General features: G+C 37.8%; 1 protein-coding gene across 5 annotated transcripts; it reads right to left on the bottom strand.

The window, feature by feature from the left end:
• Positions 1-3,514: 3,514 nt before the first annotated feature.
• Positions 3,515-50,021, bottom strand: LOC104909559 (serine/threonine-protein kinase MRCK alpha-like). Of its 5 annotated transcripts, none has more exons than XM_031552340.1 (6): positions 49,944-50,021; positions 32,019-32,110; positions 25,962-26,045; positions 22,187-22,282; positions 19,343-19,491; positions 3,515-4,344 (listed from the first exon to the last, which is right to left on the bottom strand). In XM_031552340.1, the coding sequence occupies exons 2-6, from the start codon at positions 32,079-32,081 to the stop codon at positions 4,221-4,223; spliced, it is 516 nt and encodes a 171-aa protein (XP_031408200.1). In that variant the 5' UTR covers positions 32,082-32,110; positions 49,944-50,021; the 3' UTR covers positions 3,515-4,220. The 5 variants fall into 5 exon arrangements, with proteins under 5 accessions (XP_031408200.1, XP_031408203.1, XP_031408204.1 ...); XM_031552343.1 differs by lacking the exon at positions 3,515-4,344 and adding an exon at positions 5,017-5,900 and having other exon boundaries at positions 49,944-50,019; XM_031552344.1 differs by lacking the exon at positions 3,515-4,344 and adding an exon at positions 5,018-5,897 and having other exon boundaries at positions 49,944-50,019.
• Between the last annotated feature and the right edge of the window lie 10,666 nt (positions 50,022-60,687).

The raw sequence follows: 60,687 nt of genomic DNA, 5'->3' as shown, positions 1-60,687 counted from the left end.
TACTTAGGAAAAATATCTCCCTGTGACCTTTGTATAAATGTACTGGTTTCAAAATAATGGCCATCTCAACTATGATAACAGTTCAAAAATAAGGATAGTTATTTTTAGAAACTGCCTTCATTCACTTGTTTTTCTTTTTCTCAAAAAATAAATGACTTGAAAAATTCCTTTTGATTAGTATTCAGTTGCTACATACTCCTTGTAGCTATTATTTTTCATCTAAAATGCTAATCAACTGTCAGAACCAGACAGCCAGGGAGAAAACTCTCACATTCAGGCTAAATACTGTCATTCTGCTAAGGATTTAGATGACATATCAAGGTAAAGTCTCTTGCATGCCTAACCATTATCTTCACTGTCTAGTCAGTTTTACAGACTGAAACCAGAAAGACAGCGTGTCATTTTAGAAACATTTTAAAGGTAATACCTTACAATGCTGATTTACAGATGTTATTTTAAACACCTATGAAATAAAAAACATAAGTTGCTTTTCTAGAATGCCTTCATTTCCTTATGGCAGACAATCTCAGGCATAGAAACTCAGGTAGCCAATGCATTCTGGAACTAAACAAAATTTCAGACAAAAAAAAATATGGAACTTAAAAGAAATAGTCTGACTACCAAGCATTGGAACTAGAAGGGAAAAAAAAAAAAGAGAGAAAGAAAAATGGACTAGGATCTTGTAGTAAATCAAGAACACAAGAGATAGAAAACTTACTTTACTTGTCTTGCTGACCAAAAAACTTTGCAGGTAATAAAACACAAAATAAGGCACATGTAGGGAACTGAACATTTGATCTTTAAAACAGTAGTATTGTTAGGTAATTACTCGTGCACAAAAGCTTGAGAGCTTTGCACTTTCATGCTTCTCAGGTAATTCTAATACTTTAAATAGTTATTTTTGACGGTCTCTTGGGATGCAGAAAATCTAAGGCATAAAAACTTTGAAAGATGTACAAACCAAAAATGGAAGAAAAAACAGGAACTTAAATCACTATGATACTATATCTAGTTGAAGGACATGTACTTTCAAGTTCTATTAGCTTAAGACAGAACATGCCTCAGCATCAGTAACCTGAACATTTTTGCTCTGGAAATTCTAGTTCATAAAACTCTAAACTTTGCAAGGATATCACAGGTAAAAAGGCAAAATTGCCTTGATCATGTCTTGACATTTAATAGCACACAAGCTTATAAAATTGGTTCAACTGTACAATTTCCTTTTCCTGCTCTAAAGCCTGACAAACACAAAACCCTTACTTACCCAAAACACACAGCAATCAAGGTTAGTCTTTGACATTACTGACACTGTGAAAAATAACAAATGCTGGACAGCCCCCAAACCATTGCAAAACAAGCTGCCATCCACACTGCTGATCCTTTCCCTCCATTTTCTCTGCATAAGAACTCTTGCTTTCATAGAAGACTATCCTAATAAGCATGATTTCAGAACACAAGCCAGCAGTTGCAGCAGGGCACAGAGTACAAGTCTTCTTGTGTCTCAGAAGTATGGTAATCAAAAGATCTATGACTGTTGCCTTAAAACAGTCTTTTTTTCACACAGCCATTTCAGGAAGAGTTGACACTTGGTACTAAATACTATTAACAGATTAGCTACCTGTTTTATTCTGTTGAAACCCAGCATCGTTATACGGTTTCTCTCCAACATCAGCACCACCAGCTATGATCGCAGCTTCCCCCAGTACCTCTTGCTTTTCTTATCTGAGGACTTTGCCTTCAACCTGGCTCAAGAGTTAGTCATACTGTAATTCACTGCACAACAATTCTCCCCCATTTTTTAGAAAAGGAAGACCCGGGGAACTCTAGGTTGATAAGCCTCACCTTTGTGCCTGGGAAGATCACAGAGCAGATCCTCCTGGAAGCTATGCTCAGGCACACGAAGGATGAGCAGGTGATACAAGGCAGATTGTGCCTGACCAATCTGGTGGGCTGCTATGATGTTGTGACAGCATCGGTTGGCAAAGAGAAGGCAACTGATGCCATCAATCTGGAGTCGTGCAAAGCCTTTGACACGGTCCTAAACGTTATCCTCATTTCTTAATTGGAGAAGCAAGGATTCGGAGGCTATTCTGTGGATAAAGAACTGTTTGGATGGTCACAGTCAGAAGGCTGTGGTCAACAGATGTACATCCAGGTGGAGGCCAATCACAAGCAGTGTCTGTCCTCCAGTGATTCATCTTGCAGCTGATAAGAGAGCCAACAAGAGGAGCTGCCCCACTTGACCTGCTGCTCGCAAACAGAGAAGGTCTGGTGGGAGATGTGGAGGTCAGGGGCTGTCTTGGACAGAGTGACCATGAAATGGTAAAGTTCTCGATTCTTGGTGGAGCCAGGAGGGACAACAGCAAAACTGCTACCCTGGACTTCTGGAGGGCAGACTTTGAATTATTCAGAAGACCAGTAGGGGGAATCCCCTGGGTTTCACTCTTAGGGAGTAAAGGGGTCCAAGATGGCTGGTCGCTCTTCAAGCGAAGGAAGTCTCAGAGGCCCAGGAACTGGCTGTCCCCCTGAGCAGCAAAATGAGCCAGCGGGAAAGACCACCAGCGTGGATGAATAGGGAGCTGTTCTTGAGGCTCTGGGAGAAAGAGAGAATCTACCTCCTATGGAAGAAGATACAGAAGACTGAAAAAGAGTACAGAGAAGTTGTTAAGATGTGTAGAGAGAAAATCAGAAAGGCAAAAGCCCAGCTTGAACTCAACCTGGCCACTGGGGTAAAAAGAAACAAGAAACCCTTCTACAAATACATCAACCGTCAGAGGAGGACTAAGGAGAATCTTCATTCTTTACTGAATGAGGCTGGGAATGTGACCACTGAGGATAAGGAAAAGGCAGAGGTTCTGAATGCCTTCTTTACATCTGTCTTTAAAGAACACACACGGATCAGGCCTTGCCAGCATGGGTTCACAAAGGGTTGTTGAAGGCCTTTTCCAACCTTGGTGATTCTGTGATCTTCAGGCCAGTGCTCTTCAATATCTTTATCAAGGGCATAGACAGTGAGATTGAGAGCACTTTCAGGAAGTCTACTGATGACACCAAGCTCAGTGGTGCAGTTGATACAGCAGAAGAAAGGATGCCATCCAGAGGGACCTGGAGTGGTTTGAAAAGTGGGCAAATGAGAACATAATGAGGTTCAAAAAGACTAAGTGCAAGGTGGTGCAGCTGGGTCAAGGCAACCTCCAGTATCTCCGATATGTGTACAGACAGAGTAAAGAACTCAGTGAGAGAAGCCCTGTGGAGAAGAACTTGTAGGGCCTGGTGGATCTACAAAAGCAAGACATGAGCCATCTGTGTGGGGCTGCTGCCTAGAAGGCCAACGGTATGGTATCCTGGGTGTGGAGTGGCCAGCAAGGAGAGGGAGGGGATTGTCCCCCTCTACCCTCACAAGACTCCATCTGGAGTGCTATATCCAGGCTTGGGGGCCCTGGTACAAGGAAGACACATCAGGTTTTTTCTGCAGAACCCAACTACTTCCCAGAAGAAGGTTGAAAAGCAATGCTTACTTTATACCTTTATTCACTGAGTAACTATGTCTACACTGAATACACAACAATAACTTTAAGAGGCCTCTGTGGAAAAAAAGTGATGAGAAGGAATGGACTGCTCTGCTAGTCCACACCAGAAGGGCCCTGAAATAAAAATAAATGAGTTGTGAACCAGAGGTATTACTACAGTAGACTACATAGTATTTGAGAAAGAGAAGTTGAAAAACTTTCATTAACATATAATTGAGGGGAAAAAAAAAAACACAGAAGAGATTTCATTTCTTTATCTCCATCTGTTATCTTCCAGTTTTCTAATGAATTACTAACACGTAAAAGTGGAGGACCTAGCTGAGGGCATCTCTAACTTGTCCAGCTGTCACAATGCTTTTTTTGGATCCAATCATTCTACTTACAGTTTCACATTCCTCAACAGAAACTCCACACTGATTACATTCATCACAGAAAATGACCATTTGAGTAAACACTTGAGATAATTAGAGCCTTCATGTTCAAGGCCAAAGCTGCACAAATATTAGAAACAACACTAAGCACATGATAGACAAATAACTATCAGACAAGCACACTCAGCAAGCTTTAACACAAGTTGCTCTTTTTGTAACAGGCTATTAGGTGGATACGCAAACACGCTTGCTAAAAACAGCTTTATATGAATGCTGATAAAAACAACTTTGACCAAATTTAAGATATTAGGTTTATTTACTAATATTTCAGTGTAATTACAACAGAACACCAGGTAGCTTGTTTGAACTCGAGAGCTTCCGCTGACAGTTTTTTTGGGGGTAGCTGAACTGTATTCTTTTGTATCCTTCTCCATTTTTTCCGTCTGCAATTTAGGAAGAAAAATAAAATGACAATTCAAAAATATTTGAAAAACACTATTTGCGCTAAATTTTGCCAACCCAGCTCTATCAGAATTGTGTTTTGGCTTCTAAGGACTAAGTAAACAGATTAAGAACTCCACCACCACTGCCAAGCAGCATATTCTAAAGATTAAAAAATTAAAGTCTGCTAAGTAAGGCTAATTCATGTCAAAGCTTTTAGTTTTCTAATAGTATCATGAGTTACTGGAGGGTAAAGAAGTAGAAAGAGTAAGCTCCTTAAGAATGTTATGTCCATCTGTGAGTGCCATCTGCCAAAGAAATCCTGAAAGAAGAGGCTAAAAAGGAATCCAGAATATGCCCAGCTGTTATACCGTAAATTACTACCTATACTAGCAAACATTAATACATATTTATAAGCAGATAAATACTTTCTTTTTATTCTTATTTTGGATAATCTTTGCTCTCTGCATTTCAATATAACCATACATTGTCTGAGACATCTGATTGCACTGAATAATTCTAAGAGTAAACTAGACAACATAATCTGAGGGTTTGATTGTTTTTGACAATGATAATCAAAAAATATTTTTCACATCTTTTAAATGCATTGACAATACTAACCAAGTAACTTATGGAAGAAATCTCATTCAAAAGCCATATTTTTGTACATACAACAGCTTTTAATATGTATTTTTATTCATGTACATCTGCATTGACAAACATACAGTGTTTTTTAATTGTCAGCAATATCTGTAAGCTGAAGCAAGATGTGAGTTGCAAATCACTAGAAAATTTCTGGGACTGATCAAGAAACAAACTAACCTGCTGGGTCCATGCTGCACCTTACAGCAACCCTAAACCTTTCTCACCTTCCAGGAAGAAATATGGAGCTATGAATACACAAAAGATTATGAGAGATAAGGGAAAAGGAGGCCTGTACATAAATGAGTTTTGGGAACACTAGATGCCTTTCACTTTCCCAAACTAAGGATATACAGCCTTAATATGAGGTTGATTTTATCTGTCTCCCCTCCACTTACGTGGTGGTAATAAAAATCGTGACAAAGTCATAAAAATATATCAAGGGATAGAGGGGATATACAAAAGAAAGTACAATGTACATTAAAGACACGTAAAACAAAAAATAATTACAAAGTTTATAAAGTAATTGTTTCTTATTCTTGTGTTATGTGAAGTAAACTCTGGATGCTAAAATAATTTTTAAAAATGTTTATGTTGAGAAGTAATATCACCCTGAGAAAACAAGTATATACATCACACACTTGCTATTGCTGCTGTAACTACATGAAGCAGCACTGTTACATCCTATATATTTTACTGTCCTTCCCCTAGGCCGGTGTGGAGTTAGATTTCCTTTTTTTTTAAGGCTGCCTAAAAGAAAGAAGTTTCAGAAAACAGCAGTGCTACACAGCCGCTTTAATGTACGGCACAGATCCTTTTTCTTCTTCCTTCATCCAATAAAGTTATATTCGGTAGCTACACAGATACCCGTGATCCCTCTTTTTTCAACAGAAGTCAGCGTCGTTCAGAATGCCTACTGAGCAAAAGGTGGGGTTAGGGGAAAAGCTACTGAAGAACAACAAAGAAAAGCATGTGGGTTTTTTTTTTTTTAAATACATCTTCCACTTATCTGTATCCTAAATTAATAACATTTAGGTTAAATGCTAACAGGAAAGCAGATTCTTTCAAAGTCAGCAATTAAAAAAGTAGAACAGTGGAGAGCAAAGAATCTATTTCTCCTGAAAGAATAAAACTAGATTCAGGATAATCTCTTCTGCTTCCCCATCAAAACTTGATCATGTTCTTTACTGTGTTGCAAATATGGCACTATTTATTACCTTCTGATTATTTGTTAAAAAAAAAAACTGTTGAAAGAATTGTAGTTGTTGTTTTCAAGTTGTTAAAGCCAACAAAAGATAGTGCTGTTAAATACAAGTAATGCAAAGAAAGTTTTAAGTACAGAGAAAAGAGAACAAGAGTGTGCACGTAGGCATGCTTATGTAAACTTGCAAGATAAGGAAAAGAAACTGTCTTTCACTTGCAATTCAGATCACTTCATGCTACGTATTCTACGCCAACCACATGCACAGCTGCTCGTTCAGCCTGACCAATGCTACTGATAAAGGTTTAGCCCAAGCTGAAGCCCCCCAAGCTTTACTGGGGGACACTAAGAAAAACAAATGAGTATCTCAGAGTGGTGGGCAATTGCAAAGTTTAATAGGGAAAGAAAGAAGCAGAGACAGACTATCTTCTCCTGTGTGTTATCACATATCCAGATAAGTAGCTCTATCACTGCTCTCTCATGAAACCCCCAACAAAGTCTTCTACAGAGAGAAACACACATCCATCAGTAGGAGCCAGAAAGAAAATAAATGACTCCAAATGCATGACAAACATACAAATCCACACGCCTCCACTACAATGCATTCTATGACTGTAATTTTTTACTACATCATTTAAGACCTCAAATTATATATGCATACATTTTAAACAGATGGAAAGTGGACATCATACCCAGGCTGCTGAATCTGAACATGCTGACCTGGAACACAATGCTACTCTGTTGAAACACCTAATGCATCATATCACAGCAGCCATACCTGGCCAGCATCCTCACCCACAGAACCAGCCTTCCTCAGCCTGAATGAAGGAGAGGCTGCCAAGGAATCTTTTGAGATACATTTACATGGATATTTGACATGAGCTTTTCAGCTGTTCAGAGTTAATTCAATGTGAAAAGCATGCAGGTTTATTTTTGGTCCAGGAGGATCCCAAGGTAGAAACAGAAGACTCCTAGAAAGCTGTTGTGCCAATCTGAAAAGGCTTTACTGCCTGAACAAGATTTTTGCTCTTATTTTGCTATTTTGAGACAGTATGGGTATTTTACTTTTTGACAACAAACTTACAGTCAAAGTAACAGACTTCTGACTTACACAGTTTGGATCTGGAATTCACTTCAGCTCTTCACACAAGGTGGCTGTGACCCATGTGAGATGCGTTTCAAATTCCTACACTAACAATTAAGGAGATTATTTTAACAGCAGCCAATTTTATGGTTTATTTTTTCCCAATATGCTTTTTCAGATTTGATATCGTAGAAGTTGTGAACTGCAGAAGTTAGAAGCCTGATAGAGAAAGAATCCTGAAGTCTTTAAAATGCTGGGGAAAAAAGTATTCTGTGCAGATAGCTGAGTGGTAAGGTGACACATGTCCAACTGCATCAAATTTTCTGGAGCAGCCAGGTGAATCAGAAGCCTGTCTCTTGGTGCAAACCACAAAGTGAATCAAGGTCCATCATCTTTAGCTCAATACATATTGAAAAGTTACAGTGAGAAAATATATGGTAGGAAACTACGATAGTACTTTTTTTTTTTTAACTAAATTAAAACATTATTGATTTGATATACCTAAATTGCGAGTGTTGCATTAAAGACACTCATGCCAAGAACTGCAGCTACTAAGTGAAAGCTGTGGTTGAAATCACGTTATTGAAGGATAGTCAGAGTACACCATCTTCAGACAAACAGTATTTAAGAAAACTCAAATGTACAAAAAAATAAAAACAAAACCATGACCCACAACTCTCAGAAATCACTCATGCTTTCAGTCTTTTTGCTTCCCTTACTCCCATGCTTGTTTACCTTCTCATTCCTCCTCTACTTAAATAGCTGGTCACTCGAAGGATCAAAGTTGCTATTTTCAGTCATTTAACCTAAAGTTAATCTCATTGTTGCTTGTCTTTTAAGTAGAATTAGTTGCCTACTGTGCATCTATTGGCTAACAAGGAGACTGACATTAAGTCCTTGTTTATAGGTAATGTTACAGGTGTGTTTCAGAACTCATATTAACAAGCAGTTTTAACACTTGCTTTTTATAGAGTGAGTTGATGTACTTACAATTTGATTAATGTCAATACAATCATTCTCTGCCTTTCCTCTCTCTAGAATTCAAATTGCAAAGCAAGAGTGGCAAGAATGGCAAACAGGAATTTAGATCTTAAATTGGCAAGTAAACCAGATACACATACACATGATTTACTGAAGAATACATTAGAACAGGTAGTCAAAAGCCTTTCTTGGCCATGTGTGCCAGGAAGAGTCTGAATAAAAAACAAAGTACAAGAAGTGAAAATCCTGTAAAACCTCCTTTTACTTTCAAAAGCACGGAGAGATCAATCACTCATAACCAGTGCATTAAGCTCTAACCAGGAGAATTTTTCTGAACCCAACAGCAGCCAATGGCCTCCAGCACTGCTTTTAATTTAAAAAAAGAAACAAACAAACAAAAAAATTTTCCCCGCAGTTCTCAACATAATCAACACAATATTTCAAATTAAAAAAAAAATAAATAACACTCCGTACAAAAGTTAGAAAAGTTGCCTACGTGCTTAAAGATTTTTTGTTTTCACAGATTTAAAGAAAAATACTGAAAAACAAAGGACACTTTAAATACTGAATTTTTAGTATGCAATTTGAGACAATCTGTAATAAATAGATGGACCAAATGAATACTCGGTTCCTTTAATAAATGAAAACACTGCCTAAAATGTCAGCCTAAATTATCTTTCTTAAGCCTAGAGCAAAACATTATACCATCCAGATATAGCAGTAGAAAAACAACACCTGATGTTTCTTTAATACAATAAAGAAAAAACCTCACACATTTAAATGACATAAATATGTAGTTATGGATATAAAATTATCATTGAAGAACAATCAGCTAGATTCAAATTTTATATAGAGAGAAAAAATAAAAAAATAACCCTTTGCCTCTCCTGAAAACTGCATCTAAATTCAATTCAACTCAATCTATTTACAAAGATATTCTTCAGCAGCAAATAGAAAACCAGACTGCAAGTGATTCAGCTATCTTTTTTTCAAGAAATGCTCAAATACAAAAAAAGTAACATGAATCTAGCTAGCTGAATTCTGAGGATCTTTGTGGCTTGTTCCCTACAATTCACTTGCATTCATAATTTAAAGCCCTTGTTGCAAGGGAAAAGGAATTTCATCACTCTCTACAGCTATTGGGAGGTTGTAGAAAGGAGGGCATCAGTCTCCTTTCTTGAGTGAGAAGCAGTAAGTTGTGAGGAAATGGTCTTAAGCTATCCCATGTTAGACATCTGAAAAATTTCTTCATGGAGGTGGTGGTCAGGCATTAGGATGAGCTGCCCACAGTAGTAATCAAGTCCCATCCCTGGAGATATTTAAACTGTGGATGCTGCACTAAGGGACATGATTTAGTGATGGGAATTGGAGTCCAACCATCAACCTGACCTACCAAGATCTTGAAGGTCTTTTCCAATCTAGATGATTCTATGGTTCTGTAAGACCCAATAAAATAATAATGACAAAAACAACAACCTATTATTGACACGTTTAACTAAGCATGCTATTATGAGAGAATAATTATTTAAGGCAACTAACAAGAATTTACCAGTTGCACTGTTTGGGCTAATCACGTTTTTCCTCTTAGCTAGACCCATTTCTTTTTTCAGTTTCTTGTTCTGCTACATTCAGCTTTTAAGCTCTGTAATAAAATCTACTAAGGGAATAATTCTGACCTTCTGCATGGTACTGTACAGCAGGTAAGAATATCCAGAGTTCTTCTGTTTAATAACTAATGCAAATATAATTTCAAACCTTGATAAAATTATTATTGATGCTATCTGAATGAAGTCTAAGTTTTGACTGGCATAGCGTTAATTTTCTTCCTAGTAGCTGATACAATGCCACGCTTTGGATTTAGGAGAAGAACAATGTTGATAACACACTGGTGTTGCAGTTGTTGCTGAGCAGTGCTTACATTAATTTAGGGATTTTCCAGCTTTTCATATCACTCCACCAGAGAGGAACCTGGAAGAGCACAAGAAGCTGGAATGCAACAGAATCAAGACAGTTGACCCCAAATGGCGAAGAAGATATTCCATACCACACAGCACCACACTGAACAAGAAAATTGAGGGGCATAGGCCAGGAGGGCTGCTGCTACTCAGAAATCAGGTAGGCATGGGTCATCTGGAGGTAAGCAACTACACTGTGCATCACTTGCGTTGTGTTTTCTTTTTAATCACTATTTTTCCTTCAATTTGTCCTATTAAACTTTCTTCATCTCAACCTGCAAGTTCTATCTTTTCTGATTCCCACCCCCCATCTCCCTGCAGAGGTGGTATGCAAACAGCAGCGTGGTGCTGAGCTGCCTGCCAGGTTAAACCACAACCTGTGCAAACCAGCATCACACCATCAGACACTTTCAGACAAGAGCTCTTATTGCCATAATATGAAGTCAAAGTCTGCAATATCCATCCCATACAATCATATACGTCCCAAAACATCAACTGTTTTTTCAGCTCAAATGTACATGCAATCTTCAGTAATGACTGCACCATGTTCAAGTAGATCAGTTTAAACAATTTAAATCATAACAGAACTAAACTGGAACTGTGTCAAAATTATCAAAATTTCTGACAGGGTCCTGGAAACATCTTTATTCCTGTTCATGGAATTCTTTTTTATGCACCAACAGGAATTTCCTGTTTGTTGAGAAACAGGTTATTATTTCATTACTGTCTCAAGAACAGAGGTAAGGAAAAGATTTTTGATACTGCTAATAATATTACATTCATGTCAAATTGCACAGACCTAGTACTGGGGAATTAGGAAGTAATAAAAGGAACAGAAGATGTTTGTGAAATGCTTACTCATCTTTCTTAAAGAAAAAAGACACTGGAAGTGAAAATCTGCTTTTTTCTCCATAATATTTTGCAAAATATTTCAGCACATTAGAGATTTTACGTTGGCTTCATGACCATACTGTAAAATATTAGTGTAAATCATAATGAAAACATACAAATAAATTGAGACAGGCACAGTTTTGGCAGATAGCATCATGGAAAGATTGTGCCAACACATTTAAAAGATAAGGAGGCAAATCAACAAGCCGTGCTGGCATAGTGCAGAAGTTTTGAATAACTCATTCAAAAACCACTGGACAAAGTTTGGATGTCGTCACATCCATAGAAAAGCTCGTATCTCTCCAAGGAAACTGCAGTGAGCAGCTTCCACATGTAGTTCGTGTTTGAGTTTCTAACTGAGCTGGCATAATCGTTAGTTAGTCCCAATCCGTGTCTGTGCCTTATGTTTTGTTCTTTTTTCGATAAGGCGTCTTATTATGTTAACTTCAGATACCGTGATTAAAAGGAAAAAAGCTATTTATAACTGGAATTAAATCTGTGAGAATGAAGCTTGACGTTGAACACTGCAATAAACAATTGCTGCATTTCTTGCCCTTGATATCTCCAGAATCCCTTTGATTTTTTTGATGAAAAGAGACATTTTTTCTCATTTATGATATTCAAACGGGAATCAACAACCCATTTGTTATAAACTTCAGTATTCACAACTCTCCTGTGCATTTAACCGTCAAAAGCAATCATGACATTAGTAATAAGGAATCTCATGCAAACATTTTCTATGAACTACGGTTTAAAGCAACAAAATAAGCAAATTAATGTTTATGTAAGAGGTGCACCTTTGCAACAATTTATTTTTGAGTACATTAGGCAATAGACATCACTGTAAATCATATTTTTGTTTTTGACATCCATTCAGTTTTCATGTTCTTGAAAATAAACAACAACAACAAAAAAAACCAGCTTTGTGATACAAGTCCATAGAAAAAAAAAAATAACATTTTCTCTGGTGACACAAGGGAATGGCATGGAGCCGAGTCAAGGGAGGGTCAGGGGGTTAGGGAAAAGCTCTGCCCCAGAGGGCAGAGGGCATGAAACAGGCTGCCCAGGGCAGTGGGCACAACCCCAAGCTGCCAGAATTCAAGGGGTGTTTGGACAACTCTCTCAGACATAGGGTTTGGATTTTGGGTGGTGCAGTGTGGAACTGGGACTTGGACTCAATGATCCCTGTGGATCGCTTCTTCCTCAGGAAATTTGATGATTCTGTATGTTCAGCCTTCAACTGCAGACAGTATAAAGTTTCTGGTGTAAAAGATAAGTCAATCCGAAACAACTTCTGGTAATAACTTGCTGAGCAAAGATATCACAGGTCTACAAAATATTTAATTTGATTAGTTGTGTTTAAGTGTGCTTGTATAAACATAACATACCAAGATGTTAACACATAAAATAAGCATTCAATTAAGTCTATGATATCTCTGGCATCTCAAGTAGATTTTAAGAAAATTCTTTTTCTGAAAGATCAGTGAACTACAGATAAAAATTTGAATTCCTTACTTTTACTTAAGAATATTTTATAGTCTGTAGAAATGACTCCTCAGATGGTACAGAAGATCTCTTTAATGAATAGGCATTTATGCTTAAATCACACAAAAGCAGTAACTATGAAACCAAAAAAAAAATCTGAAAATAATTAATGGATTATTCTTACAAAACAGAAATGAAGGGAAAGAATAGAAGTGCATCCTGAAGGCTTTCTTCCCATAAGCCATTCAGAATGTGTTCAGGTAGGTTCAACTTGTAAGAGAATCTTTATAACACCAGAAAATCAAGAAAACATGCAGGAATAAAGGTTGAATGTACATCTACAGTTCTACTACACAGACATTCATTAACGAATGTAAGCTGTAAATAGTTCTGTGTGTTTTTTCCTTTCATTGTTGTTAAAACAAAAAGCATATTGAAATTACGATCCAGATAAAATAAGCACTGTAGTACCTCCCTAAAATCCCTGATAGCAGACTGAATGAAGAATGTAGCCAGAACTTGTACCAGAAGAAATCATTTAGTCTAAATGTAACCCACTAACTCCTGCAGTAGCTTGGCAGAGAAACACCCCCAAACTTCAAAAATAATGAGAAAAACAAAAAGTGCACTGCTTGCTTAAACACACCAAAATTACACTCATTAAGAATAAAGGATAATTTTATTGAAAGTCTTCAAAAGCAAGTTGCATATGTGAAATATTTTCTTTCAACGTAAGAAAAAGCATAAGTCATAGCGACTGCTTAAAGAGAAAATAAATGAATCATTTTTTAACATCTCAGGCAGAAATTTAAGGCCTGAATTTCCAGCCATTACACTTACGCAGAATCATAAAAGAGCTGTGACAGAGCAGTGTAAGAGCTGCCTCCTTTCTGTGCTAAATGCTCAACTTCCTATAACAGGAAAACACAATTTTGACACCATTACACCAGATCTGATTCAGATGAAATTTCAGACTTCCTCCCCACTTTTCCTCTTCTACACAGCGTTTTCTGTTTTGTCCCTTTCCAAAACCCTTTTCCCGGATTTCACACACAATAACTAAAAGAAAATTACTGAGTTACAGTATCAGTTTCCTGCTGCATGAGGAAATGCTAAAGGCTGACTCCCAGTAGCTAATAAAGAAAAACTGACAGCATAAACATCACTGCACCTGAGTCAATAAAGAGTTTTACACAACTTTCCCAATAAAACTGCACAAGGTCTTCCTTCCATGACCCCAACCACAAAGCCTTCCCTAACAGAACCACTCACAACCCTACTCAAGCATTTGCCTTGTAAGCAGTATTCTAATTTGCAGGATATTAAGCAACCTACTTTTTAACTCACTTAAGAATTTATAAGCTAATAACATTTTGTCATTATTAAAAAGGAACATGGTGTAGCATCTTCTAACAACAGAACAGCTTGGGCAAATGTTTACTGTAGGACAGCATCAACGTATAGAAGTTAACCTGGACAGCATTTCCTTAACTGCTTTTTCAGGAATCAAACTCCCCCACTTCATGCAAGGATATTTTCATTTACTGAGAAGGAAAAGGATACCACACAGGGTATTAATAAAATGAAAATTTAAGGGTATTAAGGGAGGTAGTATGAAATAGTCAGTTCACAATTATACAAAAAAATCAAACAAATTTTATAGAAAACAAAACAGGTAGCTAACCTAGCTCTAACATAACAAAAGCCTCCAGAGAAGGAAAGAATCCATCCTATAACTGTCATGCTCATTCCTACCAGAATCATTCTGAACCTTCCAAGCAAAAACAAAATCAATGGAAGCACTAGCAACCAACTCTATCGTCAGTCACCAAACAATGAGCTAACTGCACCCTCCAAACCACAGTCATCAGGACTAAAAATTCAGAAACAGTAAAAATGTTTCTGCCTTATTTTCCTACTATTGATTCTGGATATCAAAGGAAAAAATGTTTCCAGGTCTGAAATAATCAGAAAAGAATGAGTGTAAAATTATAGCTTAATTCATATAATAACAGCTCACAAATGGGAACGTTTGTCTTCAAAAGAAGTTTCAAAATTCTGAAAACACCTCCATCTTCAGAAGACACTGAGAAAGTTCTCATCTCAGATCTGTTAGTTGTAATGCAGACAGTTTTCTTCTGTGACCACTACAGATGACAAGTTTTTATGCTCAAAGTCTCTTCAGAAGTTCCAACACATTTGGTATCCACTGAGCCCTGCTATAAACATTTTTACTTGGAAGGCAAGACTAAGTTTTTTGTTTTGTTTTAAATATGGAGTAATTCAGTGGAAGATATTTTGCAGTAAGAATTTTTCCATTAAGGCACGTGGTTAAAAAGGACTCTTCTCAATCAAGCTCTATTTCCCAGCCATCTTTCTCATTTTCAATTTTAGCAGTTTTGCATGCTTCTGTTTTACGATAACCACATCCAATTCCTAAACAGGATTCCATAATAGCTAACAGAATGCTCTCATCTATCTGCTTTGAAGCAACTGCACCCAGAAGATACACTAATCTACATTAAAAGAAAAAATCATAGGTAAAGAACAAATGTTTAGAAGATGATTTTTTGTGAGTCTCTTTTCTAATAAGAGATAGTTATCACGCTAAAAGACTGACAGGGACACCAGAAAGAACAGAGATGTGCTCCTTGCCTTGCTGGCCTTCCTCCACTGAATAGAGAATGTCCTTTCGTGGGGAGCTATCAGACATGAAAGGAGAAAGTTATATTTCCGAAGAGTTCTGTACCTACGTACATTTAAGGAACTGCAGCCCTAAGAGTTTCTCATGTTTTTTTTTTTATTATTATTATATTTTTAATTCAAAAAATATTCAGATATCTCGAGTAGCAGTCACTGGATGCTGGGAAAGTCACAGTGTTAGAAACATGATTTTACTGCCAAGTTCAACTTAAAATAATTCTCTCTGTCTCCCCATTCTTTCATTCTCCATCAAACAGACTGGAGAACTGACCCAGATTAAAGTGTAAAGTCACTTTTAGCTTGGACCAGTGTCCTCAATTCAGTTCACTGCACAGCCCCAACAAACCCCTTCAGCAGAGCTGAAGCGATGTTTGGAGCCTGGATCTTCGGGAGAGTGGAACAATGGGAGAGAAGAAAGATGGGTTTGGAAAAGTGCCTCTGCTGAAAGGACCACTCAAGGCTACCATCACTTAAGGCATTACAGTTAGGGTTTCTCAATTCCTTCTGCTCAAGTAACACAGAATGCGAGTCCACAGTAGCTAATGCATCCATTACGCACATTTCACTTCAATTAACACTTCCACTAGACACAATATTGTACGAAACTGTTTGACTTTCACAGCATAGTAAATCCACTCACTCTTGACACTGGAAGCATATATAGGTCTTTTATTTCAAATATTTCTGGTTCATCACATCCTCCTCAGGAAATCCCCTCAGCAAATTCAAGTCAAATATCATTAGCCTTGCACAGTCCCCACGGCAGATTGGGTGCCACCCTGAAGGGATACTACAGCAATAGCCAGCAGAACTTAAAACATAAGGGGTCGTGGAGCAAAATGAAAGCCCTGAGTTTGTAAATATGAACTTTGTTTTCAATCCTTTCTCAGTGAAAAAAAAAATGAAGAGCAAGCCTAGACTCATGGAGCTCTCCTACCTACATAGAGGAGTAACTTGCAAGACAACACTATCTTACCAAATACCCACAAAAATAACTTTGTCCTCCAGTTTTCCATGTAAAACTAAATCCTACAACAGTTCAAAGTAATACATTTTCAGCAGACTATCAAAATACTCTTATGTTATTTTTTCCTTAATTTTCTATCCCCATTTCCTTCATTCTCAGCATTTTGTAAGGACATCTTCATGTGTGTGTTTGACATTACGTCTGCTGCAAAGTCTGATAAACATCTAAAATATGTTGCTGCTTTCTTTCGAACCCACAATTACAGTTCACTTTACCAAAGGCCACAGCACTTGGCACTTCTTGGTGCCAACTCAACTCAGACATACCGCGCAATGCAGCTAACTCCCTGGACGTGCCTTCCACCCCCAAATTTTCCACTTAGGCAAATTAATGATCAGGAAAGATGGGATACACCCAGAATACAGAAAACCACTTATTCAGCAAGTCAGAAATGGATACATTGGCACTGGAACTTATAGTTGAAAGTAAAATGTATCCTAAAAAGAATCCCAGATTTCAACTGCCTGCTAGCTACTGTAAATATCTCAGGGATGTCCCTAAGATGATTTTTACTGAGAACAAATGGTAACTTACTAGAAATAAAGCAGAGGCAGGCTTGATAGGGAATAGACAGCTCCTTTACCCCCCTAATGGACTTATTCCCTTATGTCAGTATTTCCTCAAAAAGGATGTCACTTCCATTGAGAATTCAGCTGCTCTACATTTTAAGAACTCAAGTATTCCAGTGAAGCCTGACTTAAATTTTGGATGGTGATACAGAAAATGGAAAGAAAAGAAAAATAAATGTATTGTTATTCGAAATGCTGAAATGCTTCACAAGAAAAGAGTGGCAACTAGAAATCCAGAAACGCACTGATCAAACTAACAGGATTCTCACATACCTCATAGAACTAGTTATGTTCACACTTTGCATACCTATCCTTTCACATGTAAAAGAGGACATCTGAAATGCATGTAACTTGAGAGCTTGCCTTGCAGTCATAGCTCTCCTCCCATAAACATAACCACCAAAAATAATAATTAACATAGGTGTTCCATAATCCTTCCAAAACATTTTCTTAGTAAGAAAGTAAGTGAGGTTTGTTTTTCTTCCAGTGGCACAAGCAGGCCTTCTAAAGGCTTTTTTGTTGTTTTTTTTTTGTTTGTTTTTAATTTAAAAGGATTTAAACAAGAAGAAGCACTTACCACCTCAATTTCCATCTGCAGATAAAATACATAAAAACCTATGTTACCACTGAAATAATCAGATTTTTTTTTTTTTAATCTCTGTTGTATGGAAAAAAACAAATTCAACATATTTGAGGTAAGATAATATGCGTAACTGTAGCTAACACCCTACTAATACTAGAGGGGTCACGTTTCAGAGGCTGATCATTTAATATACGCTTAGGTTCCCATCACAATTTTAATCTTTGCAAAACATTCCCCAAGAAACAGGCATTGTATTACAGCAGTATTAACGATGAACTGTGCAGACTGCTTGTGCCAAGGGCCAAAATGCCAAATTTAGAATTTGGTTTGTAAACATAGGAATCCCACTGGCAAAACAAACAGAATTCACTTAGGCTTTTTTGTTAAGCATTCAATAGTAATAGATGCACAGGCATAAAAACTAGTATGTTGCTTTGGACTGCAACTCTACTTCATGTTCTATCCAAACTTTACACCTACATGAGATTTTCTCCTCAGAAGTTACTACTGCAGGCTTATCGGTTAAAACAGTCTGTGTAGTAAGTGGGGAGCTTTCCACCTGGTAACAAAAGCATGTCAACAGTTCACTAACAAATGCATTTGAAATGCTAGATCCAAATTAAAACTGAATACCTTCCACATTACATCCTAAACGCAGAAACAGTTTGTCAGAAATATACAGTTGAAATACTCAAAATTCAAGAAACTCGTTAAGGAAAATACTTGGCTTGGGCTTCTCCAAAAGGCATCATCACAAAGACCTCCTTATCAAGAACACAGCTCTTCATCAAAACTAGCAGACTTCAAAATACTCCAGAAAAGCCATTCGCAGTTTAGCATCAATCTCATACCGAAGCACTTCTAGTTATAGCTCCTTGATGAAAAACCACAACGTCAAAGAAAAGAAAACAACTCAGTTTTCTGAACCAAAACCAAAAGCCAACTGAAGTACACTTTTTGAACAAAACAAACAACAAAAACATACAAAAAATCCATTCTTCTGAAGTCAATCACAGAAATGTGAACAGTAACAGCAGAACTGCCCAGTACAGACAAAGGACAATGACAGACCTATCAAAAAAGCTGGTTCAGCCAGGTTAATGACGCAGTTTAAGCAGCTGAGTTTTCCCACTGATTTCCATCACAGCAAGCAAAGTAAATTTATTCAGTGTGTATTTAAAACTTCTGCGTCTTGTAAAGTAATCCTTTACTCAGCTTAAAAGAACTGCCATGGAATTCAGTAGAGAATGATACAATAAAGCAAAGATGATGCTAGGTTTACAGAAGCAAACACAGCCTACAGGTATGTGAGGGACAAGCAACTTAAAAATTTCCTTTGAACAAAATATATTATTCTTTAATATGCCAATGTATAGGTAAGTACCATTGTGTCCTTCTTCCTGTTTAGGGAAACGTTGTCATCATTTCATTTTCAAGACAATTTGTTCAAGTTCAAAAGAATATGTGAGGGAGGGGTGTGAGAAATCCAAAGCAGAATACAAAAATAGTGTACTTTCAGCTTTTATAGGTTGAACAAATTAACCAAGAACCAGAATCTAATCCTTCAATAAACCTGTTCACAGATGGACACATTTCACGAATAGGTTTCCAGTTTTGCTTTTATAACTGAAGGATCATTAATTTAAACACACGTGCAAGATCCAGTGCATTCTTTTGGATAATCATGAAATCTCCCTACTCATGTCTCTGATCAGATGGTACAAGGCTATCAACAGATCTCAATATTCAGAAGATGAACGCAGTCATGCTTACTGTTATGGTAAATACTTGTTAGTAGCTTAAACACTTTAACGGGAATTATTTTTACTCCAGCAAGTAATTCTAATTCCAACAGGAATCTGGAGCCAAAATTGCTTACCTGTGGACATAATGCAACTGATGCACAGAATCGATGGCTATCACCATTTCAGCCAAATAAAAACGAGCCATATCTTCAGGTAATCTGTCCTCAAACTTGCTGAGCAATGTAAGCAGGTCTCCTCCAACGTAATAATCCATAACCAGGTACTTTGGTGTGGGGAAGGTAAGAAAACAAAGGAAGAAACAATTTACTGAGTGAACTTGAAACCTAAACCTAATTGATGCATAAGAATTTATTAATTACAAAAATTACCATGAGCTTTACAAATTCCAAGATGTTCGTATATTTCAAGAACTGTATCTGTTTCAGTCTCATTTAAATATTTGACCTACTTGTGCATTTTTTCTTATTTATATGTATCCATATACAGTAAATCTCACAACAAAACATTATTAGCTTCATCCAGTATTCTTCTGTCAAACACAGTAATGATACTTAAATACTCAAGTCTTAAATACTTCACAAAATATTACTGAACAAGAGCGCCATCCTTCCAAGAGAAAACATCCCACAGATTTAAGGATATTATTTCATACTTGTAATTATTACAGGTTCAAATGGTCATTTAATCCCTATTATAATTTAAGCTGGATGAGACCTGTTCTTATCACCTAGTTCAACTCCGTGTGCTCAAGGAGGATCAGTTACATAGGCTGACCAGGACTATGGAGGCCAGCTGCATTCTGAATATCTCTATGGATGAAGACTCCCTGAGCAGTTTGTTTCAGTGGTTGACCACCCTCAGAGCAGAAAAGCATTTTCTTGCATTCAGATGAAATCTCACACGTTTAAGTCAGTGTCTGTTGTCTCTTCTTCTGTCTCTGGGTGCTAGTGAAAAACGTCTGTTTTCCTGGTCTTCAATCCCCTGCCATCATGCACTTATACACATTGATTAGAGATCCACCCAAGATTTTACTTCTCTAGGCTGAAGAGTCTGAAGCTCTCAGCCTCTTCTTATATGAAAGATGCTCCAATCCTTTTTGTCATCTTTCAGGTCTTGGAATGGACTTGCTCCAGTAGCTCCACCTTTCCCTTGTACTGTAGGGAACCCACAGCTGTGCCAGTACTCCAGATGCAGCCTCACCGGTGCAGGGCAGAGAGGAAAATCTCCTTTGACTACTATCAAGACTTTTTCTAATACAGCTGAAGATACTCTTTATCCTGCAAGGGTGCGTTGCTGGCTCATGGTCAGCTTGCCCACCAGTACCTCAGGGCCTCTCTCAGCAAAGCTGCTTTCCAGCTAACAAACACTCAGCACGTGCTGATGCCTGAGGTTATTCCTCTGCAGATGCAGGACAACACATTTCCCTTTGTGGAACTTCATCAGCGTTTTGTTTTCAGTTCTCTAGTCTCTGAATGACTGCATAACTACTGAGCATACAAGCCACTTCTAGATTTTTGTCTGCTAACCTGCTGAGGGTCCATGCCACCCCACTAATGAAGATGTTTGCTCCAGTATGGAACACTGGTTTTGTCACAGATCAGAACTCACTCTAGCCAATCTAATTTTCAACCCACCATATTGCCAACTTAACTTGTATTCTGTCAGCTTGTCTACAATGATGTTAGGTGAGAGAGTGACAAGGGCATTCCTAAATTCAAGCTAACCAGTATCCACTTCCCAACAATATCCACTGCTCAACTGTTTTCTGGGGGTTTTTTTTGTTTTTTTGTTTTTTTGTTTTTTTTTAAAGACACTTCTGTTATATCCTATTTTGTTTTGATAAAAACAATGTAGAGGAGTATTAGTACGCAAACAAAAATGATGAGAAACAGTGTTACTGAGGTTTTCTCCAAAAGGCTGCAAGACTCGCTCCCACTAACAGACTATGGAAAAACAGAAGCTGCTCTGTGCTTAATGAAAATAGACAAAGTGGAAAGACCGCCACAAATGCCAGTAGGCTGATGCTGAATATATAGTATTTACCCTGTAGTACTGTTGAAAGGAAGATCCGTACTACATAAAACATGAGATCATGTTTGCTGCCCACATTAAAGCATAAAACAGGTTGGTAGGTTTTTAAGACAATACTTAGATTCATAAATGCAGAACCTTTTTTCTATATAAACTACCCCAAAATCCATATATCTCCGAGAATCTGAGCTGAGTGAACAGAAAAGCTATAAATATTGCAACTGTACAAAGATTCTGAGCATAGCACTTCTTCTACTGCACACAACAAAAGATTGTGTATGTATCAGATTTTTAAGAAAACATTAGAACTTACCATTGATACAGATTCAAAAGCACAAAGTAATACAGTCTAAATTATCAAAACCTACCAATGCATAGTTATTCACATTTTGAGTCGTAAGTGTTACCATAACTGCAATACCACAATCAAAACACATGTGGAAAAATTTTACAGAAAATCAGTATGTTTTCTCATACTATCTTCTTCTTTGCAAGTCTTTCAAAATACTTGAAAACTAATAGTCAATATTAAGAGATGCTTTAATCTACAGCTACATCTTCCAATTCTTTTTTAAGATGACTTGGCAAACATTCTTGCTTGGATGAATGCTGCTTTACAACACATAAGTGGATTTAAAAAAAAAACAAGCAGCAACCATTATTTCAAAAATGGGACTATTCCATATTTTAACTGCACAGCAGCAATCAGTAACATTTACCATGTAAAAACAAGTCAAATAGAACATTTAAGTCAGTAAACACTTTCATTTTTGTTAATCAAAGGTAAGCTATCCAATTAAATCCCATCACAGTTGCTCATAAGGTTTGTATGGTCCAGAATACACAATTAGTAAGCTATGTTTGTCTCTCACATCACAACCAATAATCTGAACTCCTGTTAATACATACATAAAAACAAAACTCACTAAATAGTTTTCATCCTGGAACGCGTAATGTAATGTTGTGATCCACTGGTTATCTCCATTCACTAACACATCTCTCTCTTCTCGAAAACATGCTGTCTGAAGGGGGAAAAAAAAATTATTATAGGCATTTAAGTAAAATACACAAAGAAACACTTTGCAAGTTGGCTACTTTTTAACATCACGCATGGAAAAAAAATAAATCTCACTCTTAAAATGTCACTTATTATATTTTTTTAATCACACCAAAATTATGCATCAGAAAAGCCCACTTTCTTCAAACGTGAAATTATACTATATAGCTAAGTGATGCAAGGGGAGAAAAAGCTGCTGCTTATCATTCAGTGTATGATTAAATAGACCTCATTTTGGTGAATACAGTGAGTATGAATAAGGAAAATAAATATGCTATGTTTTAATCAGAGCACAATGCATGAGATAAAGCACTGAAATCTGATTAAATACTTTAAACAAATACTGTCAAAAGTTATTAATCAAAAAGTAGACTTGAGGACAGGAGGAGAAAGAGGATGATCTTCAGATGGAAGAACAGCTGCTCGTGCCTCCGTTACATTTTTTCCTTCCTTATTAGCAAACTCTTAGGATATTTCAGGAGATACCACAAACTCTTCGCAAGTATGACACGTAGTTTGTCTACTTGTTGTTACACAATTCGGAGGTTATATAATTCCGGTTGTTTTTGCCATGATTTAACAGGAGGCTGTGCATTCCTCATGCACCCTAGATACCTACATCTGGGCAACGTGCCTAGAGCTAACAGCAACAGCTATTATCACAGCAGATCAGTTGAGACAGTGCACAGCCGAGTAGTCTAAGTGGTTCCTGGATTTGGTGTTAATTCATGGCCAAAAAAAGACAGTAGAAGTGGTTCCTGTAATTACTTTAAGAGTTCAATTGTATAAATTCATGCTTTTTTTGTGCCTTTACTCTGCTTCCAAATGAGAGAAAATTCTAGAGTAGCTGTAAGTGCATCAGTAAAAGCAATTTATATATCAATACAACCCCGTTCGCACAAGGACGTATAGTTATTATTTAATGTGACTAATAACTGAACCTATTCCCTAAAGAAAGGTTTGCATTTGTGCCCTCCCTTTCTAGATCGCCAGAGAACCATGTGGCTGAGGGCTTCCATCACAACACCCAGAGCATAGGACAAAGCAATACCTTCTCATGGATGAAAGGAAGAGATGCACAGCAAACTCTATTCTTTTTTCCATAGACTCAATATGCATCTCTGGGGTCTGACTTTCTGGAATGTAATGACTCCGGCCTTACTGAAACCTCTGTAAATGGGGGAAGACTGAATGCTTTATCTCAATGATACAGAATCACAGAATGGCTGGGTTTGGAAGGGACCTCAAGGATCATGAAGCTCCAACCCCCCTGCCACATGCAGGCCCACCAACCTCCCCATTTAATACTAGACCAGGCTGCCCAGGGCCCCATCCAATCTGGCCTTGAACACTTTCAGGGATGGGGCATCCACAGCCTCTCTGGGCAGTCTGTTCCAGCACCTCACCACTCTCGCAGTAAAGAACATCCCCCTGACATCCAACCTAAATCTTCTCTCCCTCAACTTAATTTCCCCTTGTCCTGCTGTTATCTTCCCTTTCAAAGAGTTGATTCCACTCCTGTTTGTAGGCTGCCTTTAGGTACCGAAAGGCTGCAAGTAAGTACAACAATTACATGTACTCTTCCTTAAGCACTGTCCATTTGAACTGCTGGCAGAGACTTCTAGAGATCATCTGATCAAACTCCCTGGCACAGACAACTCAATGGTCTCCACGTACATCTATCATGTTACCATGGCCTTCAACCAGCAAAGGATTCAGGTTGTGGGTGTCTTAGCAGCTCAGCGTTACCACTTCCTAAGCAGTGCTGACTGCTTCCACGCTGCATAACGCATGCCCTCATCTCTCCTGAGCCTCAACTGGCCCCGGTGTGGCACAAATGCACTCATGGTAACAGGTCTGAGAACGCAGCAGGAAGCCATTGCAGACACTCAGGTTCTCCTTGTATCGGTAACATCCAGCTCTATTCCGCATCTGAATTGTCACAGGCAAGCATTTGGAACACTGCTCTTTATAATACAAAAGAGGACAGTGACCTCATACCTCATTTAACTTCCTTGTGATGAAGTTTTTGCATACAATTACCCTCTCAAGAGTTTGCAGTGAATACTTCAATCTGGCATTCACAAACCCCCTAACACATACTCCATTTGTGCTTTCACAAATGAATCTCACTTCCCATGAAGGCAATACAGGCATATACAAACAACTTAACTCTACCATTTACACATACACCTACATGCCTGTATTCTTGAACTGTGTATTTTTCCCATGTATTTCTGTGTTAATACAGCACATTGCTAACAGAGCCAAAATGAGTCATCACTGTTCCAGAAGTAATGACAGCAATTCATTCATCGACATCATGAGTGACAGGTTATAGCTGCTGCACATCATGCCTTGTAATGCATTTTCCCTCCAGATGGTTCCCTTCCCTCTGCATGCCCATGGATTACAAATACATGGAAAAACAGAGCTGTAATTCTTTTTAGGCTAACAGACTTTCAGAAACTAATCTAGACTCAAGGGAAAAGTATTTTTAATACCTTTTGCAGAGCAAATCTTGCAAACCTATTTATAACTTTGATTTAATGGAAAGAATTGGCAATTAAACTAACTTGAAAAGTATACATCTGAAAATAGAATGGAACTTTCTTTCTGGTCTTCTTTTTTCACTAAAATAAAACCTACAATAAAGACATGTCTTCATGAGAAATACCTCTTTGTATTAAGACTGTTCAGTATCTGAATAATTTCTCAATTAAGATGAAACCCATTATGTATGTCTAACAACAGTCTGCATGCCATCTATACCACTTCATATAATAACATTTGCATTAAGAGATACAGGATCTGATGCGCAAACATAAGAAACTGGCTTTAATTCATCAGTATAATTTCTCTTATTATTTCAAGCATGATGGTTTCCCATTGATTTTGAAGCAACATTTTTGCTTTTACTGAATTTTGTAAGTCTATTTTTTAAAGTAGTTTATTTTCACTATGCAAAGATGAAAGATTTTAATGCAATTTCGAGTCAAATACATGTTTCATTTAAAAAAAATATACACCTATCTTCAGTTGCAGACTGCATTTTTTAATTTTTTTTTCTTTAAATTACCTTCTATAAAAATCCAGGGAAAGATACTGAGGGTGGAGTCATAAAAGTCGAAAATCAAGGCAAAACAGTGCCAATGGAAGAGTATTTTAAGAACACAGAATTGACTTAAGCTGTAAAAGGAAATTTTCATCACAAAGTTTTGTAAATTGACGTTTTCACAAAACATTCTCAAGTTAATTTGAAACTTTTCTTTCTAATTTCTCAATCTAAAAATTGAACCTCAAATATCAGGAGTTTGAGCTTTGCAACTTCATTATATCACAAAAAATATACCCGGTAAAGACTACTGAAAATCATGCACTATAATGTTGCTCACATAGTAGGTAATTCTTGGGCAATTGCAAAAAAGGGGTACCATATTCAACCCCACCTAAATCAAGACATCGTGCCATCAATTCTTCTTATAAACTGCTTTAATCGTATTTTAAAATTAATCTTCACGCTGTCATTAAGTACTGAAGCACCTCCTTAATCTCTATATACACCGTTTTCTAGTTGAAAAAGTAGTAATTCAGAACAGTAAGAGGGTACGTGATTATTATAAAGAACATTTCTCTAATCTTACTTCAGCTCTCTTCAGCATCTCCCACTTATTAAGTATCTTCATGGCAAAAACCTTATCTGCATTCTTCAGTTTTACTACTGCAACCTGGAAAAGATAAATAAAGGATAAGCTAAAACATCAAAAGACATTGCTTTTCATTTCAGGAAATCTTGAGGATGTTGTGTAATTGTTTTTTTCTTCAGTGTTTTTTACACTTAACTTCATTATCCATGCACACTACCATACCACCACTATCCAGAAAGAGTAACATCACAGCAGTACAGGATATTTATTGTGGAAGAGATTCAAGTCTATTTCAAGCTTTCATTATGTATCACACTTCCATTAAGCATCATTCTTTCCAAGTGATTGTAGATGAACAATGCTATTTTTTACTATCACACTTTTTGCTCTATCATCTGCATGAAGTTACCAAGGACTGCACACTTCATGTTCTTGACTCCTGCTTCCAGTATTACACAGTACTTTAAATTACAGACCTGCCTAGAAAAGACAACGATCTATTAGTCAGTTCATAAAACCAAGAAACAATATATTTTAGGTTTTTGACAAAAATTATGACTGTAGATCTGCTACAATTTCTACCCACATTTCAAAAAAAACTCACTAGACTTTCTCTGAAGGTAAGGTATTCCTTCACATTTTTCCACCTGAAGTCCAATGAGCCTTTTTATGATGTCTCTTGTCAGTGGTATCAAAACACTGAAATTCATATCTTCCAGAAAAGCAAAATTTAAGAAATACAAGCCCTGCTCCTCTTTGTTGTCTGCTAAAGATTACATATCATAGGCACTTGTCATAATATATTAACAAAATCAACTGACCTAGTCTTTTTCTAAGAAATTTATAGCTTGGGTTGATGGGTTAAAAGCTAAGAAAGAGTATTTTTAAAAGATTTTTAAAAGAGTAACGGAAGAAATTTCCATAAACATGTTTTCACTATCAGGATTCCCTGGGCAGGAAAGCTGTGAGTCTTAATCCAACTGGCCATCAATCTTTCACACACTCAGAGCTGCCAATCAAAGTGAGACTGACCCACTCTAATACATCCCAATTATAGAAAAAGCTCCACTAGCAAAACATTTTATCAGTCATTCCCCAACTACCCCATTTTGCCTACTCCCTTTCAAATAAACCCTAAGACTTCAAGAAGTAAGCTCATTTCTGTGCACACTTGGTTACAAACCAACATGCTTTCACCCAGATCATCATCTTCACCCTGCAGGACAGTGACAAAAAAAAAAAAAACAAAAAACAACCAAGATCGACTCCTACATTCCTTCTGCCTCTTTCATAATCAGCAAACAAAGTCTGTGCGAAAACAGTAATAACAGAAAGAACACAAGAATATCCCACAAACATCTTTCCACCACCTTCAAATGTGTCATCAGCTGCAGCAGCTTTATAGGCCAAAAGTACACTTAGCAGAACTGCAATAATCAGATGTCTAACTTAAGTATATCTAAAAGTGTATCTTCTGCTTAGTACAGATTCATTGACAAAGCAGCTGTCACCTTCCATATGGGCAGCAATGCATTATCAGTCCTGCTGCTTACACTGTTGCCTGGGGGGCTGGAAGCAAGAAAAAAAAAAAGTGACAGAATAGAAAAAGGTACTAGATCAACTACATGTTTAGCTTATGAGGTGACATTTTCAGAGGCTACTCCAAGCATAAAAACTGAGGCCGATGTCCAGATCTGAAATCCCTCCACAGTACTTTCGAATATGAAACGCCAAAGTAGATTGTTAGACAATCTCATGTTATTTCATAAATCACACCCATACTGAGCATCAGTTTTCCATAGGAGGAAAAGATGAATCCTCTGCAGTGATACATGAACTGCTATGCAACTTTGAAACTTCAGTCTCTTTTTACTTTACCAGCTAGGAATTTGTCAAGCCACATCTGTACCAGCTTTAATGAGAAATGGCAGGAAGAGAAATGCTGCAACCGGCCAGCATTTAAATTCTATCTTACCTTGGATGACATGGGTGCCCTCTACAATATGAAGCTACTACATAATTATGCCTAAAACACATTAAAGGATTCTGCCACTGTTGTGGAGAAAAATAAACATGTTGGTCCAAGAGTTGACAAGATTGCTGCTGCTTGGAGGGAAAGTATTTTTTACCTCCAGCACCACTGACATTGTAGGACAGTCAGGCAGAGGATTAGGCAGAACACAGGGATTTTTAATCCAACTCCAGGGTTCTTTCATTGCTGCTCAGTGAAAGGCTTTTTGTGTGTTTGCTGTGGTTTTTCCCCCAAAAACTATATTCCTTAGTCTCTGAATTACACATGGTCATTTCATAACCATCTAAAATTGCAGTGCCCTGTACAGCACTCACTTGGACACAACCAAAGGAGTCACACTGCTGCCTCTGGTTAACAGCTGGAGGACAGGGTTTCACACAGTCGGGGATTTGGTACCCTAGAATGTCGACCAGTATTGAGCAGTGACTAAAGAATAAAAATGAGTTCATGTTTCCCAGCTGTGTTTACAACCAGAGGCAACCTTTTAGCTCATGGAAGTCATTAATGTTATTCCATATCAATAGCCACTATGTACGCACAAAACCAGATCAAAAACATCACAACTCCCTGGCAATCACAACACCTTTTTGCAGGTGTCTCAGAGCTTTATCGAAGTAAACTCTAAACTGCTTATCTCAGGATTTGACTGTGAAACAATAATCTGACACTTAACAAAGAACAGTCCAATGCAACAAAAAAGTCTGAAAGCTGATTACAGACACCACAGTGCTCTCACACACACGCACGCACACACACACTATATGCTCTTTGTATAAATGCACAAAGACTGAGTGCTGTTTTGATGTACTCTCTTTCCCAAAGAAGCCGTCAAGACAGAAGAATGAACAGCCATTCCCAAGTAGTTATCCTGAAGTGCCTTCCTACTGGAATTTACTAAAATTGGACACTCAATAAATATATATATATATATTTTTTTTTTTTTTCGGTGGTAAGTTTTGTTTGCTTGTCTTTTTTTAATTTACATTTTCCTGTGAGCAGCTCAACAAAATTATTGGTATGTGCTGATGTAAACACTTTGGTTTAGTCATATTTTTTTTTCCTTCATTCCTCCAACAGCTTTCTGTACTTCCCACAAACAGCAGTACTGTCTGGTATTCTGCCAGTCACATATCTTCTACCGCAAAAAGTAACGATCTTAAAAATAAAATCATAATTATGCATAATATAATGAAGCTAGGCCAAAAGCTACTACTGAAAAAGGAAAAAAAAGGGAAGGCCAGCACTGGTTGATGAGGAGTAGCCAGCCCCCCAGGAAATGAGTTTGAAAGGAACATACAGGGAACTAACAGCCTCTTCTCTCTTGAGAAACTAACATCATCTGAGCACAGCTCTCCTTCAGCTTTTCTTACAGTTTCAGTCTTACGGTAAACCTCTGGATTGATGGCTGGGGAAGACTGTTACTGTTCATAACTGGGTGCCAAAATTCAGGATGTTTTTATACTACTAAGAGACACCAGTAAGAACTGCCTACTGGAATCAGCAGTGCTCGTGCACTCTCTCTAGCAGCCTCCTTCAGTTTCCAAGCACAAATTCTTCTCGTTTAGGGCTGTCCATTAAAATTTGTCAAACCACATGCTGCAAGCAAGCACAATGAAAACACCTGATGACCACATCGGGAAGACATCTGTATTTTCTAGAGACAGCACTCTTTTACTCAAAATCTTAAAAAAGTAAATGTACACATGGAGAGGGAAAGTAGACATCATTCATTTGACAAAAAGGAAGCGTTCTCATAATGACGGCGAGCAGGCTAAGAACTTAAGGGAAAAAGAAAACCAGGAATCTCTTACAGTTGTAAGCCATCTTTAAACTACTTTTCTCCATCAAACACGCATAAATAAAAAGGGAAATATTGAGTATGCAAATTAAAGACATTGAGTAGTGTAAAAGCCTGAGACTTGCTACCTGGATTAGCTTTGGTCTCCTTTACAGTCGGCTGGAAAGAAAGTATATTTTTTCCAGATTTCTTAATCTGTCTCAGCAAACTATTATCATCTGCTGCATCACAAAGGTATTTCACAGTTGAATATTAATATAGTGTTCAGTGGCTAAAAAAGTAGTAAAATTTGTCTGCCCTTCTTTAAACATTGCTGTACTTTCACACAGAACTTGTTTTCCTAGACAGATGCCTAAGTAAGACTGGAAATTTGTTTTTAAACTAGTCAGTATACTTCATAAATACTTGTATTGATATATTTTAAGTCCTTCTTTAAGAACATGTAAGAACAAGTTTTCTCCCTGCTGAAGATTTTCACAATTAATTAAGTACTCAAGCTGTCTTTCCCAGGTAGGGCATTACAAAGAAACACTGTTCCTAGAACTTTATGCACAGTCTCCAGAAAAAGATGGGAAAAATTAAGCTCTCACTATTCATGGTATGATTCATTGCAAAGAAACTTAAGAAAGCACTACAGGATTTTTTTTGTTTTTTTTTTGTTTTGTTTTGGGTTTGGTGTGTGTGTGTGTGTGTGTGCGTGTGTGTGTGTGTGTGGTTTAGCCGCTGTGCATTTTGATGCTGATTCAGCAGACAAAAACAAGATACACATGGTTTACACATGGTTCTTCTGACAAGAAAGTGCTTACATCACTGATTTTCCTTGCATCTTATGTGATCCGTACATGAACTAAGCTGCAACTGCTATGATAGTAATGAGAAAAATCATTGTTTCATGCAGAAACATTTGTCTCAAAATGGTGTGAATCCAGCATTTTCTCTGTGGCAAAAGATTAAAGACCAATTATCCATGAACGGATAATATTCACAGTATAGTCTTTAGTCTTTTCTATAAGGAATCATCAGTCCAGACAGAGCCAAAACAACCAAAGGGTGATGAAGTAAATGCTATCCTTTCATTGTTGTTTTTTATATCTGCCCAGTGATGACATTTACACTGAGGTATATCACTGAGAGCTCCGATGATACACTACAGTAAAAAATCTTCTTAAAGTTTCTTAAAACTACAGAAATTTGATTTTCCATAATCACAGATTAGCAAAGCCAAATTTTCACACTAAACAAGTAGATCAGCAAAGCTTTAACCAACTCTTCCTCATCTGCCATGAAGCCTTCAGAGATGCTCTCAAACCTTGCAGAATGTCACAGTTTGAAAAACATTTCCCAAAGTAGAAGGAAAAGACTGATTTTAGCTCTTAGATTTTTTGAGGCAAATAGGCAATGTTCTGCACAGACTTCACATACTATTCCCATTTTAGCACATTTGACCACCAAAAAAAAAAAAAAATCAGCCACTGTTATATATAAAGTTGTTCTTTTGACATAAATAGTGCCTTGCACGAAGAGGAAAGCACACGTACTTAGTACCAAGAAGCAGAGGCTGAAAAGTAGGATTTATTCATTCAGGCTTCCTCAGTCTGCATATTCTTACACTTCTAGTGTCCATAAAACCTAGTAATGAACGGCCTTGTTTGACAACTTAAAATAAGGGTTTATTCAATTAGAAGCAACAAAAGCTTTTTATAACTCAATAGTAAGAAGAAATGCAGGAAAACAAAGTTTAAATATCAAGTTGAGGAAATAAAGTGACAAGAATAGAGAGATTTCTCTGTTCCTAGGATGTCAGTACCAATATGTTCACTTAAGTTCTTGAAAACTGCTTTCAGACAATTTAGTCATTAGTATAATTAGAAAAGACTAGATCTTTACACTGTCAGTAACTCGGCAGCGTCCATCTGCTGACTAGAAAGAATTAGAGTCAAGCAAATAGCTCATCATCAGATGGTTGAAACGCTGTCTCTCACCCCATGTATAGATGTTTCCTCTCAAAATTTAAGAGACTTAAACTACAGTGAGCTATCAGAACATATACAAAACCAAATATACTTGCATCAATTGTTAGGTTGATCTTATCATCCATTACGTCTGCATAACGTAAAATTGTACATATGTACATGATAAACGGGCTGTCAACTGTCTCTCTTCAGCATCGCATATCTGCAAAAGCATATTCAAATCCTTCCTCCTGCCTACTTCATGTACATACCTCACCAAAGGCTCCTCGACCAATCACCTTTAGGATTTCAAAATCTTCTTTATGTAGTCGCATCTGTTTCACTTTAGATGTAAATGGTTTGGCTGAAACAAAAGAGAAATATCAATCATTAAAAACCAACAAAAAACAACGTAACAGCAGCATAAAATAGATGTAATTAGAGTCCTGAAAACAACAGACTACTTATATATCTGTATTCTATAATGCAATATTGTGAATTCAAAGCTGGAAATAATAACCGATAAAAACTAAGCCGAAACTGCTGTTAGTGAAAGGGTGTTTTTGCCCTGAAGAAAACAGTCCACTGAACAACATAGTCTTTTACGTTCATAGTTGTCCACCGCAGCTCTATTTCACGTTATCCGTTACTGCAGAAGCGAAGTTTAATTCATTGAGGTATTCACTTTTGACCTTTGGATGCTATTCATTTCTCTGCCAAACAGCTCTTGTATTTGATAGAAAATTAAAACGCAGATGAAAGAAGACTAGTTTGGGCAGCACTGGTCCCGACTCTATATCATGCAACAGTTTTACAGACAACTTCAAGAACACTTAATTCTTAGCTTCTGAAGTGAAAACAGTTGTATTCACAAAGGCATTAATTCCACATTTAGTGGAAAAACCACACAGGTATAAAGCTGAATGAACAGAAGAACCCAAAACAAAGAGATGCCCACCCACCCAAATCCAAATATGAAAGTAAGATTTTTCTGCATTCTCGTATAGTTTGACCATACAAGCCATAACATAACTGGTATCACTGCACTACAAAAGTAACAGCGTTCCTTAGAATTTTCCAATCAGCCCCATTTTTCCTTCCTAATATCCCTGGCAGTGCAGCAAAAATTGTACAAGCTGACGCAGAGGTCAAGAAATCTGAACTTAACTTTTTCTAAGATACCTCAGATGCAAACAATCAACTCTCTAACAGCAGTTCTGTTTGTTCTAGCTCTGGAAACATCAGCTCTGGCTTCAAGAAATAGACTGAAAAAAAAGGATTTTAGGTCCAAACAGTAATAACACAGCCACAAGACACTGAGATTTGCACGGAAAATAAACTAATGTTTTTACCTTAAACTTACAACTGCTTCACTCAGAATACTTATGACAGTTAAAGCACAGGCATTCTTTCAAGGTGTAAATTTTAAAAAGTACTTTTCTCAAGTCCACAGAGATCTCAAAATCAGTTGCTTGTAACTTAATAAAAAAGAATAAAGGTCTCAGAATAGGTGAAACAAGTGACAAGTACTCCTTCACTGGGAGAACATGAGTGATTTAACACAAGTATTAGTACCACTGATGAACACTACTGAACAAATTGAAACCAGTCGTTAAAGTCTTCTAACTTGAAAAACAACTGATTGAAAACAAACCCTCCGTTCTTGACTTCAACATTTTTTGACCATTATAGGCCTGGCTAGAGTAACAGGCAAAAAATCTTGTTAACAAGCAACAGCATAGCTGTCTAAACCACAAAACTCTTTCTCACTTTATATTGTAAGGAAAGGCCTGTCGTTCTTTAATTATTACATTTTGGAATCTTCCAGGGTTCCCATAGGGACAACAGAAAAATAAACATCATTAAAACTGATTCAGTAAAATACAACAGACTAAAATACGCTTGGATTTGGTTTAATGATTTGTAGTATCAGTGTTAGCAGAGAAGTTTGTAAACCTTCTCTTTAATATTTTTAATCATCTCTAGCAACAGACATGTCAATGTATAGCCAACAGTTCTAGGAAGCAAGATACAGTCCAAGAAAAGCAAAAGAGACTTGCCCTAGGAATGTGCTCTAAATAGCTTGTTCTAAAAAAGGTCAGTGTGCTTCATCATCAACGTTGTTTGTCTGCTGTGCAAACATTTGGTATTTTTGTGGCAACAGCAATCTTTAGTACAGAAAATCTGGCCTGGTCAAGGGTCTTGGAAGGCATATCTTCAGACAGCAATTTCATGCATTGAGCTTTGCAGACTATGAGGTTAACGGGCAGATTTTTCGCAACTAGTTTGGCAATGCTCTATGAGCTGTTATGAAGACAGCAAACCCCAAGGTCAGGAAGCAGTTTTCAAAATGCAATTTGCACACAGGGGTCCCTGCAATACAAAAGGCTCCTGAATTTAAATATCTGGGGATATAGCCCTCTCCTCTATTTACATGCTCATCTCCTCTAACAGAATCATAAGCAAATTAACAATTAGAAAATAACATCCCCTTTATCAGAGAGTTGCAGTTTCCTTGATGAATACTAGTGCCTGTCTGCAGCTTTTTAATAGCAAAAGGTGCCATGGGAGGGGTGGGCATTCTCTTCAGCACTTCATTCAACAAACAGAAATACAGAGCGATAGCTCTTCCCCCTCCCACATCCCTTTTCACAACTACTAACAAAGCACCAAGGAGCAGCAGTTAGTTATGTCAAATTGAATTTTCTCTCTTTCAAAGCAGCAGAGAAGTACGGGCAGCATGTCCCTGGCTCGTGTATTCATTCAGCTCAGAGATTCTCAACTTAGCAGGAGTACAGTCTCATTATATAAAAATTAAGTATTTGCCAGTATGTCATTTATGGCCACAAGCTGCTAAGTCATATATAGAGACAGTTATTCCGAAAAATATTGATATGCTGTTGTTATTGCCACAGAGTTTGAGGGATATTCTTTATCTGTAAGACCTATTCTACAAAAACATTGGCCACCCAACCTGGCCAACACATTGGATCTTGACCTGCCTGGGAAAACTGAACCACCATCCTCTTGGCAAAGATTCCTTACAATTAATCAATTACAGATGGCAAGAAAAAGCCATCTGATAACTCAGCCTCAAGGGAAACCAACATACTAGAAGCTAGGCTAAGCTATTTTCTAATGAGGTGAACCTGTCATGACTATTTTAAGTAATTTAAGTCTCTATGGGTTGTTCCTCACATTTTATGTTCAAGACATTCATTCTATTTCTGTTTACAAAGCAATCAAACTCGTAAAAAAAAAACAACAGTATGAGAAGAATTCTATAATTGTTTCAAATTCTTCCAGCTAAAACCAGTCTGTAACTTCACCTGGAGAAACACGTTAAAAACACGCCAAACCAATCACCAGGGCTCCCTCTGCCAAACCAGACATACTGAGGAGCTCACATTCCAGCTCGTATGGGTTCTGAAGTAAGACATCAAAAGCCTGGCAAGGTGCAAGGTGAAGCATTCTGTAAGCAGCCCTAAGAAATACTTAATATCAAGAGATTTTTAAACTGTTAGAGATAAAAGTCCATCTCCTGAAGAGCTGATGGGGAGGACAGCAAAACTGTCAACTCAATGCAGTTCAGTATTGTCACTGTAAATGTGCATGATAACGAACAACAATCGATAGTAATTTAAAAAGCAACACAAAAACGCACACAGAAAATAGAGCAATACTAGAATCTCATTTGCAAAGTTAGTCTTCCTGTCTTCTTCTCTTTTTCTCCAGTCCCCAGTTTGCAGAGATTGGGCACAGCAAGTCCTGAAATTCTCATCTGTCAGGGCTGACCTCTGGCTGGGGTGGCGGAACTCCTTCTCTCTCTCCCTCATCTGCAACTGACCCTTTCCCTCCCCTGCAAAGCACTGCAGAGGACCGGAGTTGCTTTATGCATGGGCTGAAATTACACCCAATGAGATGAGGATCAGATTGACTGTCTGAAGAAAGTGCTGAACATCTGCAGGCCTGGAGCTGCAACTAACTGAAAATGCACACCCTCAACTGATTCATAAATTTAATGAAACACAAAGGGACAATGTCAGGGAATTCCAAATTCTCCTTGGTGCCTCACTGATGTCAAGGTTATTTTACTGGTAAGCAGGACAACTAACTCAGCTTCAATGAAAGTGTGCATCTTCTACTGGCAGGTCTCAGTAAGGTATCTATGCCCTGCCTCTCCAAGGAATGATAAAATGTGCTTCCTCCTCAGTAATCCAGGTGTCACGCAGCAAAAGCAGGCTTCTGCCCACTGCACTACTCCATATAACATACCTCAGTAAGCCAAAGATTTAGAAACTAAATGCTGTATCCATCAGAACTGTTGACAGAAATGATGGAAGTTCATTATGAAGGAAAGAACAACAACAACAAAAAAAGAAAACAGCAGCCATGGAAAAGTAGCTGCTTGCCATCTCAAGAGAAAACCTCCTTCCCTTCACCAGTTAAAAAATCATTATAAAAATACATAGAGAGCATTCCCTTGCTAAGGAGAAAACCCACACAACCTGAGACACTGCCACTCAACACACTCCCAGAAGACTCTTGGATTTCTCCTGCCAGTTCTTGCAAACACAAAACCAACAAAACAAAACCAAACAAGAAAGCAGAATACACTGAGATAGCCCCACTTTTGAAGACATTCTGCTGTTTTGAATTTCTGCTAAATTCCTGAAAGTTAACAAGTGTTTGCATTTTACATGCTCAATCTTGAAATTATTTTCAACTGGCTTTATCAGTCGTGATTATGAAATGCATAAAACGCAGTCTGAGTTAAGAAAACCACAACTGGATGCTTCAAAAAGCTCCAGAGAGGAGGCGTGAGAATGCTCCATCCGAAACCAACACAACTCCTCTAAAGAAATAACAGACAGTCAGCAAGGCAGAGCTGCTGAAAGAGATGCTCAACTTAACTGAGAGATGAAGCATCCCCTCCTCTCTACCCACCTAAAACTGGCAGGGCAGCACAAGAAAACTTTCTGGCAGCTGCTTGTCTCTTTGGAACATATCAGGGACAAAGCATGGCAGATACCGGCCGAACCACAAAACTTTATTTAAGACTATGCAAAAAAAATACAAGCTTCAAATACACTTTAAGTTTTCACAGTTAAGATTCAATTGTCAGTCCCTCAGAACATTTTAACATGTTTTTCCTGATGAACAATTAAGTGCCAACATCTGTATGCACAAGTTAAGAATCTGTCATTTTCCAAGAATGAGAAGTATGTCCACAAATTCCTGTACTATGGTACAGGCAGACACACTATTCTGGATCCTGAGGGAAAAGAAAAAAAAAGTAATCTGTTCTCATCTAGGTCAACTGGAGACCATCCAGCCATCTTTGGCTGCAGCTACCACAAAAGATTCTTCAGCAGGAATTTTAAAATCAGAGACAGAAATAAAATCTCTTTCCCAAACATATAAGAATAGTTCTGTTCCACTCCCAAAGTCTCAAATGAAAAATAATCCATGCATTCATAAAACATTTGCTGCAGGTCTGGGTAACCCTTCCACACTACAGCAAGATACAGCCATTACTTTTTTGTGTTACTGTTCTTTCTCGTCACACAAGTTTTGGTGAACCACTTTATATTTAAATATTATTATATAAACAGCAAAATGAAATATTGAACTTCAATTAGTCCTGCTGTGCACTGAATTCTGACGCAGTTCTTGTAGCACTGTCAGTACAAGCTTTACCACAGGACTCCTCTTCCACCTAGCAGACAGTGTAGAGGTGCTCTGGAAGTAAAACAAGAGCAGTGAAAAAAATAATAATATATCATAGAATGGCCTGGGTTGAAAAGGATCATAATGCTCATCTACTTTCAACCCCCTGCTATGTGCAGGGTCACCAACCAGCAGGCCAGGCTGCCCAGAGCCACATCCAGCCTGGCCTTGAATGCCTCGAGGGATGGGGCATCCACAACCTCCTTGGGCAACCTGTTTCAGTGCGTCACCACCTTTGGAGTGAAAAAAATTCCTCCAAAATATATGTGGTATTTAGAAAATCTGAAAGGCTAATAAAGGAAGAAGGTGGTCACGTGCCCGTAAAGCTGAATGCAGCTTAGGCACTATCCCTCATACCGTCTGACAAGACAAGATGAAACTTCATATTCCTCAGTAGTTGACATAACTAAATTTCCTGTTATTTGACTGCCTAGAATCACTGCATGCTTACACTCAAATCAATTGGACCCATGTTTAGAATTACTAAACATTCTGAAGAATCAAACTAGAAGTATTCCTTTTTAATGTCTGTTTAGAATTTATAAACTCTTAAGTCCTTAATTTTATCACATAAAAAGAAGATATCACCATTTAATGACTAATCTCTTGAAAGTACTACCTTACTCTTCATGAAGATTATGAGTTGGCGACTAACTGAGCAACATGAAGCTATTAGTCAAGAGACAAATCATGCAACCACACAGCAAGTTTCTATGAGTGGGGAAAAAAAAGGGAGAGGGAGGGGAACGAGCACCTGTCAAGCTACAGATCTCCCTTCTGAAGAATGGTATTCTCTAACTACAAAGGATGCTTGTAAAGCCCCCTCAAGGGTGCTGTGGAGACATCATTAATTCTGCAATTTCCTTTGTTCTGCATGCATGGTTTTGCATTCTTAATTAAACAGTCGTTCAAAATACACAATTTAGATAATTCTCTCATCTGAATAAAAATAAAAAATAACCTCTAGAAATTCTGCTGCGTACTATAATAACATAGGAGTGTCTTACTCGAACAAAGGCAGTGACTTGGGCCCAAAGGCAGGCACCTACCTACCACTGACTGCTCAGCAACTGAAGGGCCTGTGCTGCAGGCTGCTATTCACTCTCTATAAGCTGCCTGTTTATTTAGTATTTCACAGCACTTTAAGAGTCCTCCATTTGATTTCTGAAGACAAAGGAAGAAGAACGCTAAGGATTTCAGTCCAACACTTAATACTGCAGAATGAGTTAGACTACTTCCCCTTCCTCTCACAAGTAGATGATCAGTTTCACCTCCTGCAACTCTTCATCCCATCGCTTTCCATCTCAGCTATTCAGCCCCATCTCCACCCCAAGAACCAGCACTCAGCATCACTCTGCTTTATCCCCATGTCACTTTACCACACAGCCACCTCCAGTTTCTCCACATGCGTACTTCACTTACTTTTAAGTCAATCTGCTCATGGCTGTCCTTATTCACCAGCACACCACCACTCCCTCATCCTGCAAGTCACAGAAGCCTCCAGCTGAGCCCAGCTCTCTGCAGCCCTAATTGCTAGTTTTGTGGTTTCCTCCCTTTCCTTCCTAACTCTCTTCTGCCCATCTGAAGTCTCTCTACTGAAGTCCCAGTGCTGGCAATGAAGACCTGCCACCACCCTTCCTCCAATTTCCCAGTACATTTCCTTTCTCCCCTTACCACAACTAGTTTTGAAGGCTTTAATCCTACTTATTTTCCATTAAGTTGCAGCAAACTAACAAGTACTTGAACTGTACAACAGTCCTTCCTTTTCATTTACAATTTTAAAGTCCGTTTTTACGTAAAGAAAATATACTCCGGTTACATTTAATGTTTTGCTGATACTGACTTATGCGAGCAACTCACTTCATTCATTTGCAGTTCCAAGAAAAAGTAATAAAAACTTTGTTAAACTCCAAAGCTCGTTTAATCTCCTTGAATTAAAAGATGTGTTGTAAGACTTGAGAATAGTGGGGGTGATCAGATTCTTCACAAACTTCCCTCCGCTAAAATGACTTGTTTGTGTAGCTATATATTTTTAGCACCTACATACCCTTAAAACTTGTAAAAATGCACACCTGCCAAATCTCACACACTGAGCACATGAGTCATTTCAGTCTTGTTTCTGTCCTCCATCGCAGTGCTTTTATCCTGAAGTATTCACTAGGCTTAATTTCAGACCCATCCCAGCAAGCTGCAAGGGCCTCGGAGCAGAAGGCTGATAATAGAGTCAAGCTGTAATAGCAGACACACTGCTCTACAGCATGTTAGAGGCAAGCACCCACCAAATGAACTGACGTATCATGTAACAGAATACCTTCTTTCCTCTTCACAAGCATAGCATAAGCCTGCTCAAAACCACATGAGTACACCCCAGACAGCATATTTCACTGATGCTGTTATTCATGTTTGCATTGCAACAGTTCTCCGAAGTCCCAGTCACAAGAACTCCTGAAGACCAGTATCATACAAGCACATACAGTTACATCCTTCTGCCCCCATGGACAACAGGTTTAAAATGAAAGCTGCTGTCTGAAGTCATGCAGTTGTGAACCAGGCCTCAGAGCTAACTGAAGTTCAAACATGAAAAGCAAGTTCAAAATACACCTAAGTGATTCTTTTATTTTAGTTATCACTCTGCCATCAGATAAATTGACTTTTGAATGCTGCCTGCATTTATTTTACACTGACTGATATGTCTGATAGGCTGCTCTGTCAGCAAAAATGAAATACTACAATAAAATGGTACAGCACATCATTAATATACCACAGTAAAATGTTGATTCTGAGCATCAAGTCTCTAAGTGCAACAACAAAAAATACACTACTGCAGTTTGAGTGCTTTCTACAATTTAAGTTCCTGTTCACAAAATGCAGCGCCATTCCTAAAGCCACAGAAGTTTTTCCACCTCCATAGCTTAGTCTATATGCCACTCCCCATACCATTTCAATGCCATCACCCCATATTAATTCCACTGCAGTGTAACAGCACACTTTTTGCTTGATCTATGCAAGCAGAGCAATACAACTGGTTCTTATGCACTGGCACAACCACAAAAGCATGAGTAGTTTCATTTGTTTCACAAAATACGATTTTTAGTCATGATTCAACTATGACTTCAATAACAATCCTTTAATAACTTATCAGCACTCTTTGAAGATCTTCAGAGAACTTAGCTTTAACGTAATCCTTTCTAATTAAAATTAAAAAAATCATTTAAAAGTTCAGTGCCATTCGAATGTGAGCTGCCTGCAATAAGCCTGACTTCAGCATGATGAAATGTTCTTTCTGCTCAAATGGGCCAAGTACACAACTGTGCACCAGATCCAGCACTTTATTTCTCAGCTACAATCATCTTTGCTTTCCTCCTGATTAAGAGATCACTGTAAAATAATGCTGATTAATAATCTTTTATTGCAATTTCACCTCATGGCAACTTGAATTATTCAAACTTCAGTGCATTTGCATCACTGAAATCTACTGCTACTTCCAAAAATATCACTAATAGCCATTAATAAAAACTTCTAACAGAATCTTGATTTTGACCGTAGCGCAAACATTTTCCTAAACAACAAAAGGGTCTTCAAAGCACCTTTAAGGGAAGCTTCAAACTAAACCTTTAGAGTTCCTAATGCAGCAGATGAAGGGGTTCTCACAGGGCACTGCCCTCCATGCTGTTGCATGAAACATGCTCTGATTCCAGTATCCCCACCAGCTACATCAGAAAGGACACCTCAAACCTGTGAGCTCTCACATGTATGTGTTGGCAGGGCAGTGAAACTTGCATATTTTTTAAACCTCATTCCCTGAAGTAACGAGGAGATGCATGCCATATGCCTGTATGATAGGCTACACTCAGATTAAAGCATTTCTTTACTACTACATTGATTAAAGATAATTTTTCTCTGATGATACTTATATAACACAATAGGATTATATTTGGTTGTATTTACCAGCTTAAGAGGAAAAGAGGTGGCATGTAGAACTAATTCTTTTTTCCTCTAAGTCAAGGACTTATTGTTTCCATTTCAAACTAACTGATAGAGAAAAACTCACTTCAGTACTAACTGTACTGAATCTCCAAAGACAAGGCATTTTTTCCTAATATTCTTTGCGTTCTTTGCTCTATGCCTTAATTTCCTCTGCACGCAGACAGGAGAGAGGATCCTGTATGGATGCAATGCCACGAAGGAGAAATTATTTGCAAACTGTGATACTGCAGCCCATTTGTTTAGATAAATAAAACACTCAGTGAACACCGAAAATTCTTTGCTTTTTAGCCAAGTGTCATCTCAAAGATTTGTTTATGAGAAACTTGAAAGGAAAAGCCATGGAAAAAACAATGCACGCACAAAAAAGTAATGGATAATATTTTAGAAGAGCATAAAAGATAAATCCTTTAATTTATATACAAATGCACAAGTTTTTTGGAGAGGGAATACCCATTTCGTTACTTCCATGAAGCAAGCACACTTTCCAGGCAGGTTATTGCACAGCTTTTAGTGTTTATTGTTTTCAATTATTACCACAGTTCAGCTATTTCATATAAGTATTTCAATGGAAACTGCACTCTAAAAATATATATATATATATATGTATTCTAATTACAGGTATTAAAATACTTCAGAAATTTGCTTAAGTCATAAGAAAAATGAATGCTAGGAAATAGGGGGAAGAAATCAATTTTACAGAGTCACCAAATGCAAAAGAAAATTCACTAGCTACAAATAAACTTTGAAGACTTAGTAAAATGCAGGGTGGGGAAATCTACGTATATCAATACGTAAAATTAGGAGAAACACTACTTTCAGGAAATCCAAGGTCTTGCCCTGATATTGTAAGACTGAAAGTAGTCACAAAGGAGTACTATAAGGCCACTGTGCTTAAAAATGTCAAATAAAGCTCTGCAATATATCAGAATTGCAACTCTGCCCACACAAAAAAACCTCAGAGGAACATTTTAGGCCACTGTACTATATCTAAAATTTAGAAGAAAATAGACAAATAAGGAAAAATAATGCTTTAATTCAGCTAGACTACAACCTTTTGGCTTCACAACAGCAGTCATTCCTAAGTCTGACTGACTCCAATGCAAAAAATTTCTTGCTACATTTGAATGAAACACAATTGCTACCTACTCTTATCATCACCTTTTCTAGATTTAAAAATAATGGGTACATCATAATTCATCAGGTCCCCCCAAGCCTTCTGTTCTCCAGGCTGAAGAGCTCCAGCTCTCTCAGCCTGTGCCCATAGAGGAGATGCTCCAGCCCTCTGATCAACTTCGTGCCCCTCCTCTGGACCTGCTCCAAAAGCATCATTTAAAAGAACTTATGTTGCACATCAAGACCACTACAAAATACAGATACAAGAAGGATTTGAAGTTCTCTAAATTCAGTCAGATTCAAGTCCAAATTCTCTCAGCTACTTGCTTCTCCTGTCATGCTGGAGGTTTTTGTTTTGTTTGCGTTCCTTGTTGTTTTAATTATGGTGTGAATGTTCCCATGAACATTCCAATAGCATGTTATTCCTTGGTTATTGTAAGGACTTCTCAGCTTCCTTCCTGCACTCCATAAGATCTTATGATTAAAGCTGGGTGGTTGACCTGGAAAATTGTGCTTTATGCAGCAAGACTTACATTTCAAAAAAGACAATACCTAAGTACACAAGCCTTCTTTTACAAAAACACAAAGAGCATACAACTATTTGAATAGGCTCTATTGCTGTATTAATAGTTGAAATACAGAATAGTCAAGGGAGTAAAGCTTTTTCCTCATTTGAACTCACTCAACTGGCACAGGATCCCTTTCCCACTCTCCCAATCCCTTGGGTCCCTACAAATCAAGACCAAAACAGGACCCAGCTGTCTCTGCTTGTTCAAATCCATTCAATTACAGCTGGAAGGCAGAATATTTCCTGGCAAAACTTCCCTCTGGGACACTTACTCATGTGAATAAAACATACAAACCAATCAGGTAAAATCAGCCACAGCAGAGCGTTAAGCTTATTAAATATGGTAGCATATTTACCAGAAGAAAGTACTCAAGTAGTTATTACAGCTGTAATTAAGCACTAGCTAATGAATTAACATAGGAAGCATTAACAGCAAAGGAATCAAATATGTAGTTGTCCTGACCAACAGTTAGGATGAGAGGATCTTGTCTGCCACTCAAAGTCCTGAAAACCAGATTGAATAATCAAAGATATTGGTTATGAATACTCCACCTGACCATGCTAATCTTGTGACCACATACTCAAGATGAGCAGCTAACAGGACATACAGACACAAAACAGCTGAGGGGTTTCAGTGGGAAATCTCTCTTTGAACTTTGAAAACCACTGCTAATGTTACATTTGTTAGACTTTTGTCACAAGAGAAATGAATAAAATCAATGGTCAAGAGCTGCAAAATAAAACAGTCAGTGTCTGTGACCACACCACACCACCCCAATACTAAATACTGCCCCAAACTAAAACCTAAGCAACAGCATATCTGAAAGAAAAAAGAAGTTTCCAAATACAGAATAACTCTAATTATTTGCATCAAAACAAAGAGGAAAAAATTCAGCCCTTATCACTTTATTTGTGTCTACAGACTTCTGAGCACTCTCCAAGTTGGAGACCATTCCTAGAAACATTCTTTAGTTTAGTTCTGTATTTGTCATGAACAAAAATTCCTGAATAACAGACACACCACCTGTCTTTCCTCTCTTCCTTCCCTCAGGTCAGATAAGTCTTCCAGCTCACGACTCTTTGGCCTCTACCTAGACTGCGAGCTCTTTAGGGCCTGTGTGAGTAATTGCAATAAACAGACTGATGTCAAATTTAAACGTTGTGTATGGAACTTCACATTTTCAATTGAATACTTTTCAACACAAAAAGGCAGAAAGCTAGTACTAAGGGATTCTAAACGCTGCTAAAGCTAAAGCTGAAGCATTTCCAAAATCTCTAATCTGATTTTATTTACTGTCCTTCCTGTAATATCTATGTTATCAAAGCCTCTGTTATAGGAGCGTCTTTGTAAAAGGTTACAGGTTTCCCCCACACTTATTCCCCACTTCAAACCTCCTAAGGGTTTGTTGATAACAATGTAGCCTACCAGAACAACAACAGAGAGCAGCACAGAAAATATTCAGCACAAAATCTTCAGGAACAAATACTGATTATCCTAGAGCAGTTCCCAAAAGACACTCACCAGCTATCTTTTTGAAGTACTCAGAACTGCAAAGAACAAAACAGGTCAGAAACAGGTCAGAAAATCCAAGTAATCCAAGTAATGACAAATAGTTAAAAAAAGCTTCCAGCCACAATTTTGTTTATCCTGTCTACAGTGTATTCATTGATAATTGACAAATTCTATCATTATTCTGTGATGTTTTGTCCTACAAATCAGAACAAATCAAGAACACTTGAAATTGATATATCCATAAGTCTACCCATTCCCAATGCACGCAGACGCTAATGTTCACTAGAAGTTTAAAAAACACATTTCTACCACCCCAAACGCCCTCCGCTTTCACTGTGTAAAGTATAAAATATCATCTGAATACTGATTAGCTTCGTTAGCTTTTATACAAATGAATGCATGAGAACAAATCAAAGCTGCGTGATACAAACAGCCCAGCTTAGAAGATTCAGTTTCAAATTGATCTGCCAGTATTCCTTCACCAGAAGCAGCGAAGAGGAACTGCCTCTGCCAAAGAGTCATTACGTTATGTGCTCTCCCAGACAGTCACCAGTGCAGAATGCCATGACTCAGAACTGACACCAGTTCCCACACCAAAACCTCTCCTATTGCCATCTCTTCTGCTCTATAGCTCCCCTGTGTCCCTGCTATGATGCCTAAATAAGCTGCCAGGAATATGAGCTGGGCAGAGTTGCCATATTATTTGTTTGCTTCACAAATATTTTTATTATTAAATCAACTAAGGGTGAGAATTCAAAATTGAGGAAGCCCGTTACATTTAGTACCTCCTTTACATTATATTTAGTACCTTAATAACATACACCCTCCTTAAACAGGTGCGGCATAAGGTGCTATTGGAAATAATAGTTTATGGATATATGGTACCTGGTAAAATGCCAAAGTGATTTATTAGCTCTGCAGCTGACAAAAAAAAAATTAGTTACACTGGTCTGAGCAAATAACAGCTGCAGTCTTTTAAGAAACGGTCATCTGGCATTAAATTTAGAGACAAATTCAACTCCTTCAGACCATAACAAGCACAGCTCTCCAAAGGCTCCATGCATGAGCTGTCTGATCCAAGCACAACGCATCTGATCAACAACGACACAGATCTCATAAAGCAAAGCAGCTGTCATTTCCGCAGCAGCTCCCCTAAGACTCAACACATTTTCCCTGTTCAGGGTTCAACAACTTTTTAAATGCCCTCCAGCTTTCATTTTTATCTGTAAAGTTACAAAAGGGTCAGAATGACAACTCGCTTATGCCACAACTCAGAAGTGTCACACTGTAATTTCCTCTATACTGTGTTAATTTACTCCAACCATACTTTTAACATGTTTTAACAAGCTTTTAACAAATATTTCTGTGAATGGCACAACTTCGTTGTGATGTCAAGGAGGACTTCAACCTGAAGGGCTTCAGAAGCTCACAGAAAGCGCTGACCTTAGAAATTCAATTATGATCAGTACTGCGTACTTCAGATCAGAAAGAAAGACATTTATCAACTGGACCATACTCCAGTATGCATCCACTTTCACTTTGGACAATATTATGTATCCCTATGGCAACCATGTATGTATCTGATCATGAAATCCAGCTACGGCAGAATGTGCTACACAGGTTCATCTACAGCTTGGTCCTCAAGATGTCGTACCTACAGTGCAAGTCTTGAGATATCACTTGCCTTAAGATCTGTCATGTTTATATTTATACATAAGACTTCACAGCTATAAAGAAAACTTGGGACAGCAGCAGACAACTACATTTCAAAGAAGTCTGCTCCCTTTGAACTACTATATTTTCTGTAGCAAAGTATCTCTAGCATCGGGAGAAAGCTGAAGTTCCTAAAAGTTAGACCAGGAACATATGAGAAAACAGCAATACAGAAGCAAACAGAAGAGTCTTAATGCCAAATAACGGGCTAAGGCTCAAGAGCAAGTTGGAAGTTTTCTTGCACCTTTTCCCAAGTTCAGGGCCATTTTCACAAAGTACAGAAACCAGGAGAAAAGCGATTTAAATACATATATAAACAAAAACGCACATGTCTATCAATCACAAAGGACCCCATGGCCTGGCTCAGTGAGTGCCTGAGGCACAGTGCTAAGCAGAAGCTACAGGGAGAAGCTTTGCATCCCTCACGGCTCTACCCAAGGCTGCACTCCTTCCTGCCCTCCAAAAGGGCTCCCTGAGCAATCCCACAGGGCAAACATCTCCTGAGAGCCAGCCAAAAGGCCTGGAGCACCCTTGCCTTTCCAGTGGCTAGTGAGGTAATTTCATACAAACGCACAGATTAAGGTAAACCCACTGGAGGAATCAAGGCCTGAAAGAACACACCACTGCATTTTTGCACCAAATGCTCAGCATTTCTAAATAACCGTGACATTATTCCTCAGAGCTTTTGCTAGGAGGGAAAAATAGCACAACTTCCAAATGTCTTCAACTTGTTCATCTAACTCCAATGCATTCAACTTACAACTACAAACAGTCCTTCTCTCTGCCTGCAAAAATCACACTCATCTGAGACCGAAACATCTGTCTTAGGGAGTATCCTCATATCTATATTCTAGATTCAATTAGGTATCAACTCCATGTGATAACACATTCATTTGTAGATGAGACTTAGATAAGCAAAGAAACACAAATAAAAGACTGCTCCTGGAGGAAAGACATCTTGATATTTTTGCCAGCAAACAATTTATAGCTGGGAATATCTTGATTATCTCCCCGTAGAAGGGATTGGAAATAAACTGTTTTTACAATAAGAAAAGCATGCAAATGTATTTATATTCAAATATACGATCCTTTAAAATACTGATAACTCACATCAACTTACATCAGAAAGACCAAAATGTTGATTTTTCAACACTTCACAAATATTGTTGCTCTTTACCTTAGCAGTTTACCTACATAGTTTATACCTTTAACCATAGTAGTTAATATCTACTATAACATAGTAGAGAAATTGGTATAAAAATCCATACTTTAAATAGTCAAAACTGCAGTTAAGGATCTTCCAAAAGATCATACTATACTTGAATTGGTATAGATATTTATAGCAATTCTATATTTTATTTCTAGCCATTTTTTTTTTTTATAAAAAAATTCTTAGTTGTTCTCAGCAACAAAAATTAGGTGCATTTCACATGTACATCTCTCTTCTAGTGCTTCATCTTCCCTCTGATGGCTTTTCCATCTTACCTGGATTGCGAAGTCTGGAACACTAAAACAAATCCTATTTTAAAATGATTTCTGTCAAGCATGTACATCTGCCTAAGAGCTTCTTTGGCATATAACACTTTTTGCTATATGCTATGGCAACTACATTTGTTCTTTCTTAGAATTCAGGCATTAAAATATGTATGTATTATAGCATCAACTACGTGCATCAAGAAGAAATTGACTCCACAATTTAAACATCTGATCCCATCCTTGTGCACAAATTCAGAAAGGCAGAAGAGAAGGCAGGGCAACCTAGGAACGTAACAACTCCATCTGATGTCATTTTTCTCCACGAAGTTTTACTCTCAGTTTAATAACCACCTCATTTTGACAGCTTTCCAAAATCAAGAGTCTTTACACATTTTTCAGCAGCCTTTCCATCAGACACTAACAAATATCACACTAATGAGCACAACATACTCATCAGCTAAGCCAGTATTAAATCATGGAGGTAATTACTTCTTTTAATTACTTCTTTCCAATGCACTAAACACAATACCTTAATAATTCTTTCTGGGAACTCGGAGTTTAAAACATTTCTGAAAGGTATCAGAAATTTATTGAATTGTTGTTAGATTCCAGCCAAGACCAAGTGCCAAAGCATCACACGTACTTTATTTCCTTTTAAATACACAAACATATATACACACACAAACGTGTGGAGACATGTTTATGTGTACATTCACCTATACATGCATATGAACACAAGACAGCTATGCTCATGTAGAACGATGTGAAATTTTGTATATGAATTAAATACAACCTGTAAATTCCAGAGGGCCTTAGTCACATGATTCCATCACAATTCGGAGCAGTTAGGTACTGTTTTATACTGCACGACTTCTGGCACTACCTTCAGATTTTCACCACTGGGACAAGCTTATATTGCAAACTTTCCTATGCATAACTGGTAAGCCTGTATCTTGTTATTTAGTTCTCCAAGCATTTAATTGAGGGGGAAAAAAGAAGAAGAAAAAAAGAAATACGTATTAAAACATTACCACCACTAAATAGTGTCTAATACTGGGAAGATGCTTGATCCAAAGTAACCTCACACATTCCTTAAAACACCTACACAGAAAGTATTTTCTTCCAGAAATGAAGATCCTGAAGGCTTAGCTGATGCCAGCAAATTAGCTGAAGCTATGGTTTTAGCATAGCACATACACTGACCTGAAGAAAGCAAGGGTCTCTCATTAAGTGAAGAAATACGTTAATATCCATACTAATCATTAATTTATTACATGTGCTATATAATGGTACTTTATTAATTACACGTGCTGATGCGCTCTACACTAAGAGGAATACCATCAACGCTAAACCTAAAAGGAAAATTACCTGCTGTCTTAAAAAAAAAAAAAAAAGTCAGCACTCATCCACACTGAATGCTTTGAAGTAAGCTACCTCAAAAACATTACGTATTTGGTTTACTCTTAAAGCTAATCATCTCTACTCCCACCTCTACATTTAATGAACATGTTCCGCAACACTGCTACAAAGAGGAACTCAGCCTTTCCAAGGAAAGATTTCTCCCTACTCTGCCAGTTTCCAGCAGTATTACTTCTTTCATCCACTTTCCGTCAGCCTGCAATTGCTATCAGGAAAAAGGTGTTGCCTCTTTTTGGCTATGCATTAGGTGTTCCTATATAATCCAGTTCTAGTAATATCTTCATTTTAGATGAGGAAAAATAGAAAGTTCCACATTTTCTCATCCTGCTATGGGTTATTAAAGCTCTAAAAATATTGGGGTGGGTCACAGCAATTAAAAAGCAAGGAGAAGATAGCAGAGAACAGTTCTAGTTGCCCAAAATGACCATTTCAAAAGATGGAATGGACTGCAAGTTGCATTCTTATGCAACTTCTTCCTCCCTGGCTACCTATGTCATCTTGAAGGAGATTGGGAGTTGATAGGAGGTACTGTTTGGTGGTTTAACTATTTCATACTGTAATGCTATAACATGATGAAAAGTACAACAATAACAGTAGTGGCACAATCCTAGGCTGCAGCAAATGAGAACAAACACAGCAGCCACTGACACAGAAACAAAGGGGAAAAAAACTGCTTACCTTCAGAAGGCCTCAGGTACACAAGGATCTCCAGCAAGACCCCCTAGCTTCCACTGCCAAACCTTAAATGAGGTCTGGGAAGGGGTGGATCCTGGCTTCAATTGTTCTGGTCACTCAGGAGCATTGCATGCACCTGAGCTCCCCTGAGTTGGCCCTGCCTTCCCACCAGGTGCTCAATCACTGGTTCAAGCTGTGACTTAGCATTTCTGCTACGCATACAAAAATTCATATGGTGTTATCATTCTTATATTTTAGGAACTGCGCATTAAGAACTATTAGAAGAGGAAATAAGTAAACTAACAAGAACAGTGAATTGCTTCATTTGAAGTAGTAAGCCAGATCTCCAGCTGACATAAACCAGTCAAGTGTTCATCAGTTCCCAGTTCTCACGCTGTTCACACTCAGGTCACTACGGTCAAGCTGTTAGGTTTTCTTGGATAATGTTCTGAGCTTTGGTCTATTTTGTTGTTGGGTGATGTCTAAGTCATCAGAAGACCACATTGTATATTTTGTGATTAAATTAGGAGAGTGCTACCTAACTCTGACATAGTTACATAAGAAGGAGCTAACTCAGCAAAGCCTTAAGCTATGCTGGAGTTCCTTTGGCTTTTCTACTGTAGAATTGCACATAATCAAAAGTCAATTTCTGCACTCTTTCATTCCACAGTCTTTCTATGTTGGTCAGAAAATCGCATGAAAACATAGCTCAAGTGAAATGTTACAGAAACATCCCTAATCTTTGTTGTGAAGCAAAAAAGCATTTTCCAAAAAAGCATACCTAGAGTGCTTCTTAAGTAAACTTCACAGGCGCTCTCTGAAGACTCAAGCAGTCTGGCAAAGCCACCCACATCCCCACCTCTGGTCCAGACTTCTGCATTAGATAATCAGTCATCTTAATTCTTTCAGCAACCAGCTTGCTTCTTCCCCAGATTTGTTACTGGTGACAACAAATAATCATTCCATTACAGAGCGTTCTTAATGCTTCAAGCAAGGAAGGAAATAAAGCAAATTCAGTACTGCTACTATTTCCAAAATACCACTTTCCACAAGTTATTCTAGACAGTTTTTAAATGTTATCAACCTTCAAAATAAATTTCCATGTTTTCGGAGCTTTAAATTTCATTTTAAGTTCTGAAGAGCAATGTATTCAAGATGTATATGCTCAGTTCAACAGTGGAAGTGCACATTAATACTGTTAGTATTCAACAGTTCTCTCCTGTTTGAATAAACAAGTACTTGGACACATTACATAAATTTTTACAGTCAACACTTCTACCTGTAACATTTCTGTTAGATCTATAGGAAGCTCTGCATACTGGTCTCTAAGAGAAAGAGAGAGAACTACAGGAACAGAATATAAAGACATACAAATTAAGATTAAATCAGCATTTCCCAAACTAGTTGGCTTTGTATTGCTGTCTCTACCATTGCTGCCTCCTTCCTCTCTCCTTCTAAGTCTTCACATCAACTACCCAGAGAGAACACCATCCTCGGAAGGTTTCAGATGCATAATCTAAGCACCCCAAGCAGATGAACAGTGCCACAGCTAGCTACATCCCATGCAGGAGGTAGGGAACAATGCCCACTCCAGCACTCCGTGACACAGGGCAGCAACACAAAAGCACGGTTTCCTGGCCACAATGAGCAACTCCAGCACCAGTACTTACATCCAGTAAGTAACTGCCACCAGCAATACTAGATGGCTGATGCTCAGAGCTCAGGAGTCAGAGACTACAAATTTCAAGGATACCAATAACCTGGGGGCTGCACAGCTCAGCATTTCCTGACCTTCTTTCCCCATCCCATTTAGTTCTCACATCACCTTCCTGTTCAAAACATTTTATTCTTCCCTTGCCCTTTATTTTAGGAATATATTTATTTCCTTAACTTATAAATAAGGAGGCATCTCAGTAACAGTATGTGCAAAGAAAAAAGCAGACATGGTGATGAATTTCACGCTTTTCCCTGGTTTTACCTAGCATGATATCCAATTTTTTTAAATACTTAAAAAAATGAAGGGGAAAAAATATCTGCAACTGTATCTAAAGTTTCTTCACAAAATTTAATACATATTTTATTTTAAATATTTTATATATATATAATTATTTTTATTTATATATAGATAGATAACTATTCTGTTTGTACGTTGCAATAAGCACCACCTTTTAAAACTCACAACAATATCTTGCAAATACAAAATTATTATCAGAAGTAGAGAACTAAGCTGCTTTCAGCCACAGGATTTCCTGTGGTTGTATCATTACTCTTCAGTCACATAATCAGTTAAATGTGGCTTCCTATGACACCGCATGAGGAAGCCAGGAGGAACTCACCCATCTGTCAACCAGTATTACAAAAGAATAAAGCAAATACAGCAAGTCTCAGTGATATCAGAGATCACAAATAGCCCATAAATATCTACAAAGAATACTTAGATTCACTGAAAGGAGAAAACCAAAGCGATTAGAAGAACAATAACCACGCAGTAACAAAGCAGCTCTGATTTGTTTCTACCATACTGCAAGCCATAAGGTATAACATAAGGCCTCTTTCAGTTCAGGTGATTTAATGAACATACCTAAATAGAAATTGCATTACCAGTATGTTTGTAACCTGAAGATCTAACTTGGTCTATACAAATAGAAAAATAACCATAGCAACTATTAAATTAAATCTATTTATAAATTAGTATGCTTTGTGGCTTCACTAAGTGATCATGAAGTGCAAGGTTTCAAACTAAAGAAGTATCAAGACAGATACACTGCATGCATCTTTGACCTGTTTTCAACTACTATGTGAGGTATAATGCAAATAAGATCAGATGGACAAGAGGAGGAAACAAAGAGTATGGAAGTGTTTTCCAGTATGCATGTTGTGACATACTAATATGTAACCTGTATGTGGTTGCCAAAAGCTATCTGAAAAAACCAAAAGTCAAAGAGTCCCTAAGTAGCTACAAACATCTTAAGGCATAAAAGTGGCCTGCAGGCACCGCGATGCAACTGTTGCATTACTGAAACCTGAGTTTAGGAGAAATCAATAAATAAGAAAGCATCTAACAAGTGTCAGAGGATATTCCCCATAAAACACCTAGCAGTGCTCACCCAAATAAACATCAGCACGTTAGTTCTTTAACAAATGATAGTATTAGACACGTGGTATTGTTTTTTTTTCAAAAAAAAAAAAACAACAACAACAAACAAAAAAAACAGCAAATGTCAAATAAATGTCAATCCATTTTGGTTACAATAAGTGAAGAGTTAAAGAAAGTTACATATCTGCAAACCACTAAGTATAATTGGTCTATATAATTCCATTCAATTTCACAGCTCATTACCTGGAGTAGATGGTTAAAACCTGTACCAGCTGGATTTTCTATAAACAATGCTTCACCAGGCTGTAAATACATTTTTTAACATGATGTAAATTACATCTATGCATTGTCTTTTCATCTTTGTATAAGATCAACTTTCGCTTTCATTCTTTTACTTTTTGCAGTATTTGTTATTACACAGGCACTGATTTTTAGCACACGCTTGTGGTTTTCCAGTAATACATAATGACTATGAGATAACGATTAAGTGAAGATTACATGCAATTCTGATTTCTGGGCAGTAATTTATAACATGATAACTATGTAATGACAACGCTTAAGCACAGCCTGCAGCATTATCCTCCTTAACCATTCTATCAAAAGAACACGAACCTTCTAAAGCAAGCTATTTTGTCTAACCCAAGAAATCATGGTGTCAACCTAGTATCATTTATTTTGGTGCTCTAATCCAGTAAGATTAATTAGCAGGCCCCAAAATAAGTCCTTATTCAGTTCAGCTCTAGCAAAATCTTTGATGGATACCATAAGGAACTTCAGAATAAAGAAAGAGAATGTACAAAGAAATTGGTGAAAATCCTTCCGGCAAGTGAACGTGCTGGACAATCTACTCCTGGTGTTTTTTTTTCTTTTCTTTCCTCCCTCCCTCCCCCCCCAGTTTTAATTTCTGCAATTGAAGGAAACTGTAAAGGCTTTGTCAAGGGATGAACAAGAATTAAATATAAGCTTCTATTATGTAGTTCAAGTGAAGAACCCATGCAAGATGCTGCACCCTCTAGTTGAAAAAATGATAACCAACCTTCCAAACTTAAGCCCACATGGTTCTCCAAACTGCAAGTTCTCTGATAGCTCAGCACTCAGTGGGACATCACTGAATGACTATGCAAGTTCCATTTTATGAACTGATTTTTGCCACTTAGACAGTCCTATTTAAGGTGAAAGCTGTATGTAAATAAAGACACAAAAGTACATGACTTCCCTTTCTTCTCCCCCCCAAAGTTTCCCCTTACTGAATTCCCTACAATAGCTGTCTTCTCACTTATTTCAAGTTTCAAATTCATCATTGCATTTGTCTTTTTGGTTCATCAGAAAAGGAAAACATCTGTAAACTTCTCTTTCCTTTAATAATTTTAAATACACTTTCTGGCTAATATCTGGTTGTAATTACAATTGCACAGCTTAACTCAGCCCAAAGACAAATAGCAGTATGAGCTTTGAACTGGATTCAGGAAAGCACGTGGTAAGTACATCCTTCTACTCAGGAAAGCGCTTCATGAAGTAACAGCAGCCACCAATTACGTCTCATTTACACCTTCCTTGAAAAGAACAAATATTTCTCACAACTTGGAACCTTTTCTTCTTCTTCTCACTGATCACAATCTAACCGATCTGGAAGAAAGTGGTCTTCTCATTTTCTGTATTAACAGGTTACAACAAAATCTAAAGATGGCCATGTGCCAGAAGCGACGCTTGGCAGCTGTTTAAGACCATGGCATAGCTAGTACATTTTCAATGCCTAGTGTTGACAGGGATTATTTAAAAACAACAGAGCCTGAAGAAGTTGTTCTGCAGGCTACTCCTAAGCAGGTTTGTCATGAACACTGCACTTGTCAGAGATGAGCTAATTTGTACTTTAAAACAATGATTCCAATAAATACAGCAAATTAGTTACTATATTTCATAATTTCAAGATTTACCTACCATCACCAATGCCAGAAGGACAATTCCACCTTTCAAGTCCATGGTAAAATGAAGACTGATCATTAACTAGCATACAAGTCTAAACGCATTAAATGTATTAATTTATTTTAAACTGATAAATTTAAAAATTCAGTTACTGGGAAGAAAGAGGGTTTACTTGTTCATATTTTGCTCTCACTCAAAACAGACTGATCTCCAGCGTAGCCACTGTAAGCTAAGTTAGTCTAACTTGTGGGCACACCAAGAGCTGTCCCTGAAGGGATCTAAACATAATGCACACTTCACAGACAATGGTCTACTTGTTACTTAACACTCACTGAAGATATTCTCTGGTCTTAAAATGGTGAAGTTAAAAGCTTCCTTACAGGTCTCAAAAACAGAAAGCTGACAAAAAAAAAAACAACCAACATTGGTTAAATTGCACCAAAAAGCTGTTTATGTTCTCTAACAAGACGACGACAGAACTGATGAGATTGTGTTGGCCCAGATGCAACACAAAAAACTTTGATTTGTACCATAATGATTTCAGGCCAGTATGAGCGAGCAAAGCCATTACGATCCTATAAGTGAACTTAGAAATTCTTGCGCTTCACAACATTAAAAGCAATGTTGACAATCTTCAAATCACCAAAACCTGATGGTATGAAGAGAAGAAATTTTCAATTAGAACTGGAAAACATCGTAAAGAGGAAGAAAAAAAAAAAAAAGACCCACCGATCTTTCATTTGTCTGATTTAACTAGATAGATTTTTTAGAATTTTTTAGAGTATGTCCAGTTGGAAAGGACTTACAAAAACCATCATTCCTGATCACTTCAAGGCTAACCAAAAGTTAAAGCATACTATCCAGGGCATTATTCAAATGCCTCTTGAACACTGACAGGCATGGGATGGGGCATCAACTACCTCGCTAGAAAGTCTGTTCCAATGTTTGACCACATCAAGGTAACAAAATTTTCCCTCATGCCCAGTCTGAACATCTCTGGTGAAGCTTTGTGCCATTCCCATCCTGGGATGGAGGTGGTGCTGTGTGGAGCCAGGGATTGGACTCAGTGATTCTTGTGGGTCCCTTCCAACTTATGATATTTTGTGATTCAATTCAGACCCCTCTTATAAGGCTTTCCACCCCTGCAAAGTCTACAGCACCTCCCAGCTTAGTCTTGCAGCGAACTTGCTAAGGATGCATTCAACTCCAGCACCTATACCATTAAGTACTGCACACTTTGTTAGCATTTTACACTCTATTACAACTCTGAAATTCTGCTACAATGTGGCAAAGAAAATACAGCTGTGCAACAAGCTGTCAATTTAACAAACTGACTTCTAGTCTGCTTGACCTATGCACTTCTAGGTCAAGTAGCCTAATTACAAATTTATGAACCTAGCTACAAAATTTATGAACATAGCTACAAAAAAAAGATTTTTATTATTGACTACTTCTCACCACTGTCACCCGTCAAGGCACACTGGGTGCAGATGGCGAGGTGCTGGCAGTAGGGCAGCCGCAGGGCTCTCGAGGAGTGTGACCCTGTGCCAGGCATGGCTGTTTGCAGGCAGCGCCGACTGACTCCAGCACCCCACACCACAGATACAGCTGAGCCCCTCAGTCAAACATGCTGCTTGGGGGAAAACATACTCGAAAGGGCAAAATGCCAGAGAGGAGTGAGGGAAAATGTGAGAAGCAGTCTTACCAACAGTGGGGTCAAAGCAGGAGAAGAGGTGCTACAGGCACCAGAGCAGAGATCGCCCTGCAGCCCGAGAGACCGTCACAGCGGGGCAGAAGCTCCCTAGGAGCCTGTGAGAAGAGACCGTGCTGGGCCCTTTCTAATCCACACAGCACAGGAAAGCTGCAAAAAAGGCCTTTCCACACTGCAGTGTAAAATATGCATCTATCGCAACATGCAAACGCTATTGAGGTCCAAAAGAAAGTTCAACCATCTGACAGCTTTACAAGTCATACATTACTGTTAGCAGCCAGAAGACAGTTCTGTTTCTTTTACACTAGACTCTTCCAATATAACACCACCACTAAAGCATGTTTTTGCTGTTTGGAAACAGTCGTTTTTTCAGTATTGTCTTCCAATGGTGTGCTCCAGACTTCCAAAACCCCAAGACATTCATTAAGGCGTTTCAAATGAACCCAAGTAAAACAAACCATAAAAAACTAATTAATTCCTACCCAGAATCCAATCAAATTTAACTTAACTGCAATCAATATATGGAAAGCTATAAGTACAGCAAGAATAACTTCAGAAACAATATTAGTCATGACCACACCTTCTAAAGAGGAAACCATTGGAGCACTGGAGTTTTACTACATCACTATGGAATACCTCTTCTGAATTAAAAATAGTACACATTTGTAATCTTTGCAACATTCAGCTTTCACAGAGTAGCTTACTTTCCAAAACTAAAATACATTCAGATTTTAATTCACAAAAGTCTTTAAGTTTTACTTTAAGACTTTAGAAATACCAAACAGAAAAAAACACTCAAGAAAACACAGTTTATTAAACACTATTAACTATTAGTTTATGACTTTCAATACTATTGTGTTTCACGAATTCTCCAAAGCCCATCATATATTACAAATAATGAAGTCTTAAGACTCCTGAGAACAACATGTCAATTGTTGCCTACATTTCACAGTAAAAGAACTAAGGAAGTTAAGTATTGGGAATTGGATTAGAATTAAGCATACAGGTGGACTGATCCTACTATAAAACACTGCAGAAAACAGGATACAAGGCTATGCCATTTCTTTTCTCTCTTTGGTAAACTAATAAACTAGAACCTATAAAATGAAAATACACTGTTTCAGAGACACTCTGAAGACAGTCTGGGAGATAATTTCTCTATACTCTGCAAATCTACTGCCAGACTGCAGAGAAGTATTACATTTCCATATTTCAGACTGCTTCTGTGGCTCCATCAGAAAAAATCGTATTCATTCAGTAATAAATCTGTCTTCAACTTTCTTGCCTTGACCCTATAAGCAGTTTACATCATTCTGTACAAACTAATAAGGTTCAGCAACTGTTCCGCCTCCTATAATTGTATCTTTGCTACCTGTATCTCTCCAGGTACAGCAATACCTCTATGCTGCCAGGAGGAGATCTACAGATTGAGTATCCAATGCTGGTATTAACTAATCCCTTAAATATGCTTAAAGAAAAGATTTTACCCAAAGAGATCTCAAATCTGATGTGCCATGTCTAGTGAGCAAGCTTCCATGTTCAGGCAAGGAAAACTAAAAATGAGAGAGCCTGTTTTAAGCAATAGAAACACGGAAATATATTTTAAGGCAGGACTTGTGTAGCGTTCCAATTTCCTTTCTCCACACAGATGGAAGTAGCCATGTGGATGTAAGGATGAGAGAGTTAGCTATTACTGGAAGTATTCTCTCTCGCACTGTTCTGCACTCTCTGAATCCAGGTAAGAGTACCAGGTCTAGAAGTGTACCTATGAAGACAGAACAGGGACTCAAGATGTCCACAACGCTGTCAATAAGAGCCATTTTTCTAAACCAGATCCATGGCACAATGACAGCAGCACAGCTTTAAGTATTTTTGTCGTTAACTGAGAAGCAGCCTTTTTTTTTTTTTTATTTCTGTTCTGCACAAAAAGCAATACTTCGGATTTTGGAAACACAATCAGTCTCATGCCTCTTAATTTAAAGCTGGTTAAAGTAGGGTCCTACTACTAAGATTATCACTTGAGAAGAAAAACACAGTGCTCAGTTCCCCAACATGGTTACATAGAAGAGATACAAGATGTCCTTTCTCTTTGGTCTTGGATGCTATGTTCCAGCCACAAGTGTCTAGAACTGGAATTGAAATGCTGGCTTCCTTCCCTACTGGCAGAGAAACCCCACTTCAAACACTGAAACAACTTGCAGCTGCAGCTTCCCTAGGATCACTCCTCCTTCAGATGCATAAGGAAAACATTCTGGACTATGACTGTAGAGCTATCTCTGGGTGTTTAACAAAACAGCAACATCACCAAAGCATAGGTCAAGCAAACTAACAGGTGCAACATATAAGAACTGGACAATGCTCCCAAAGACAAAATAGCACACGACAAAAAGCCTCTAATTGAGGTAGACAAGATACATCTCCAGAAGCCTTTAAAATATTTATGTACTGTTACTGCATTAGAGAAATTTCAAACTTGCTTTAAAATGTGCTTATTTCTCTGTTACTCAGCACAGCCCCTCTTACACTGAAAAATATATATAGTGACATCGAGTGAGCCAAACTGAATGTTATATCACTGCTTTATAAATTTTTCCCTTTCCTCATCTATCAGCAGCTCCAGCACACTTTATTTAAATTATTTTAAAAAAAATTGAGAACAGAAGTTGTTTTCAAGAACAGTATCTACTGTGTTTAGGGAACTGGTTGTTCTGATTAAAAACAAAGTAGAAAAATATATGTGATTTCCATGTATGTCTTATAATGTACAATTTATAAACTGCCTGTTAAAAAACAAAAGGACTATTCACTGAAATAAAATTGTGCATGGACAAAGATGGATCAAAGAAAAAAAAATGTGGAACAGGGCTAAGAAGTCAATTTCAGAATAGTTACAAATTACAGGGGATAGGCATGAGAACGATGACAGTCTATAATCTTTTCAATGCTCAGATAAAATATATTCTGGTCATTCCTGGAATTTGTACATCTTACTTTGCAGTAAGTTTTGTGAATTTTCACAAAATTTGTTAAAAGTACTTCTTATGGCAGTGTTCTTTATATTGAAGACAAAGAGAGTTAGGACATAACAAATTAAGGGAAAAAGTGTTCATGTAACGTTAACCAATAATTTCAGAACTCCGGATATGAACTCGTTAGAGCACCCAACCCTACAAAGTGTACAGCAGACCTGCAACTCACCCAGCGACAGCTGAGCTCTCAGTATCTCTTCACATCAAACCACAAGAAGTCAACCAGCTGATGTGCATGCTGATGAACACATATCTAGTGGCTACATACAAAGTAAGTGGTCAAGTAACCTGTTCCAGCACTGCAAAAAGAGCTTTGTAGCAGTCAGCAAAAGAATCACACTCTTCAGCATATCATTCATTTTCCCCCATAAAAACATTTTCCTTTTCTGCAAAATCACAGCTTCATTTACTCTAAGCTTCACAGTTTACTCCAGAACACAATGTTAGTATAGTCCTATTATCCTACACAAAAAGCAAAAAGGTGTGGGGTGGCGGGAGGTGAAAGGCTGGGAAAACCACAGACTAAATACAGTATGTATACATTGTTAATTCTATCAATCCACATTCGTGTTTGAATGATTTTTTAGTATTTCTACCAGAAATGCATATTAAGAACATATTTCAAATACTACAGAAAAATAGGAAAGAACTCTTAGATGTTTACCACATTACTAAATCATTTAATAATCACTTCAAAAACATCAAAACTTTCACCCTAAATCCACTTGCATAATATTCTTGATACATCTACACAAAAATGGCCTTCAAGTTGCTCCTAAATCCAATTTCTACCAATCCTCCAAGCTTGAAACTCCCAGCAAGGGCAGTAAGCACAACCCCTGAAATGTGCAGCGAACATTCTCCCCTATTTCCTACAGCATGCTTTCAGGTTGCTCCATGTCAGAGCTTCTGTAAAGAGCTGCTGCCAATAGCTCCTTCCTCCTGACTTCTGATGCTCTCAACATTCTCAAGTGTGTGCAAGTTAAA

The sequence above is a fragment of the Meleagris gallopavo genome, chromosome 2, assembly GCF_000146605.3.
Source record: "Meleagris gallopavo isolate NT-WF06-2002-E0010 breed Aviagen turkey brand Nicholas breeding stock chromosome 2, Turkey_5.1, whole genome shotgun sequence".
Taxonomy (NCBI): Eukaryota; Metazoa; Chordata; class Aves; order Galliformes; family Phasianidae; genus Meleagris; species Meleagris gallopavo.
The sequence above is the reverse complement of the archived record's forward strand: the minus strand, read 5'-3'. Positions and strand labels throughout refer to the sequence as shown.

Bases quoted from the DNA above. Each gene is read 5' to 3' on its own strand.
- LOC104909559 (XM_031552340.1), bottom strand. From the start codon at position 32,081: ATGCGACTACATAAAGAAGATTTTGAAATCCTAAAGGTGATTGGTCGA. The intron at 26,046-32,018 runs GTATGTACATGA...TATCTTTTCCAG, and splicing joins GTCGAGGAGCCTTTGGTGAG to GTTGCAGTAGTAAAACTGAA. The intron at 22,283-25,961 runs GTAAGATTAGAG...TTCCCCCTTCAG, and splicing joins AGATGCTGAAGAGAGCTGAA to ACAGCATGTTTTCGAGAAGA.